The following is a 72,089-nucleotide window of genomic DNA, read 5'->3' on the forward strand; positions in this document are numbered from 1 at the left end:
TTGTCAGGCAGACAACATCCACTGCTGTACCCTCATCAATCATTTTCATTAATTCCTCAAAACTCATCAAATTTGTGAGACAAAACCTCCCCCACACAAAGCCATGCTGACTAAATGTTTTTGGTAATCTCATACTTTCAATATGGATGTCCTTATTACCAAGGAGATCTATCCTTTTTGTGAAGGTTTATTTTGCAAGTGTAATGTGGCATAATATATAAACAGATTATCAAGTATTTTTAGTTATATTGATTACTAAATGGAGAATAAACTTGTCTATAGTTTGGTATATTAGTTGATGTTGAGTACTGCTTACTCTAGGTTGTTTATAGTGTGTTTATTAAAGCAAAATTCTTAAACCTGAAATTTTGTTGTGCAAAGTCTTTCCTCAGTCACTGGGAAATTCATATCCCTTTTTAAGAGTTATAATTCTCTATGGGTATAGTAACGATCATGAACAATTAGTAGTTTGGGAATATTAATAGACTATCCCATGAGGGAGGTGGTCACCTAATCTATACACTTTCCATAACCGATTTATTTTAACAGAATGCCAAGTCTCGAACTCTTATGAGAGCAGCACACAAGTCTGAGTTTGAAATGGATGATATTCAATACAGTCAGCAAGTGAGGAGGGGAAGCCTTGGCCAAACAGCGAATTGAGCTTCCAAACAGAGACAGGATGGATTCTCATTTAAGACTGTAACTTTGATTAGCGAACCAACATACCAATCCTCATCATAGGGAGTTGAGGGAAAAGTCAGAAGTCAGATTCTGTCTGGAGAAGTCAGTCTGGAATAAGGAAGGAGACAAACAGAAAACATGAGACTTCAAGCTAAAGTATGAATAAATCTGATTGAGAATAGATTAACTCCAGTTTGTTGATGACTGTTACACTGTAAAGTCAGTTTGGGCCATCAGCAAAAATGCGAATGTCATATTTTGTTGTTTTACACATTAATAAAGGTGATGAAAAGCAATATCTTACTGAAAAATTTGTCTTTGGTGCTTTCATTTATTTTATGCAACGTTTTTTTGTTCACACCCTTGTTTGCTGGCGTGTTCATCACGCGCCTTTCAAATAACAGGAAAATCTAGATGGTATTTAGTGTGAGATCAAAGTATCCATTAAGGACAAGAGTGGATATTACCATTACAACTACTGTATTACTACATTATTTAACTAACTGTTAGATAGTCAAAGTGATGTGCTAGTAGTTTTTATTTATTAATTGAAAGGATGTGGACATTGTTGGCTAGTCCAGCATTTATTGCCCATCCCTAATTGCCTTTGAGAAGGTGGTTGTGAAGTGTCCAAGAACAAAAAGAAATCTGTTGTGAGCTAATTTGTAACTGGGAAACAATAGGTGTAGCCGCAATCAAAAATGGGAGTAAGCAGTCACCTGTTCATCTGAACGCTGAAGCTCTGCTTCTCTAATTTTCTCTTTCAAGACACATGATCATCAATTAGCAAATCAGTTGATGTACCACCCCAAGACTGTATCAACATGTACTCCACATTACAACTGATGACCTAATTTAACCCTGGCGATGAAAAAAATAGAAATATTAGAAGAGAAATTTATTATTTGGAGGTTGTATTGAATTTCATATCAAGTTAATCTCCTGTTTGTCTAATACTGAAATAAGCCAGCATCAAAACAAATCCCATCCTAACATAAAACGAACAAATGCAGTAGCTGGAGATCTGAAACGAGAAAAAAGACAGAAATAGCTGGTGAAATTTAGCAGGTCTGATGAAGAGTCACTGGACTCAACGTTGACTCTACTTTCTGCCCAAGGCACTGCCAGACCTGCTGAGTTTCGCCAGTAATTTCCGTTTTTGTTTCAGATCCCATCATAACCTCTTTCTTCTACGACTTGGGCTTTACTGCTGCTCTGGCTTCTCACCATTCTGTTCAAATCCTGCAACTCTAATGCCTTGAGCATCATTTCCTTCCAATCAAGCCCCCTCAATCCCCAAACTGCAATTCTCTCTCATCCATGTATGTTGCATAGTGTTTAAATGCATGAGTACTATAAAATCTGAAACTTTAAATTCACTGTAACATCAATAGGCATGTAATTCTGCCCTTCCCTCCTTGGTACACTTCCAGACCAGATCCAGTACCTCCCCACTGGCCAGTTATTTTTCAGTAGCATCCCTGCAGATACATGTCACAGCAACTTCTGGACCATTGCTCAACAGCACTCCTTAGAAAATGTAAAAAGGTTGAAATTCAGTGCATCAATAAAGGAGCAGATGCTAAAATGGATGTTGGACTGGCACATTGGCTGTAATGGTCAGTTCAGGCTTTTTACTATCCTTCCAATCACATTGTAATAGTAATATCTTGGGGATATTCCCTAAGAGTGGCAATCATGGTCACCCTCCTAATTATCACGTCAAAATGATCGCTTTCACTTTTGCAAACATGCGATAGGAATAAAGGGTTACAAAAGACTATACTCAAAGCAATTTGCAATGCACTAGCAAACCTAAGGTTCTAGGCATTTAGGCACATTGCTGTTTTCCAACTCACTGCATTATCTAGCCATAGAATCCATTTACACCTCAAACTGCATTTGGGTCATATGAAATCACACAACCCTGATATACACATTACAAGTAGCCTCTTCTAACTCTTTCTCTCAGGATTTCACTCAAGATGTGTTCTAACACTAATGAAATGGGATAGTAAATGACACATTCCCAGTTTTCAGATACTACTACTAGTTTCAGACTAAACAATTCACAATTCGCTGTGTACACTAAAGATTGATTACAATGGATAACAATACCTCAATTCCCTTCTGAGGCAGGCACTATGTGCAATTTAGTGTAAGTGTGAAGTAATACATTTTGGGAATCCAGTGCAATATCTGTTCTTAGCAGAAAATCCAAATGACAAATCCTGTGTTTTACAATTGGATCATTCTCAATGCTGATCCTGGTTTAATGATCTTGCTATGTGGAGTCTTCATGTGTTTGATGCATCCTGTGCTGCTTTCAGTCTAACACCAAAGCTGGAGAAGAATGAAATGTGTTAAGCTCCGAGCCAGGCTGAGGAATACTATAAGGGTGATAGCAAAGAATATGGAGGAACATATGCCCATGGACCATCACTTTTTGAAAATTCTGTTGGTCTACTTTGGATTGCAATCTATAGATTATTTTGTCTGCAGGGTATTCTCAACAATGGATAATTTAATGTAATGTTTAAATGACTACTATATACCTGAAATTTCTGCATGCTTTTAAAGAAATGAGAGGGAAGCACCATTGATAAGTTTGATCGCAGAGCTGCTATTCATTTAGCCCATGCGGAGGAACCACGTTGTGACAGTGTACATGTAGAACCTCACCCATGTTGTCAAACCAAATACGTTAAGGAAAATGCAAATAACATTAAGATCAATGATCTACTCTGGATGTGGGCCAGCAACAGACAGATCAAGGTTAACCTGAAAGCAAGAGAAGGCTTTACTTCAGTTACAGAGAACTGGTAAAACCACATCTCCGATACTATATGCAGTTTTGGTCTCTTTATTTAATGAAGGATGTAAATGTGATGGAGGCTGTTCAAAGGAGCATACTAGATTTATACCTGGAACAAATGGGTTACCTTGTGAGGAAAGGTTCGACAGTCCACGTTTGTTTCCACTAGAATTTAGAAGTGTGTGGGTTGACTTGACTGAAGTGTATAAATCTTGAATCGTATTGACAAGGTGATGTGATAAGGTTGTTTTCTCTTGTGGGTGAGTCCAGAAGTAGGAGACACTGTTTAAAAAGTGGGGGTCACCCTTTCAGGACAGATAATAAGATTTCCTTTCTCTAAGGGATGTGTGACTTCAGAACTCTCTGCCTCAGTGATTGAGGCAGAGTTATTGACTACTTTTAAGGACAGGTGGATAGATTCTTATTAGGCAACAGTTATCGGGGTAAATGTGGATGTGTAAATCAAAATGTAAGCACATCAGCTGTGATCTTATTGAACAGTGGAGCAGACTTGAACAGCCTCATGGCCTACTTCCACTCTTGTTTCATATGGATGCCATCCTGTACTCCATGCCATCCTGTACTCCATACCCTCCTCCAGCTTTGCCATTGGAAGAAATAAAATTATGTGATGTATGCAGGGCAACTCAGTCTATTGTAGGTACTGCAACTATGGAAATTTTGTAGCAAACTAAAGTAAGATAATCTGTAAGAATTGCAAGTGAAAGGATCAGTGAAAGATCGCCAAGGAGAGAGTAACAATTGCAAACTGTTTGATGAGGCTGACCATATTTACAGGACCTGCAAACTGCACTTTCAGCTATGGACAGACAGAAAGAATCAAAAGACTAAACAAGAAACGGACAGCAAACAAGTTATCTCAAAGGAGACTTGTAACCCGCCTCTCTCTATGCACTCACCTGTCCCCATGAACAAAGAACTTGGAGACAGAATAGACATAGAAGCCACCTAATGCCCCCGTGGAGCATCAGAAGTTGTGAAATGTTCAGTCTGCCCCATTCTGAAACTTCAGGAACAATTAAATGCCCAGTGCATACCAGCTCCAAACATTAGGAGCAGTGAAATGCTGCGTGTACCCCAGCTCCAGGACTGAGATCTCTCTTTACGTCTCTCTTCTGCTTGTACATGATGGTGATAATGAGGAAACGTCAGCCATGACCCTATTGGATAACATTAATGCCTCTGAGTCACAAGGTTCCAGAGTTCTACCCCAGGGCTTGAGTATTAAAATCAGGGATAACACTCTATGCCATACTATAAGAGTTTTTCATATGAGGCACTTAAAAAGGGGCCCGTTCTAAGGTAATGGTTTAAAGAAGTGGGGAGTTATCACGGGGTATGCTGATCAATGTCACAAAAGAAAATATAATCTGTTCATATCACATTACAGTTTATAGGAGTTTGCTATGCACAAATTGATTGCTATGTTTCCTACATATTGGAAGGGCTGTAGGTTCTGGTATGGAAAACAGTGAGGGCATGAGGTGTGAATGCATATTATTGATCCCACACTTTACAACCAGTTTATATGAAAGTGGAGTTTCAGACACACTATTAATAAAAACAAAGTTTGATCCAGGATTAACATTTACCAGAACATACATGTGTGCTTGTTGAAGATAACTGCGCATCCTGAGAGGACTGGTCAGCAGCATGTTTGTCATTAAGTAAGACAAAAATGATAATGTACATCATATCATTTTTAGACAAACAAAATTTGTGTGACATGGTATCTGTGGATTTTTTTAGAACCACAGGAGAGGTCCTAATAAACAAAGTTTGAAAACAACTGTTTCAGACCACAGTCAGTGGGAAAGTCTAGATTACTTGATATCTCTGGATAAACTCTCAAAGGCAGTTCAGTCCTATCAGAACAGCAAAAGTGCCTCAGCTCGGGCCTGATGAAGTGTATAAGAGTATGTTCCCAGCCAGCAGAATGTTAGAATATGTGAGGAAAGGCATCCTGTAAAAGAGAAACAAGTAAACAAATTCCATTTGTATTGTCCTTTTCATAAGCACCTGACGTCTCAAAGCAGTTTGTGCCAATTAAACACTTAGAGTCATAGAATTATATCGCACAGAAACAGACCCTTCAGTCCAACTAGTCCAGGCCAAACATGATCCCAAACTAAACTAGTCCCACCTGCCTGCTTCTGACCCATATCCCTCCTAACTTTTCCTATTCATGTAGTTATCTAAGGTCTTTAAAATGTTTTAATTGTACCTAAATCTGCCACTTCCTCAGGAGGTTCATTCCACATGTGAACCACCCTCTGTATAAAACATTTGCCCCTCATGTCTTCTTTAAATCTCTTCTCACTTTAAAAATATGCCCCTTAGTCTTGAAATCCCCATCTTAGGGAAAAAACATCTATCATTAGACCTATCTATACCCCTCATGACTTTATAAACCTCTATAATGTCATCCCTCAGCCTCTTACGCTGCAGTGAAAAAGTCCCAACCTATCCAGCCTTTCTTGATAACTCAAATCTTCCATATCCTGGAATCTCTTCCAATCTCTCTAAACCCTCTCTAGCTTAATAATATCCTTCCTTTAACTGGGTGACCAGAACTGGAGACAGTATTCCAGAAGAGGCCTCACCAATATCCTGTACAACCTCAACATGACTTTCCAACTCCTGTACCCAAAGGATCGAGGAATGAAGGCAAGCACGCTAAATGCATTTTTAACCATCCTGTCTATATGTGACGCAAACGTCAAAGAATTATGTACCTAAACCCTTAGGTCCTTTTGTTCTACAATACTACCCAAGGCCCTACCATTAATTGTATAAGTCCTGCCCTTGTTTGTTGTATCAAAATGCAATACCTTGCATTTATCCAGATTGAACTCCATCTGCCATTTTTCAGTCAATTGACCCATTTGATCAAGATCCCTTTGTAATCTTAGAAAATCTTCTTCACTGTTTACTAATCTACCAACTTTGGTGTCGTCTGCAAACATACTAAACATGTCTCTATATTCTCATCTAAGTCATTTATATAAATGACAAATAAAAGAGAACCCAGAATCGAGCTCTAAGGAACACCACTGGTCACAGGCCTCCAGTCTGAAAAGCAACCCTCCAGCACCACTCTCTGATTCCTGCCATTAAGCCAATCACATGTCCAATTGGCAAGCTCACCTTGAATTTCATGTGACCTAACTCTAATTTTACTAATTAGTCTACCATGCAGAATCCTGCCAAAAGCTTTACCAAAGTCCAAGTAAACAATGTCTACTGCTCTGCCCTCATCAATTTTTTTGGTAACTGCCTGAAAAACTCAATCAAGTTTGTGAGACACAATTTTCCTCACACAAAACCATGCAGGCTATCCCTAATCAATTTTTGCCTCTCTAAGTGTCCATAAATCCTACAACCCACAACCAAAGTCTATAGTTCTCCAGTTTCTCCTTACTTCCCTCTTAAACAAGGACACAACATTAGCCACACTCCAGTCATCAGGCGCCTCACCCATAATTATAGATGATGCAAATATTTCTGCAAGGAGCCTCACAATTTCCTCCCTTACTTCCCATTGTTCTGGAATACATCAGATCAGGTCCCAGAGATTTATCTACCTTTATATTCTCTAAGACCTCCAAAACATCCTCTTCCTTAATGTGAGCTGTTTTTAAAACATCAATATTTATTTCCCTGAATTCTCTTGCCTCCATTTCTTTCTCCACAGTAAAAATGTCTTCAAGTATAATCACTGTTGCAGTGTGGGATATGCAGCAGCCAATATACAAATAACCAAGCTTACAAAACCAGGATTCTGATAATGACTAGATAATCTGTTTATGCAATGTTGATTATGGAGTAAATACTGTCAGGGTCATTGGGAGTAACTCACCTGTACTTCACACTGATGCCAAGGGATCTTTTACATCCAACTAAGTGGGCAGTTGGGACCTTGAGTTAACACCTCATCTAAAAACAGGATGTCTGATAGTGTAGCACTCCCTCAATACTGCAATGGAGCATCAGCCTTGATTTTTGTACACAGGTGAGATTTGAACCTGGAATCTTGTGACTTAAGAAACAGTGCTACCACCTGATCCACAGCTAATGCTCTCTCACCATCACCCTCACTTATAAGCAGAAAGAGAAAGAGATCATTATTCAACATGGGCAGTAAAATTCCATCCAAAGTCATTGCCAATAGTATCAAGTCTGCTGTGAATTCACCTGATTAGCCCTGCACCACATCCAGAAGGAAGACCTCTGATCATCTTGCTATGCTAGAATATGATCACTTACATGCAGAACAGGAGCCTGGACACCTACTTAATCGTTTTGGACCAAGAGAAGGCCTTTGATAGAATATCACATATGTACATGATAGACATGCTCTCAGAAATGGGTGTGGGGTGGAAAGCCATAATTTTTATCCAGCTGCTCCATACAAACATTAGTAGTCCAATTTTAATGAAGTGGTAAGTGGAAAGTGTTCTGGTCATATCTGGTGTCAGATAGCATGAACTGTTTTTGTATGTTATGTTCATATGTTATATTGAATATTTTGCTGAGTCAATGAAAAGGATACAAACTTAAGAGGGGTGATGATTCCAGGCAGCAGAGAAATTGAGGTCACGGCCTCCCTGTACATGTAAGCATTATCATCTTCTGCTTGGATCCACTATCAATCCATAGATTGATGAGCATCTGAACTGGCCTATGGAGCCAAAGTAAACCACAGCAAAAGTGAGGTCTTGTTCTTTGGGAGTTCAGCCAATTGATGTTTTGTTTAATTCAGCATAAGATCAGATTACTTAAAATGATGGAAATACGATATAGTACCAAGAACCTGAAGGAGTTTATAACAGAAGAAAAGCAGAAACTGAGAATTTGGGAGCAATACCCGTCTTTGTTGTGGGTAAAAACCTAGTCTTCAGTGAAAGGCATTTTAGTTCTGGCCCATATCCCAATCCTGTGCCATAAGAACATAAAACATAGAATATAGAACATAGAACAGTACAGCACAGTACAGACCCTTCAGTCCATGATGTTGTGTCGACCTATTATCCTACTAAGATCAAACTACCCTGCATACCCTATATTTTGCTATCCTTCATGTGCATATCCAAGAGTCACTTAAAAGTCTCTAAAGTATCAGTGCATTCCACACGCCCATCACTCTCTGTGTAAAGAACCTACCTCTGACATCTCCCATATACCTTCCTCCAATCACCTTAAAATTATGCCCCCTCGTAATAGTCATTTCCGCCCTGGGAAAAATGTCTCTGACTATCCACTCTATCTGTGCCTCTCATCATCTTGTACACCTCTATCAAGTCACCTCTCATCCGTCTTCACTAAAAAAGCCCTGGCTCCCTCAACCTTTTCTCATAAGATCTGCCCTCCAGTCCAGGCAGCATTCTGGTAAATCTCCTCTACACCCTCTCTAAAGCTTCCACATCCTTCCTATAATGAGGTGACCAGAACTGAACACAATATTACAAGTGTGGTCTAACCAGGGTTTTATACAGCTGCAGCATAACCTCACGGTACTTAAACTCAATTCCTCTGCCAATGAAAGCCAACGTACCATACGCCTTCTTTACAACCCTATCAACTTGGGTAGCAACTTTGAGGGATCTATGGACGTGGACCCCAAGATCCCTCTGTTCCTCCACACTGCCAAGAATCCTGCCATTAACCCTGTATTCTGCATTCAAATTCGACCTTCCAAAATGAATCACTAGATGTGGAGATCGGAAATCGGTCATATTTGTAAAGATGTCTCCCTCAACTTGTTAGTCACTCAAGCGTACACTAGATCAAGCTGTGCATAAACCCCAGATATACAAACACTAAGGCCCACAAATTCCTATTGGCATCAGAGATTGTTTGACTGATACCAATTATAGGAAACAGTACTCACTTACCTGCCTGTGCTTTTTATGGCCAGTCTTCTGATGCTGGCCACTCTTTGGGGCTATGATTTTCCTATATTTCCTAGATTCTGAAAAGGTACCAGCAGATTAGTTTTTAACAAATATAGCACTCCAGTTCAAGAAAGGAGGGTTGAAACAGGGAACTACAGGCCAGTTAATCTGACATCACTTATTGGAAAGTATTGAAAACTATGATTAACTATTAAACTTATGACGGCAGTCCTGATAATGTACTTTAAAAAGGGAACTATGATTTGAACAAGTCAACATGGTTTCATGAAAGGGAAGTCCTGTCTGACTAATTTATTAAAGTTCATTGTAGACGTAACTAGTAGCCTAGTGAATGGGGAACCAGCAAATGTTATATGGATTTCCTAAAGGCATATGCTATAGTATCACACAAGATCTTTATTCTACCTCAGAGGGTTGAATATATTTACAACTGGATCAGGGAGATATTTGGGATTTTGGGTGATCAATGGTGGGGAATGAAAAATTGTATCAGGTCTGATAATAATGAATAGCAGAACAAGCTCAACAGGCCATATGGTCTTCTCCTGTTCCTATTTCCTATGTTCTTACATAATGTTCTCAATATATGCTGGAAATATTAGATCCTGTTGGATGGTTCCTTCAATGGAGTGTCAAAGTCTAAGCAGAATGCCTTAACATCAGAACTTTCAACAAGCCCTGTGATATAGTTTGATGGTGGTGATAAGATCATTCGTGCACATCTGATTTCCCTTTGCACTGTCCTCAAGACGGCTGTAGTGGAATTTCCTTCACCTTCTAGAGGTGTCTTCGTAAAGTACATCTGGAAAGAGGTTCAGTGGTTTTCTATCCAAGGTTTATCTCAAACAGTTACGTAACATAGGAATTTGTGCTCTACAAACTGTTCCCTGGGAGACACATTAAGAAAAAGAAATAAACTACTCTGGACATTATCAATTGGATGAAATATTCTCTTTAATCGGTCCAAAACTTGCTTTATTCTGAGAGTAAGAAATTATAAAATAATGCTGGTTTTGCACCTACATGCAGTTTCAGGCTCTCGCCACTTGGTGACACAATAACATTTTTGAAAAAGTATTTGGCTTTTCTTTGTAGCTATATTTTCCTTTTATTTTGTAGGCAATGTATCATTTCCTATTTGTATTTCATAGTATAGTGACTTGCTTTTAGAATATAGCATCATATGGTATAAAATATTTTATTTGTAGTTTGAAAGCAAAATATGACCTGAGCATTGAACCCAATTAGGCTTAAAATAAGTGAGCCAAACAAATTCTCAATACCAATGTAGGAACAGGAGTTGTCTATTCAGTCTTTCCAGCCTGTTCCATCATCCAATTTAATCTATCTAGTGACTCCATCTTTCCTCGTTTTGCCTAACAATTTGTCAATCTCAATTTTGAAATGTTCAAAAGACCTGGCCCATCACAGTCTTAAAAAGTAGAGAGTTCCAAATTTCCCCTACTCTTTCTTGGAAGAAGAGCATCCTGATTTTAAGATTATATTTCCCTGTTCTGGACTCTGCCATTAAGGGTAATAGGTTTTCTGAGTAACCTACCAATTTCCCTAATTATCCTGAACAACTCAATTAGTTCAACGTTTAATCTTCTATAATCTAGGGAATACAAACCTAGTCAATGTAAACTGTCCTTTGTAATTTAATATTTTTAGCTTTGGTATAACTCTGGTGAATCAACACTGCACCCTATCCAAGACTAATACAGACTTCCTGAGTTGCAATGTCCTGACAGAATATAATCCACTAAATGGAGACTGACCAGAACTTCACATAACTGTACTGTAACTTTCACATCATTTTATTCCACTATACAGTATGCACACATCATATATTTGCACATTGTTTCTCCTGTTGTGTTGGCCAGATTTTCCGACCAAGATTGGAAATAATATTTATGATCTTGATTGGACAAACAAAAATTAAAGAGCTGCAGATGATGGAGATCTGAAACAAAATCAGAATGTCCTGGAGAATCTAAGCAGGTCCAGCAGCATTTATGGAGAGAAAGCACAGTTAACATTTTGAGTTCAGCGACCCTTCGTCAGAACAAAGAAGAATCCGAAAAGCTTTAAATACCTCTTTGTTCTGACAAAGGGTCACTGCACTCAAGATGTTAACTCTATTTTTCTCTCCACAGATTCTGCTAGACTTGCTGAATTTCTCCAGCATACTCTGTTTTTGTGTGTGAAGAAAAAAAACACACACTTCCCTTTGGAGGAGTTCACCCTGTGAAGTTCTAGGCTAGGAGGCTTCTAAGCTGAAACTATCCAATATAATCCAGGATTCCAGTCAGCAGTGATGCACATTAGAGTATTGACTATGCTTCTCTTTCACAAGTATTCTGCTGTAGTCACTGAAGCCACTCCTACATCTCCTGTGTGACAGGTAAGGGCATAAGGGTACAGGTACCAGGTGGATGAAGGGTTGAGGTGGCACATTGCTGAGTGGATAGGGTGCCAGGTGAGATTGTGTTGGAGGAGTGTGGAGTTGGAGGGGTTTTATCGGGTGGAGCAGGGTGTATTAAAATCTGAGATGGGGAATATTATCATGCTAGGGGATGGAGATTGAGATTACTGAAGGAGATGTTCAGGAACAGTTGGGAATTGGGTCAGGCTAATTGAAGGATCAATTGGGGGTTGCGGGGGAGAAGAGACGGGGTGGGGTCAGGTCATGTGGGTGGAGGTAGGGGTCAAATTGTTGGCAGTCCTGCCGGGACCTGGTGTGGGGTAGGTGAGAGTAGTGGGGTGTGCTGGCAGGGGCTAGCTGATTGGGTCAGGTTGGTAGGAGCATGTCAAGGGTCCAGAGGGCAGACGGGTGTCAAGATAGGGAAGGATGCCGGGTCCGGGAGGGGTTGTGAGTAAGGATTGCTCTAGCAATAACAAGGTTTTGAGAGGGGAGTTGGATGTTGGTAGAAGGTCAAAAGGGTGTCATTGTTGAGTTGGAGGGTCAGATTAGTAGTTACCCTGCAGTTGGAGCACGTTTCCTCTAACCTCCTAGATAACTCAAGCTAATTCAGTCGGAACTTTCCAGAGTCTCCAATTCCAACCTTTCCACATGGTTCTGCATACCAGGTAATTGCCCATTGGAAGTTTCAATTACCTGAGCAGTTCTCACAGAGTCAGCTGTTTGTAATAGCTATTTTTCCAGACTGGAAGATCTGAGCCAATATATTTATAATAATACTTCTGTAATCAGATGCACTGAAATCAATTTGTCCTGCACAGCAATTGAGAAATATTGTTTGCTAGGCCTCAAACACCCTGGTGCCTCCCAAATTCTTGTCTATCATTCTTAGAACTCCATGTTTGAATCACTCAATTGGATTTCAGTCCTGTCACAGTACAGAAAAAGCTGTTAATTTTACATGTGCCCTATGTGAGTGTGGCAGAAGTAAACTATCACATCTCAAACTTTTAACCTATCTGCAATCTCTGATACAATTGACCACACTATCGCCACCAACGTCCCTTCAGTATCGTCCAGCTGGGTGAAACTGCACTTGCCTGGTTCCATTCTCAACCATGGTAGGTAAGAGATAACTTTAAATGGCCTCCTGCACTGTTACTTCTGGTGTCTCCCAAGAACCTGTCATTGGGCCCTCTTAATTCTCATCTACTTCCTGCCTACTGACATCATCTGACAGCACAATGATCATTCCCACATGTACACTTACAGTACTCAGCTCTATTAGTACCATCTTCTTCTTGGTCACAGTGTCTAAATGGTTGCCCAATATCCAGTGATGAGTACTGATTTTCTCAAATTAAATATTGGGAAAGTCAAAACCATTATCTTTGGCCCCTACTTCAAACTCTATTCCTAGCCAGCAACTTCTTCTCTCTCCCCAACAACTACTTGATGCCAAACCAGAGTGTTCACAACCATGGGGCATACTCAATCCCAGTTGAGGTTCCTACCACTTGATTATGTTGTCACGAAGACCACCCTGTCCACTTCAATCTTGTTGCCTGGCTCTGCTCATTTATGCTATAATTAACTCTGGACCTGATTATTCCAATGCACTCTTAATCAACCTGCCAAATTCTACCCTTTGTAAAGTTGAGATCTGCTCAGGTTTGAGTTAGCACAGAGTCCTTTTCACCCTCATCTTTGCGCTCACTAACACACATTGGCTTCTGGTTAAACAAAAACTTGAATTCACCTTGATTACAGTCCTGCAAGAAGGTCAGGTCATCCATGTTCTAAGTGATGAATAAACAAGGCAACATCAGGAACAGCATTGTGGTGTACCTACACCAAATGGTCTGTGGCACTTCACGAAGGTAGGTCACTACCATCTTCTCAAGGGTAGTAGGGGTGGGAAATAAATACTGGCCCAGCCAGTAACAACCACATCCTATGAATGAATTTAAAAATGTCCAAAAGGTAAAACAGAAACTAAACGGGGTGAAAACAGAATAAACAATCATGGAATTATATTTCACTCAGACATTTCTGAAGAAGGGTCCCAACCCGAAACGTCAACTTTCCTGCTCCCCTGATGCTGCCTGGCCTGCTGTGTTCCTCCAGCTCCACACTGTGTTATCTATGGAATTATATTTCTCGTGTGTGCTGAAATTGCACACAAACACTATTGTTAACAGTCACTGTGAACTGAGAAACTTAATATTGTATTGTCAGCACAATGGGTGAGATCCTGGAACCAGGAGATTGAAAGGCTGGAGCATCAAGCAGCAATAAAGCAGACAGTTTTGACACACCACTGTCTCATAAATTTATGAAACTATTCTGCTTATAAGTAAAGTGCAATCTTTATTTAAATGTCTAGTATACTATTTTTAAACACCATTCTGCAGTGTTCTACTGGTAATCCTTAGGGACATCATACACCCTGAAAACAGCAATTCTAAAGTTCTTAAACTAAAGATATTTTTCACACAGTGATTTAAAATGATTTCATCCCTTGTTGATTACCCTCACTCCTTAATATCCATCATGACAATTACCATGCTTGCACTTTCTATTTTATTTCCATTAATAAGAATCAGTCATCTCAATAATTTATATGGATTTGCTTTACTTCATGATACTTTTAGTAGAATTAAAAATATCCACAGTTATGTCAATTTTTCTTTCCACATTAACCTTCCAATTTGAGAAATTCTAATCAATCTTTCTCAAATTATCAATCTATAAATATTTTTACAAAAATGTTGGAGTTGGCAATATAACATCTCTGATGACACAAATATTCTTTAAATGTATGGTAAACGTCTTTAATGTTCTAGTACAGACGTTGCTTACAATGCTGAAACTAAAGCAAGTGTTAGCAAACAAAGGTATGCAAACCAGGACATATTTGTTGGCGTAGGCTAAAGAAGAAATGTATGTAACAAGATATTTAAGAGAACATGAGTTGATTTGTTTGCCCTTTGATAATGAGAAATGCTTTGTGGAAACAACCTAGTCTCTTTCATGGAATAAAAAAGTATAGCCGAAAAAAAATCTCAAGTCTGAGTACACATGCTGTTTCAAGCATTTCATGAATTTCAAATGATCCACCCACTTGTACCCTACCTCTGCAATCAGTGTAACTATAATAATAGTCTTTTGTTTACATGCCAAATTTACAAATCAAAATACATGTTGTGGATAACAGCACATTATATAGAGCCATTTGTTATTCATTTGTGGAAGCAGTTATTTTTGCTACCTTCCATGTTGAAATGTCTTTCCCCTCTCAGAAACTAACAATATTTCTTTGTCTCCACACAGCCACTCTTCAAAGCCCGTTCACTCCCCATTTTGAGCTTCCTTAAAAATAAGCTTGAATTTGATTTCAATTGCAGAAAATTCCATATGGCTGTACTAGGTTCAAAAAAAGTAACTTTTTATTTATTTTATCTTTTTATAGAGAATCAGAATTCTCTTCTCTACAATGGAATTATATAAATATGTTGAAATTAATATAAATTCATTAATTTAGATACATCATTTGCCCATGATTGCAAATGGTCTTGTCAAATATTAGAAATCTTGACTCTGATATTAAGTAATAATAGAAAAGGGTCAGTGATGTTGTTAGATGAGTTGTACTGATTGAATAATTAAATAATTTCATTACATATTAATAGTGCAGGCAAAATCTCATCTGTATAATCAGGTTTTCTTTTTTTCCTAGCTTGTACTGAAGGCAATATCCATTCTGTTATACAGTTCTACAGGTACTAATGTCCTTCCAGTTGCTGCCCTAATGTCATTCTTCACCTTGGCAAACTGTTCAAGTAGGGAGGGCATGAGGCCTGAGATCAATTCAGTTTTAGTTTAATACTGAAAACAAACACATATTATTTGGTTACTAGAAAGCAACCAGGACTGACAGCCTAGAGATAATGCAGTGTGGAGCTGGAGGAGCACAGCTGGCCAGGCAGCATCAGAGGAGCAGGAAAATGGACGTTTCAGGCCAGGATCCTTCTTCAGAAACATTTCTGAAGAAGGGTCCCGACCCGAAACGTCGACTTTCCTGCTCCTCTGATGCTGCCTGGCCTGCCGTGCTCCTTCATCTCCACACTGTGTTATCTCTGACTCCAGCATCGATTGTTCTTACTACCCCAGGACTGACAACCTATTTTATTTACCCCACATCTCAATGTGCAGAAGTCAAGATAGATTATATTGTTTCCACTGCTACACAGTTAAGATTCATTAATTCAATCCAGGTCATTGTTCAAACTTGGGGTCTTTCCAATTCGTAAAAGCTCAGAATGCAATGGTTATGCATTATAAATTCAACCAGAAAATTAGTTCATATAATAATGAATTAATATACCTTGTATAAATTGTAAATAAAACTTGGTAGACAAATAGTGCAGGAATATGGCAGGACTATTGTATTTGCTAAAAACATATATCATAACATCAGTATTCCAAATGATTAATAGCTTAAAGACAATTTAACTTAAAGTTTTGTACCACATAATTAAAAGGTCATGGGAGCAGTACACAAAATGATAATTAATATTATTGCCTATAAATTACACCGTGTAATATTAATGTAACGACATCAAATATGCTAAATAAAATTACTCCCTTCACTATTTAAGGACATCATTAAAGTTTTAAAACTGTTATAATTAAAACTACAAAACGAAGACATTCAGTCGGATGGGTTAAACACTTGAGTTTGATAAAGCAAAAAGAATAGGATGACTTAATACATGAGTTAGGTTAGTGGTATGAGAAGGAGTCTGGTTGACCTCTTTGTGTGCGTCTTCCTCACTTATTATTTTCTGCCGCTTCTATTGAAAATTTACTTCCTATTACATCTTTTGCTTTTGCTAATATCTGTTGATGTTTAAACCTTAGCTTGCCAGTTGATCCTGTTATCTGTCATGTTATGGCTCCCTAGTGTGATAGTTTGCCCATGATGGTTTTATGATAGGTTGCTGTCCATTTAAGTATTGGGACTGTTTTAACTTTAGGATTTGGGGATATGATATTTTCAAATCAAGGAAAGTATTTGTCAGGGTTGGGATTATCAGGGTTAATGTTGGGGTTTTTGGGTTGAGGGTTCTTTACTGTCAAAGACAATGCTTGGCACCTGGAATAGATAGATCATGATAAGAATTAAGATGAGGGTTGGGTGAATTACAGTAATGTTAAACAATCAGAAGTATGTTTTCAGAGAGTCACTGACCTCTGGAACAAGTTACCAGAATGGGCATTATGTACGAATTGATGGCAAGTTTGAAAAGAAAACTGACATATTCTTGCATGCGAAGGACATCTGAAATTATAGATGGTGACTTAAGTCACTTTTTTCTCCTGGAGTTCATTTGCTTTTCTGCAGATAAGAAAATAGTCAAATATAAAAAACTAAGCTGATCAAAGTTCTGTTTTTCTATTCTTTTATTGCCTCTCCAGAGATTGAATGGCCAAAGTGGTTGAAGAAAGGATGGATTAGTTTATGACAGGGCAGTCCAAATACCAACTTTACTTTTCCTGTTTTTCTTTGTCACTTCAGGTTAACACTTCCAATAAGGTAGCCAAGAGAGGATGCATTTCAGGTCAATGTTTTAAATGTGCATGATTCTATCTTGCAAAGTAACTTCTAGTTTAGTATCTTAAGATTCTCACTTCTTTTGCTGTAGTTATTTAGTGGACTGATACATTTTTATTTCTATATTCCATTGCAATTTGGAAAATTAAAACCAAACAGTAGGTATCTATTCAGATTGAAGCAAACAATGATAATTGGCCATTGCTGACTCACAACTAGCTAACAGCAAATCTTCTGGGGGTTGCTCTATTTCCACTTCCCTCGAATGATGATCTGCAAGACAGTGCTCCATCTAGAAGTCTAAATCTAGCTTGGAAAACTGTCAAAGTGATACCCCTATTTAAAAGGGAGATGCAAAAATAGTCTAACATCTATTGTTGGACAAATATTAGAAATAGTTATTAAGGAAGTAATAACAGTACATTTGGAAAATCGTAACCTAATCAAGCAGAGTCAACATGGCTTCATGAAAAGGAAATCATGTCTGACTAATTTATTAGAGTTTCTCAAGGAAGTCTCAATTCGAGTGGATAGAGGGGAACCAGTATTGTATTTGGACTTCCAGAAGGTGTTCAACAAGGCATCTCACAAAAGGTTAAGTCATAAGAGTCCCTGGTTTTGGAGGTTATATGTTGGAATGGGTAGAGAATTGGTTAATGGGCAGGAGACAGCAAGTGGGGATTAGAGATTGTTTTTCAGTTTGATGGCCTGTAACCAGTGAGGTTCAACAGAGATTGGTGCTGGGTCTAAAATTGTTTATAATATATATTAATGACTTGGAGGAAAGGAATGAATGTATTGCAGCCAAATTTACCAACGACATAATAATTAGTGGAAAGGCAAGTTGTGAGCAGGATACAAACAGTTTAAAGAGAAATTAATAGGTTAAGTGGGCAAAAGGTTGGCAAATAGTCTATAATGTGGGAAAATATGAAGTTAATTATTTTGGAAGGGAGTGGAACAGTATTATTTTAATGGAAAATAGCTGCAGGAAGCTGAAACACAAAGGGGCTTGAGCATGACACACAGAAAATTAGCACACAGGTTCAGCAGGTAATCAGGAAGGTGAAGGGAATGTTGGCTCTTATTTAAAGGGGTTGGATTATAAGAGTAGGGAAGTCTTCTTGACACATTCCTTAACTGTTTGCAGCCTAATAAAGTCCTAATGATAGACTATGCTGTACCAACAGGCGATGCAGGCCAAATGAACAGCACAAGTCAGGATGTAATTCAATGCAACTATAAGGCTTGCTCTGAGCCTGTCAATTGGCTATCCCCAACAAATAGCCCATCAAAACTACAGAAAAGGTGGATGTGCCATTTTAAGGTGCTGGCATTGTGGTGCATTAAGGGAACACAAGAAATAAGTTTGTCTAGCTTGGGGTGCCCAATACTTTCACTGGCAAATTTGACCATTTTCAGCTATTCTGCAATACAAGATTACCTCTTCAAAGAAATCGAATAGATAAATTCCTATATGATACAGATTAGACACTTTCTTGGTCGAATGAATATGGTTGATCCTACATTTAAGACTGATGATCTGGACCACAAGTTTTGGTCAGTAACCCTGAAAGTCAAAAATTATGATATTTTTCTTTCTCCATTCAGGAACAGCTATCACTGTCTTGCCTGCTTCAAACCATCAACAAGAAGGTGAGCCAGACAAGTTGCTACAGCCAGTCCCAATTTTGTAATTTCAGGAAAAAAATCCTTTGGTACCGTTCGTTCCAGTCATTGATGCAGTACATCAAGATCCCTCTGATACTTTTCCAGGCCAGAGTGAGCAGAATTCTTAAGAAAAACCGAAAGAACTGCGGATGCTGTAAGTCAAGATCAAAAACTGAAGTTGCTGGAAAATCATAGCAGGCCTGGCAGCATCGGTGAAGAAAAAAATCAGAGTTAAAAAAATCAGAGGAAGGGTCAGACTCCAAATAATTCTCCACCCAGAGGCTTTCCCCAAGAACAAAAGAGAAAATGCAACCATTCTAGAGCTGGATTCTGAACTAAGGGTCAATAGCTTGACAGTGTTTTAATGCTGAGCTTTTCCAGCAACTTCTGTTTTTGAGCAAAATTCTTCATCTGCTCCTGCAGTGATGCCTGTCTATGCGACAACAGTTTTAAAGAAAAAGCACTCCAGATAATCAATATTCTCTCTGAGCTTCATGGCCACTCCCAGCTTCCTCCAATGTTATGTGCATACTTATTCTTTGAAACTGGAAATTCATGCTGAGCATGGACCTCAGAGTACAGCACATCGAAACAAAATCAAAGGATCACTGCTGATGACTAATGCAATGTATTGGAAGTATCAGTACTTTCTACCATAATATGATTCGATGCCTGGATACCAATGACAGGATGCTTGTGGTCGAGTAGTTTGGGTAGAGTGCTGCTATCAATCCTCCTACTTATGTTAGTTTTGGGGCAGTTCAGTAGTATAAAGACCACAGATTTCCATCTCCTTTGCTTTTGGACAGTGAACAAAAAAGGACAATACTGCTTTCGACCCAGGAAACTGTGCAGAGACAACCACAGTTTTAAAAATTATGTTTAAGGGAGCATATTGTGGGTTGTATTCGAGATTGCTTTCCCCAAGAACATAAGAGAAAATGCAACTATTCTAGAGCTGGATTCTGAACTAAGGGTCAATAGCTTGATGATGTTTTAATTGGCTGTTGATCAGGTGGCTGTGGCTTATGTGGGGCCAAAGTGAAAGCATCAAACATTCTTTCTCTCTTGGGCGGAGGCACCAGAAAATCTCCAGTAACAGTTAACTGGCTTCCACTTAACTTTCGCAGCAAATTACCTTCTTGAAAGGAAAAAGGGAAGATCACCTTCAGAAATTCTGAAAGGGGCAAATTCTCAGCCAGTAAATGAAAGATAGCATTGGTGCACTAACAACTTCATCTCATCAGCAAAGACTAAAAGGAATTGAAGGGAATGAAAACAATTCATTGAATCCTGTGATCCAGTCTGTTGCTATCGAGCTGTTTTCACTGATTTTTGTTTATTTTTCCATCCTTAATATCTATACCTTGTCTTTGTGTTCTATTGCGTACAGTTCTGGCTGTGTACAATTCTGGTCGTCACACCACAGAAGGATGTGGAGGATTTGGAGAGGATACAGAAGAGGTTTACCAGAATGTTGCCTGGTTTGGAGAATATTAGCTATGAGGAGAGATTTTACAAACTTGGTTTGTTTTCACTTGAATGTTGGAGGCTGAGGGGTGATCTGAAAGAAGGAATTATGACAGATATGGAGGGTTGGAGTCTTTTCCCCCGGGTAGAAACGTCAATTACAAGGGGTCATAAGTTTAAGATAAATGGGGGAAATTTTAAAGGAAATTTGAGAGGCAGGTTTTTTTTTCACAAAGAGGATGGTAAGTGCCCAGAATGTGCTGCCAGGGGAGGTGGTAGAAACAGATATAATAGCAATGTTTAAGAGCCATCTTGACAGATGCATGAACAGACAGGGAATAGAGGGATATGGACCACATAAAGGCAAGGGGTCCTTAGTTTAGAAAGGCATCATGTGTCAGTGTAGCCTTGGTGGGTCAAATGGCCTATTCCTGTGCTGTTCTTTGTTTGTGAAGGGAGGGAATTTAAAACGGGTAGAATTACAGTTACCAATTCACATTTCCTTTTTCCCACAGGTTAAAAATAATTTACGTGCAATAAACTGTTATTTTCTTGTTATGAACAGACGACTGGTTAGTATTTTATTTTAATCTGAGTTAGTCAGCAGATAAATTGGAGACTTTGGACAGTTTGACTACACTTTTCCACATTTCTGAATTCTCTGGGAATGGTAGAGCTTGATTTCTTGCGCTCCACCCAGGAGTTGTGAAAGTAGTCTATAGTGGAGGATGGACCATGAGTATGTTTCAGCATGAGGTATTGTATTTCATAATAATATGTAATTTATTACATCATAGTCAATATTTAAGATTACATTAACTCTTGCGCATATGAACTATTGCTGATAAAAGGGAGAGAAAACATGTGCCTTTGTCAGGAGAGTCATTCGCCAGACTCCAAATAATTCTCCACCGAGAGGTTTTGTGACATCATCAATCTGGGTGGAACTCAGCACAGCTGAAGAATTAACGCTTTCTTAACCATTATCTTTCAACTCTACAGGTGCTCACAATAATACTTTAACTGGCAACAAACAGGTTGAGCTTAATGAGATTGTTCAAGGTTACAAAGAACAAAAGCTCTGCACATGCAGATAAGTCCTTCTGTCCTACCGATGTATGAGAATGATGTTCAGTTGAGCATTAATGATGTATGAACTACTTTTGCATAACAGCTTAGAAAATTCTTAACTCCAGGTAATATTCTAGGCATACTGTCAGTGGTGAATGCTGGAGTTCCTGTCATATTGTCTTTTCATCCAGAGTGGCTTGCAGTAATAACATACGATATTTTGATAGCCCTGACAGCAAATCTTCCAATGCGAGGTGCAACCTCTGAAAAGATATTTTCAATAATTCACAGACCTCGTATCAGTCTTTTGAAGTAGTGAATCCATAGTCTATAGTCGTTCTGATAATTCACTCCTCTCTTCCTAACTTGAGAATATGGTGTAAGAATTTCGGGATGTCATTATACTGCTAACAAAGTAGAACAATAATACTCATCAACTCTTATTTAATGGTGCAAATTCATTATTTAGTGGTGTTTCATTGCCAGATTATTGTTTCAACTGAAACTATTGTGAATAAGATCAATGTCCAGTCAAGAGGAAATGGTACCCTCCCAATGAGCACCCACTGGTCTTCATTCTGTTACAGCAACTTGGAGGTAATTAGTCCTTTCAGTAACATAAAGGTTTGGGATGATGACGTTGTAGACTTGCTCGCCGAGCTGACGTGTTTGATTGCAGATGTTTCGTCACCTTGCTAGGTAACATTGTCAGTGCGCCTCCGGTGAAGCGTTGGTGTTCTGTCCTGCTTGTTATTTATATGCCTTGGTTTGCTGGGGTGGTTGGCATCACTTCCAGTTTTGTTTCACAGTGGTTTATATGTTGGGTCCAGTTCAATATGTTTGTTGATGGAGTTCCAGTTGGAATGCCAGGCCTCCAGGAATTCACTGGCATGTCTCTGTTTGGCTTGTGCTATTATGGATGTGTTGTCCCAGTCGAATTTGTGTCCATCTCTGTCCATGTGTATTGAGACCAGTGAGAACTGGTCGGGTCTCTTGGTGGCTAATTGGTGTTCGTGTATCCTTATTATCTGGGATGATGTGACAAATCCTATTCTTGGTATTTCAGTTACTGAAAGCACTGTTCAAAGTCAGTCTATAGGCCATTACCCTCCTGTGTTAATTTTGAATGACCAGATCAGGGAAAATTGTGAAGTCCCCACTATGGCCAAAACTATGATTAACAGATTTTGGTGAAAAAAAAGGGATGAAAATACACATAGTTAAATGGGAATACTGTTAAACATTTCAGTCAACAATATTAGTAAAATACTTCAATAATGTTGGAAACTGAGAAAGTATTTGGGGCGAGATGTAGAGATAGAGTTTAATGAATATGCAGATAAGTCTTCTATGATGTTGCTGTGAGCTCAATAGTCATCCGTTACTGACTCTGTGACAAGATTGGAACCAGAATAGCTTAAAGCAGGGAACTCTCTGCCATATTATCATGCATATATTGTTAGTAAAAGCTTTTTTAGAGAAACCTTTAGGTTTGGCCTGAGCTTGCATGAAGGACCAAAAAACTCATACTAAAACATGGGAGTACCATTAAAAATATGGCACAATCCTATTGGTTGGTTATCCTACTAAGTCCAGTCATTAAGTTGTGTTATTGAGGACTGCCATGGTCCTATATTCCAGCATGACTCAACACCTGTGAGAGATAAGTTTGTTCCATATTTCAGCCTTCTAAATCTTTTACAAGTGCTATAGACACCTGACAAATGCTCCAGTTGGAGTACTGTTAAAGATTGACAAGAGTACCCCTCCCCCACCTTAAAGGTTTGCTATGTTAAAGTGTCCCTTATTAGAACACTTGGACACCTGGAGGCCAGGGATGATGGTGGTGGAATTTTAATGTCACTAGACTAGTAATCCAAAGGCCAAGGCTAATGGTCAGGAACTATGGCAGCTGATGGAATTTAAAAGCAATTTTAAAATCTGTCATAATGTTGTAAAACCCATTTGGTTCATTAAAGAACAGTCTGCTGCACATCCCTGGTCTGGTCTACCTGTCTCCCAGGTCAGACAGTAATGTATATCTTTTAATTCACTTGTCGAATGTCAGAGTCACTAGCTGGGCTAGCATTTATTGCCTATTTCTAGTTACCCTAAAGAAGGTAGTGGTGAACTGCTGAGTTCCATGTGTTATAGGTAGACCTAAAATGTCATTAGGAAGCTCCAAGATTTTGATCCAGTGACTGTGAAGGAATGGTGATATACTTCCAAGTCAGATGGTGAGTGGCTTGGGGGTCATCTTGGAGGTGGTGATGTTCCCATGTATCTGCTGCCCTTGTCCTTCTAGCTTGAAGTGGCCGCGGGTTTGGAAAGTGCTGCCTAAGGACTTTTGGTGAATTTCTGCGGTCCATTTAGTACTCGATAAACACTACTGCTACTGAGGACAGTAAGGACTGCAGATGCTAGAAACTAGAGTCAATAAACATGGAGCTGGAAGAGCACAGCAGGTCACACAACATCCGAGGAGCAGGGAAGTCAACATTTAGGGTCAAAACCCTTCAGGCCTGCTACAGAGCATTGTTTGTGGATGTGGTGCTATCCACTCACCCCACACCAAGCAAGCAGGCTGCTTTGTCCTGGCTGGTGTGAAGCTTATTGAGCGTTGTAGGATTTGCACTCATCCACACAGTGGGAAGTATTTCATCACAGATCTGTCTTGTGTCTTGTAGATGGTGGACAGGCTTTGGTGAATTAGCCACTGCTGTGTTTGTAGCCTCTAACCTGATCTTATAGCCATTGTATTTTTATTGTGAGTTTCTGGTCAATGGTAAACCCCAGGATGTTGGTGGTGTGGTTTCAGTGATAGTAATGCCTTGAAATGTCAAAGGGAGGTGGTTAGAACTTCTCCAATAAGAGACAGTCAGTGTCTGGCATTTGTGTGGTACAAATGTAATTTATGCTTCACTGAGGCTAAAACCCAATGGACCAATCTTTCAAGGAGTGACAGTAGCATTGCTAGTCTGCTTTTTTTAATTTTCCCTGCCCAGAGTTCCTTGCCTTTGATTCTGAACTTCTAGTACAGGCCTCTTCAGAAACATGGAGCGTACCTTTAGGGAAGCCTTCCACCATAGCGAAAGGATAAGCACCAGAAGCAAAACTGCGCACCATTTTTACACCAGTAACAGCAATACTACAGGATTTCAATATCCATTGATCTAATATTCTTCTTATGAATAGATTTTCTAGTTATTTAACTTATTGCCAAGGTTAAAATTTGTCTAAGACAAAAACTAACACGTGGAATGAGCAAATTATCTTGAGGAAAGGCTAGTCAGGCTGGGCCTATATGCTCTGGAGTTTTGGCAAGTCAGAGGTACATCATTGAAACATGAAAGATCCTGAAGGGATTTGACCAGGTGGATGTTGAAAGAATATTTCCTCTTGTGGGAGAATCTAGAATTGGGGGTCATACTTTTAAAAATAAGGGGTTGCCCATTTAAAACAGAAATGAGGAAACATCTTTCTCTTACAATTGAGAGTGTCTGGAAATCCGCTCCTCAAAAGGCAGTGGATGCAGAATCACTAAATATTTTTAAGGCAGACGTAGATAGATAGGGTCTGAGGAAGGGTCACCGGACCCATAATGTTAACTCTGATTTTTTCTTCACAGATGCTGCCAGACCTGTTGAGCTTTTCCAGCAACTTCCTTTTTGTTTCTGATTTACAGCATCCGTAGTTATTTCGATTTTTATTTAGATAGATTCTTGATTAACACAGGGCTGAAAGATTATTAGGGGTATGCGGGGATGTAAAGGAGGTTAAAATCAGATCAGCCATGATCTTATTGAATGGCAGAGCAGGACCGAGGGGCCGAGTGGCCGCCTCGTGTTCCTTGTTGGTAATATTCAAAGTCTCTGGCAAGAGGTAAAGGTGAGTAAGGTAAGTGGGCGAAGGAGCAGAGTGGCAGATGGATGGGTACAAATGGCGGCTAAGTGGGGAGCACGTGTCAGATGTCAGAGTTGAAACTGTCGACTGATAGTGTCAGTTAAATAATTAGCCAGGTTTTAAATGTCAAATTTTGTTTTCACTGGATAACTACAAAGATCAGTAAGTCAAAACCATCTGAAGTCTCCGACTCTGGCTCAGCTGAGAAATTTTTCAGCAGATTGCAGACCCCAGGTGGTTGCTGCACAGGTTTATGAAGGAGGTCTGTAACGCCGTTAGAGTCAGGAGACCACCGAGGGACATGTTGGCCGTTGCAGGGGGTGAGACCAGGGTGGGTGAAGAGCCTTGCAGATGGGGTTAGTTGGGGTGGGGTGGGGTGTGGGAAGAGGGAAGAGAACCTTGTAGATGGGGTGATTTGGGATTTGAGAATGGGGAATGGGGAATGAGGAATGGGGGGGGGGAGAGCCTTCTGGCCAGGGTTGTTTGGTGAGGAGGAATGGGGAGAGAGTCTTGTAGTTGAGGTTGTTTGATGTGGAGGGGGTGTTGGGGGCTAGGGGGGATGCTGGGAGCAGGAACCTATGGAGTCGCTCCGATTCGGAGTGATGACGATGACGATCTCACACATGCGCATTAAGGAGTAGTGTTTGTTTTCTTGCGGCGGCTGCAAGTGAATAGGACAGAGCAAGGCCCAGCGCCGGGGCCTCTCCTACCGACCGGGGGCCCAGAGCTGGGGCCTCTCCTGCTGACCGGGGCCCGGAGCCCGGAGCCCAGAATCGAGGCCTCTCCTGCTGACCGGGGCTGCGTCTGCTGTCCCGGGTTGATCGGTCCAGAATGGATGACAGTAAAGTGAGTGTGCGGCCTATAACCCTGGTATCAACATGTCCCTGTTCGGGGTCACTCGGGGAGCCGAGTTTGTAAACATGTTGCAGCTCTCTTTTAAACATTCTTAAATCACCAATAATGTAATACGGAAGATACAGATTATGTTTGGAGCATTATTGCAACCCATTGAAAAAACTTTAGAGAATCTGGATCTTTAAGTTTGTGGTATGTGTGCAACTATGTTTCGATAATGAATTTGAAATCTTGCGTGAATGGAATTTTCACAAAATATGTGGTGACATTACAGTACTAGCAAAAAATGATTGCGACTTTCCGGATTATATGTAATAGAGAAAGCACGCAAAAGAAGTGAGATAGAAGCATAAATTCAGTAAAAAGTGATATAGTATCGAAGACATAAGTTTTTTTTAAACGAGGTTAATAGCTGAATCAATTACTTAAGATTTCACAGTTTACACATTTATCATTACAAACTACTTAAATTCTGTTCTCTTCAGCTATATATAAGGGGAGTATTCCTGTCTGTTACTTACTCATGTCTCTCACTTCCTGGAATTGGAGTACTTGTAGCAAATAGGCCATAGTTTCTGAGGAGTAGGTTTTCTTCCAGCTTCCGTAAGGTCTGCATTTTCTGGTCTTGTCAAGTAGTAACTTTGAGTGTTTGCTTGGAAAGATTCCTAAATTCACTTCAAGCTGTAATGCCAGTACTGATGATTCTTCCCTTCTGGCCACATCATGACCCTTGCATGTCTCTGAGATGCATCTCTTCAAGTACAGACAATTTCCGTCTTGTACCAGCTGTGCTAGTTTGCAAAGCCCAAGCAGCTGCCGCCTCTTTTTTTTTTACTGATAATGTGAAAATGCTGTCAGTGATATTCATTGGTTTATATAGAGATCTGTACCCTGATCTCAAAAATGGTTTCTTCTGCACTTTTCCCCATTGTATCCTCCCATCCAGGTAAAAATGCTGATCAGTTATTCTTGATTCTAACACTCAGTACGCAGCACAATTATTTATTTTTAACTAGTTTCTTAGACTTTGGGAGATTCAAGGTTTACCCATTGTGAACTCCGACTGCTGCTATTGTCTCCAACCTTAGACTATCACCCCAGTAATATAGTCTGGACATCTCTTTGATCTTTAACCCCCCCACCCCTCTCCAGGCCTGTTGTCAAGCAAACTTCAGAACAGATCATGGAGTCCCTCTATTTTACCTTGAATTATGGACACAGTGCCAAAATCCCCCAAGGTCTGTGCACGGCAGCAATTTCTGAAACCGGAAGTCAGTGCCACAATCAGCATTGGTGTGTCAGTTGCTGTTTGTGGATTTTCTGCGCTTAGAGCGAATGTTGCTGATGACAGTTGAACATTGCAATGCTACTTGTCTACAGACCCCCGATACACTGGGTAAATGGGTGATGTAAAATGTAAATGTGAAGAACAGAGTAGCACGTAGGACAAAAGTGAGAATTTGATGTGAAATTGAATTTTCACATATGAGAAAGCACAGCATCTCAAGTAGTGTATTTGGCAGTTTTCTGGAGCAATACATTTTAAAACTTGCATGACAAAAGTCAAAATATATTTTGTGATGAGAATTAAAACAAAATCAGTTAACAATTTTGTGGTGAGACATATCTTTGGGGTAGTGACAATAACATGATTGGATTTATTGCTAGGTTTGAGAGTCAGAAACTGGAGTTCTAAATTTAATGGAAGGTGAGTTTTGAAGGGATGAGGAAAGAATTAGACTGAGTTGAACAGCTGATGGATAAATTGACACTCGGAGGTGCAATGTACCATTGCTGGAACATAAAAGCTCCACTTCTGTATTTAAGTACTGTTTCTGTCATAAAGGTCAACAGCAAAAGGTTAGAGACAATATCAGTCTAAATAAAAAGACTTGCTTTTATATGGTGTCTTTCACAACACCAAGCATCAAGTACTTCATAATGACTGAAGATGTAAAGTACAGTAATTGCTGTAATGTAGGAAATTGGTAGCCAATTTGTCTGCAACAAGCTCCCACAAATAACCATATAATAGTTGCTATGTAACCCCTTTTTTTCCAAAAAGGAAAGGCTTGCACAAATACAGGGGAAATTGGAAGATCTCTCATTTTAATACAGTAAGTGTGATTCCCGTTTTATTTGTGTGTATTTCCCTTCTATTATATATCTTGGGCAGTATCCAAATTATATTAGTGTGTGCAAACAATTTCACTACATATTCTATAAAATCCCATTTAAAGTTGGTTAACTACAAGAGCTATTTAAAAGGAAACAACAAATGGCTACCAAAAAGTATGAGGCAGAATTTGTTGAACTGCAGTATCTGTATGTTGTATTTTCTTTATCCCTGTAAACGTTTCCTCTCCCAGGTGGTGGGAGGTAAAGTGAAGAAACCTGGAAAGCGAGGGCGCAAACCTGCTAAAATTGATTTAAAGGCGAAGCTTGAGAGAAGTCGCCAGAGTGCCAGAGAATGCAGAGCAAGAAAAAAGTTGCGTTATCAGTACTTGGAAGAGCTTGTGTCTAGAAGAGAGAGAGCAATCTGTGCTCTGAGGGAAGAGCTAGAGATGGTAAGTTATAATTTTGATGACTAGCATTGTTATGATGCAACAGCACCGCAAAGCATAAGAAACGTGATTTGGCATTTGAAGGTAACTTTTTTTTTGTCTTATTAACCCTGCCCACATTTTTAAAGCTGGTTAGTCTTTAAAACATTCTTTAAAATTTATGTTTGCCAGGTTTCATCACTTTTTGGTAAAACTTGAAGCATAATTTTGGCAACAATTTTAGACTGTTCTTCTGGGCTGCTTCCTTACATGCAATATTTTGCTGCTGTGGACTGATAAGTTCCTGTATCTGTGCTTACAAATTGTATTCAGAATGATTTAAATGGATACTGCCAAATGAATTTTTTAAGGGCACTTAAGTAGACTCAGGAATTTGGGCTGCACCTTTCATTGTGTTTGAAGTCTACAGTGGTGTCTTTTTATTTTGTAGTACAAGCAATGGTGCACAGCAATGGACCAGGGAAAAATACCATCAGAAATAAAAGCGCTACTCACAGGGGATGAACAAAGTAAAGCACAGCAGACTGTGAGTAAACAAGGAAAAGCAAGAACTGAAGGAAGTGCCAATTTGGCCTGTAAGTATTTTTGCAACAATCATTTGGATCAATTTGTATTAAACATGTGGCATTACTAGTATAACAAGTTTACTAGATTAGGTATCAGTCGTGACTCAGTGACTCCTTGAGTCATGTAGTTGAGAGCTTAAGTCTGTCTTCACTAATCTAGACTAACACTAATGCAATACCCAATAATGCACTGTTGGAAATTCTGTACTTTGAGATGCTGGCCTTTCATCCAATATTAAACTGCAGCCTATTCGGCATCTCATGTGGATGGAAGAATCTCATTGTGCTCTTTATGAAGAGTAGAATGCTGCCTGGTATTTTGGTTGATATTTAACCCTCAATTAACAACAGATTAGCAACAGTAAAACAAATTATTATTATCATGTTACTTATTGTGAAGTCTTTCTGTGCACAAACCAGTTGCCATATTTCACACATTGCAGCAGTGGCTACACTTCAAAAGTGCTTTACAACCAATTATTTTAAAGTCCTGAGCTTATGAAAAGCATTGTATAAATATTTAAGAATAAAATAAAAATATTGCATACAGTAGTGCTTAAACCATAAAGCAAAAAAATTGACTGTCAAATCTATCCATAATGAAAGAAAGCAAGATGTAACTGTATTTAGTGAACTATAATCAGCATCAAGATGGATTTGTACTCCTACAGCACTAAATCTGAGGGAGCAAAATAGACTTTTTTTTTTCTCATGCATCTATATGCTAGGTCTGGGAAGTTGGTAGGACTAGACTAGTAATCCAGAAACCGAGGCTAATAATCTGGAGATATGAGTTTGGATCCCACTATGCAGATGGTGAAATTTGAATTCAACAAAAAAAAACTGGAGTCAGGAACTATTCAAGTAGCGACCATGAGGAAGTGCATCCTACAGTCAGCATTGTGGTGAAGCAGTCTGGGCAGAGTGTCCTGCTTCCTGATCAGGGAGAGATTTAAAAAAAAAAACTTGTGGGCAAATTTCATAGACGTGTCAAAATAATATGGTAATAATAGATGATTTCAACTTCCTAATCTATAACTTAAATAAATTTGACAAATTGTGAAAGGCTTGGAGAGGGTGGAATTCTTAAAGTGTCCATGAGAGCTTTTTAAGCCAGAATGTAGAAAATCCTACATGAAAGGGAGTGGCACTGGCCTGAGTTTTAGGGAATGAAGTAGTAGCTGTGATAGTGGAGAAGCATTTTGGTGCAAGTGACCTTAATTCAGAAAGATTTAAGACAATTATGGATATGGACAAAAATGGACTAGAAATGATGGTTCTGAATTGGAAGAAGGTTGATATTAATATAGAGGAGATCTAGCCAAAATGGGGAGCAGCTACTTGCAGGAAAATCCACATCCGAAATGTGGGAGACATTCAGAAGGGTAATAGTGAGAGTGCAGGGCCAACATGTTCATAAAAGGTGGTGGGATGGGACCAACGAGTTCAGAGAACCCTGGGTTTCAAGGGACACAGAGATTGGATAAGGCAAAAAGATGCTTTTGGTAGATACTGAAGGCTCAAAATAGTGGATTTTAGGGAGGAGTATCGAAACTGCAGAGAGTTGGTTCAAAAAGAAATTTAGGAGAGTGAAGAGAGAACGTGAGAAGCACTGGTGGATTACATAAAGGAAATCCAAAGGTATTTTATAAGTATATTAGGGCAAGAGAATAACTGAGGAAAGAGTAGGATTCTTTTGGGACCAAGTGACAAGCTGCATGTGGAACTGGAGACATAGCTTGTGTTTTTAAGTTGATACTTTGCATCTGCATTCATGTAGAGAAGTTTACTAGATTAGGTACACAAGGTAAGGAATACAGGGAGGGTGACTGTGATGTATTTGAATGAATTAATATGAGAGAGAAGTTAATCATGGTTTTAACAGTCTTGAATGTGGATAACTCCAGAGGCATAGAGGACTTGTATCCTAGGCTGCTGTGGGAGTCAAGGGAGGCGATATCAGGGGTCTGACATTAATTTTAAAATCCCCTTTGACCCTAGATGGGTGCCAGAGGACTGGAGGACATATAATGTGGTACCATTTATTCAAGAGGGATAGTGGGGATAAACAAAGAAACCACAGACCGTTGAGTCTAACTTCTGTGTTTGGGCAATTATTGGAAAAAATTCTAAAGGACAAAATCCTTCGAGATGGAAGGATTGCTCAAAGATACTCAGCGTGGCTTTGGAAGGGGGAGATCATGTCGAAATTTGATTGAATTTTTCAAGGAGGTGTCTGGGTATGTAAATAAGGGTGGTGCAGTTGATATAGTCTTCATGGACTCCAGTTAGGCTTTGACAAGGTCTTCCATGGCAAACTGGTTAAGAAGCTAAGAGCCCAAATTGGCAAATCTGTATCATGCCAGATTAACTGATAAATTTAAAAGACTGCATGCTGAAGTTCTGGACCACAGCTGTCTATGAACTAAAATAATTGTTGGTCAAGTCTCTTTCTTAGACACTTCATGTTTTCACCCATGATCGGTTGAGGATATGTATAGGAGGCTAGTGTTGGGAGAGAAACACTTTTTGAGTTGTAGTGCTCCAAAATTATTGATTAAAGCCCAATGGAACAGTCGAGATCCAAAGACTTAGGGATTCTAGTGTGCTGGTCATTATATTTTTGTATCAAATACTTAATTTTATTCAAATCAGCAAGTGAAATTTTAAACTCTTATTTTCCAGCTGTCTTGATGCAAAGGAAGAGGGTTCTGCTACAGCTGTACATTGATCTAGTTAGATCACATCAGTACTACTGTGAATAATTTTTGTTGCGATTACCTTGGAATATATTAGCCTTGGAAGGAGACTAACACAGAATCATAAAGTGTGTTACCATTGCTTCAGTGGTCAGATTTCGAATCAGTACAATATTTTGTATATTCTGCAATGTAGATATGGGGATGCTCCAGGAGGTTTTTAAAAGGAATTAAAAGGATAGATGAAGACAAGCTTTCATTGTTTGCAGGGAAATTTTGGTCTTGGGAGCACCATCCTACAAATCAGAGCCAGGTAATTCAGGAGAGAAGCTGGGAAGCACTTCACAAAAAGAATGGTAGAATTGTGGAACTCTCCAACAAAAGCTGTAGATGCTGGCTCAATTAATTTTAAAATTGAAAGTTTTTTGTTAATAAATAAGTGGACAATTGAATTTGGTGTACACATTGACTCAGAGCTATGTTCTGTTTCCATGTTAGGAATTAGTGAGTGTAAGGTTGTTTACAAACTGTTTCAGCCCAAGGAACTAAGTAGACATTTCTATTTGTTCTTCAATTAATTTTCCTATCATTGATACAGGTGCCTGTTGTGTCACTTTCTTTCTTCTTACAAAGTCGCTAATCTGTCTTACATAGGATTAATAAACTGTCAGTAAATTCTTTGATATGTAGCCAAATCATAATACATTACAAGTTACGGGAGAGCTCAGCAAAAATATCTAACTTGGAGATTCAACACGCATACTTGGTTAATCACATGCTATTTTAATTCTTGGTTCTGTAATGACATGCACCCTAGTTGCATATTTTCTTAAAATACTAGCAAATTCAATTTGTTCCATGTGGCATTAACAAATGGCTAAGTGTAGTTGACACATCCAAGACAATGGAACTTGACTGTAGGCTTTTTGTGGTAATGAAGACTTGTGTGCCAGACCTAGCAGAGATATGCTAATACAGCAGTTATGCTGTTTTCTCCCAAACAATGTACAAGGTTCGCATGTATGTACTATCCCCAAAAGAATACTCATTCAGTTATAGCTCAATCAGCTTCTGAATCGTGATGGAAGGAAAAGCATTACCTACTCGCCATTAAACAGCTTGCTGATGTTCAGTTCAGATTTTTCCATAACCATTCAGCTACTGGCCTCATCAACAAATTTAATTCAGAAAATGCAACTTTGCTAAATGCAGGAGGAGATGAGAGAGTAACTGTTCTCAACATCAAGGTAATATTTCCCAATGTGATACCAAGTAGTTCGAGCAAAATTCAGTGAGGATTAAGGCTAATCTTTCAAGTGGTAGGAAGTGTATCTAATGCCAAAGAAGACGACCTGAGGTTGTGCAGGGCCAATAAACCAATGATCATACCCATAGGTATTACTGTACCGGTTCCTTGGAGAAACACCCTCAGCCCAACCATCTTTGGCCGCATCATCAATAATTGTTCTTTGGTCATAAAGTAAGGAGTGTGGCTGTTTGTTAATTCTACAGCTTCCTTTGGCAGCAAACAGTGGAACCAGGAATGCAATTCATCTGATTCACAAATTGGTTAATGTAACTTTTCAGAGGTAGGAATATGTATTTCAAACTAATTATGTGCAAAAAAAAAAGAGATTTAGTGAAACTTCAGTGTTGGAGATCTTCATATCTATGGAGAATCTGGCTACTAGAAAATGGCCAGCAGTTATTACTGACTAATCCTTCATTACTGATTTCAAAGTCCTTCTTTATAATATGAACAACCACAGGTGTGTCTTGCAGTAGCAAATAATTACTGATAGAGTGAATGATGAACACTTCACTTGCCTCAGATATGGTCCTTAGTAATTTATGCTGCTAGTTTGTGAGTCTTTCATATTTGTGGAAGTTCTTCTATATCACTATTTCCTAATGGGCTAGATTAATTTGGGATATTTGGTTGGCGTGGACATATTGGACCGAAGGGTCTGTTTTCATGCTATACAGGTATGTCTGTATGAGTAAATGTAATATTGTTGAAGTTTTTTACTTGCACTGTCTTCCGATTAATATTGATTATTCTTATTACAGAATAATGCTGACCTTCCGTTACTTGGAATTGATGAGGAAATGATCAAGCCAAAGTCTGTATTTGTTAGTGCAAGCGATATTGTGAAATACTGGTGACTAACCAGAGAAAGAAGCTAAAATTATTCTCAACTGCATCCTTTGGCAAAGTTCAAAATTTATTCTTAGCAAATGTGGAATAATATTTTATGAACTCAATTTTTGAGTGTCTAATCATGCTGTATATCTGTAAGTAATGTAAATTGAATGTGGGTTACTTTTTATAATTTTTAATGTAAAAAATAACAAAATAAAAATTGTGGCTTGAAAGCATTTGTGGCACTGCATGATGTATTTGTTGCCCTTCCTGCTCACAGGTTTTCAACTTTACATGAAAGATGAGGGAAAGAGATTGTCCCCTATACATTGCTGGGATAGATTAATGAAATATTGTTTGAATAAGAGTCCAGCTGTTCCACATCTAAGCATGTCATTTTTCACACAAAGCCACCAGTTTTATTTTAAATACTTACTTTTTTTTTGAGGGAAATAACCATTTTCTACTAAACACTGATGTTCATTCGATGCTAGTTGAACTGCCAGCTGATGTTAGAATGGTGTCATACTTGTTACATTGACTCACTACACACTTTTACCAGGAGACTTGCAATGTTTAATTCCATCATGTTAAGTATTGAAGCGTTTCTTTCTAAATTTCAAGAATTTACTCTTACTAAATACAGCATTCACAGTCTTACTTTGTTTATGTTGCTTGATTCAAAATGAATAATTCAAACTAATTAGTGCAAGAAGGACTGTACTTAAAATTGCAATTGGTTAAGGTCAATTGAGAAATGTCTCCAGTCCAGAGATGTCCATTGAAGGGATAAGCTACAGACTTAACACTTGCACGTTGCAATTTGCATTCACTCTATCCAGATAAAACTGGTGTAATCTTTCACAACAGCTGTTGTGAATTTTTGAATTTTCTCTTGTATTCTCACAGTCTTTCTCCAAGGTTATTATGTCCATCTTCTGATCCTTCTATTCTATTCCCATTAAGTTTCTGGCAATGCAACTTTCCTTTAACTCGCACACTAACCAATATTGTTTGTGGTTCTGTCTCCCCTTGAATATGGTCCCCCCTCTCTCCTTTAAGTCTGCTGCCGTCTTTCATCTCTTCAAAATAAATATTGACTTTTGAATCCTTGCTAACCACCACTCCAACCTTCCTTTCCTTACAGAATGGTCACATTATCCCAATCTAATGCCTCTCCAATTGTCTAGCTGGGTGAGACTATACTCGTCTGGTTCCATTATGCAATCATAGTCAAAAGAATCACTGCAATTGCTTTTCTGTCCACTCTTGCAGCACTTGTCTCTGGTTCCCACTCCGAAAGATCTGTCTTTGGCCCATCCTATCATTGGTGATGCTGTCTGGAAACCATGTCAACTTTCCCACTTGTTTGTTGACTACATACAGCTCTACCTCACTCTCTTGACCCCTCCATTTGTCCTAAATTATCAAGCCTGCTTGACCAACACTCAACGTTGAATGAGTGGAGGCTTTCTCCAACTAAGTACTGGTAACATTGAAGTAATTGTCTTCAAGCCCTGCCACAAACCTTGTCCCTTAACATTGGAAGTTATCTGAAGCTAAATCAGACCGGTTGCAAACTTGTGACTGCAAGCTGTTCATAGGATAACTTGTGCCATTGCTACAACTGCTAGTTTCACCTTTGTAACATCACCAAATGCTTCCCCTTCTTGAGCTCATTCAGTTGCTGAAACTCTCACGCCTTTGTTATCTCAAATCTACTCCAATGCAGGCCTCACGTGTTCCACCCACTCCAAATTCAAAGTCGTATGGCACTTTTTGCTACCAGTATCTCTACTCACACTTAGTCCAGTTCACCAATTTGGAATCATGTTGGCCAGACTGATATTGAATGTGGTCTGCAAATTCTCCTCACCATTACTATATTATTTGTTGAATTGCTTTGGTCACAGTTACTTCCACTTATTCCACTTATGATTGTAGAATCATGTGCAGAGTTGCTGATCAGGCTGGCTGCTATTAAATAATCCATATTTTGTTGGAGCACACCATCTTGCAGTGTCTGCCATGATGGGTAAACTTGAGTTTGTGTAGTCAATTCCATATCTGTTAGAGAAAGAGAATTGAGAACAAGACAAAGGAAAGGTAAGAAAAAGAATAAATTTGCCATTTTAAATCTATAACAACTTACAACTCAAAAGAATTAGACCTCACTTTTTCAATTATTTTCTTGATGAGTGATTGATTGACAACAGTTAACAATTACTATACAGCCTACTTGATTACCATCCTAGATATTTCTAATCAATGTGTTCTGAAATGTTATTACAGACCTCTGGCGCAAGTGGAACTTGAAACAGGGGCTCCAGGCTCTGGCTTCAGCAATTTGGGGTGATTCACCATTCATAACATATCTCTTCCTCACCACAAGTTGCTTTTCACTTTACACATTCAGAATGGTATGTGTTGTTGAGATGCTATTATTTCAGCAAAATATGAACCGTAGTGCGCAAATTAACCTGTAGAATTATACTGATGGTTGCCTTTTACCACAAATTGATGGACTCAGCAATTATAGAGCAATTTACATCTGTACTACATATTATTGCACGTAATCAACATGCAGCCAAATTTTAGAATGCAGTGGGTGGAAGTACTACTGTCTCATTGTGTTATGAACATTAAGTTTATAAAGTTCCTTGGAAGTGTATTTGAATGTTTAGGTATCCTCAAAATGGTTCTTCTGGAGTTATACCACCCATGGTAAAAATTTCAAGCACTTAGAAACTATCTGTTGAAGTTGGGCACAAGTCCCTTGGTTTAATACGCTCACAAATTTGTGTTGGCCTGAATGCATCCTGTATAATACTGTAATTTTTATCAGTCATTCCAAAACATAATGTCAATGCATACGAGTTTGTCTTTGTCCTGTCAGTTATTTTACCTTAAGAAATTGCACAGAATTGTTAAATTAATTTTACCTTTACTCTTGTAATCTATAAAATTTGAACTTTCTTGACAACTTGGCTTTAATAGAAACATTGTGATCTCTGCAGTCAACAATCTACAATCTTGCATCTCCCAGCGGCAGCGTGATTGATCCCCCTGGACCTATGCTTTGGGGAGCGAGCCACTGCCAATCTGACATTGTGCCCAAGTTAGCAGAAAAAAAATTGTACTGTATACAATATCTCAATACAGATCAGGAATTATTATAAAATGAATAATAAAAGAAAATTAAGTTCAGCTAAAAATCAACTTTTTCTGAAAGTAGAAAGGTAACTTTTAAAAATCTTATGTCATTTGCCTTCTGACTAATACAATGAAAGTTTATTTTGACCAAAACATGCTATGATAATACATGTTCAAATATTCAGTTCCATTTATGTGCAGTCCAGAAGTTATGGGTATGAGCATTTTAGCAGCTAGATAATCCTTCCATGAAGTGTTTTAAAAAAAAGCCCCACTGCAATCAAATGAAATACTAAACTGCAATCTGCAGAAAAAATGCTTACTGATATTATGTATACATAATTCTGATGGTTACCATTACTATGCGGGTTCACTTGTTATTAGTTATTGTATTCTAATAGCATGTTCTGTCACAAAATAAGTAACATTTACATTGCCATGTACATCAGATAACAGATGAACAAAATGAACATGTTTCAAAGGTTTATGGATTATATTTTACAAACACCATCTGTTAGGAGTATCATTCAAAATCATATGAAGTTCAATGACATGTCCAAGATATTAAAGTACTACTAAGCATTTTCTTGGATGAATCATACACTTTGCACTTGGTGCTGTAAGTTAAAGAAATATTATAATTTATTTTAAATATCTGATGCAATCACAGTGGAGTTTCAGCATTGTCTGTAATAAATGGCCTCTTACAAACTTGTAATTATTTTTAAAACAATTTTTTTAAAATTACGTTTGGACACTATGATGGAAGATTTGAATTGGGATGATTTTCAGTAAGGATCAGTTACCTTCTTGTCATTTATGAATTTAAGGATAAACACATTTCCAGTGGTGCAGTGGAAACATGAAAAGAATTATATTGATTACACAAAAGTATTTGGAGGGTTTGAATTTATAGGCCATGCAAGCTTTTTCTCTCTTGCTTCTCTGTCAAATGTTTCATATATTGTATCTTTGGTTGCATTTTTGGTGGGTGCAGGAATCTCTGTGATCCCAACATAGTTCTTTTTTGCCATCCTGGAACTAGTTGTGATGGTGTATGCATTACTACGGTAACACTTCATTGATGACATGCAGAAAGTCTCCTTCATTCCACGTCTGAAGTTAGCATTGAAGATTGAATAGAGGCTGGGTTTAGATGCTGAAGAGCTGAAAGACACCAGTGCAATAGACAGAAATAGTGCTGAACACCTTGTGTAATCCATCTGATCTGGTTGCCAGATCTGAACCACATAAAATGGAAACCAAGACAACAAAAACATGCAATTTAACAGCAAAAACATCTTGATTGTTTTAACCTTCGTTCTGGGTACAATGTTCATTGTCCTCCTTACAGTCCTCCCATCTGTGCCAATTCTCCAAATGTATTTGATTACTTTTTGGTAAAACAGTATGATGAGGACAGAAGGAATCAGAAATCCCACCAACAGATGAACAGTGCCATAGGCAACACCACTCCAGGTCTGGGGTAGAAACAAATTACAGGTGCCACCTTCTGTGCCATAGAACAACAAAGTAGGGGACACAAATGCAGCATCAAAAATCCAGGAAGCAGCAATCATCTTTTTGGCTTTCTCCCGGGACACTTTGAAACTGAGAGGATACACAATAGTGTAAAATCTGTCCACGCAGATGGAGAGAAGGACATAGATCTGGACACCTGGAGTAAGGTACTGAATGTACCTAACTAGTTTACACATAACATCCCCTAACAACCACTTCCCCGTGGTAAAGTGCAGAAGGACAAAGGGAGTGCTGACCACACTGATGAGCAAATCTGCACATGCCATGGACACTACAAAGTAGTTGGTAGTTGATTGTGTCCTCCTACTTCTGTGGATTACAAGGCAAACCAGAGAGTTCCCAAACAAAGCAATAAGCCAGATCACTCCAAAAATAAAGCTGACCGTGATGATTTCCCCTGTTGTAATTTCCTGGTATGTGGAATCATTTATTTTTGTCTGGTCCTGACCATTGAGTTCAAGATGCGTTCTAGTGCCTATTGATAGTGTGGCTAATATTTCACTGGAATTAGCTGAAGTTTTGGTTGCTGGAATTACAACGGAGTATGTCTTATTTAGAATTTCTTCGGCTAACACCATATTCATGTTTTGTACAAGACAATTCCTGGGGACAAGAAGAAGAAATTATTGTTTTGTTATTCTTGAGTAAGTAAAAGTATCTTTTGACATCAAAATATATTTTATAATATATTTCTAAAAACAATAGTTTGAATTTAATTAATAACTAACTGTAGGTTAAAATAATGAAAACAATTATTAATTTTCCACCAGATCATTAATGCCGTATAGAAGCTTCAATCAATAAACTGATTTAGTGTTGGACAGAATTTGTAAACAAATATGATTATTGAAATTTTAAATGTAAACCTCACATTAACACTAAGTATTCTCAAGACAACAAAGCTTCCTGTATTCTAAATCAACAATATCAATAGATTGTAACACTGATAACATCTTATCCTTAAGTACCAATATTTGTAGAAAGTTAGCATTCTTGCCTCTACGTCTTGGAGCTCTGTGTCCAAGACATAGTTCAAGGTTTCAGCACAAAAATCAAGGTTGAAATTGCAGCAGAATACTGAGGGAAGAATAAACTGTCAGACTTGTATACTTTCAGACGAGATGTTAAGACCCCAACTACCTGTTAGCACCAATGGAAAAGATCCTGCGGCACGAGTTCGAAACACAGCAGGGGAGTTGTTCAGCCATCCTGACCAACATTTATCCCTCAGAATTAACACAACAAAATATGAATAATCTAGTCATTATTACATTGTGATTTGTAGGAGTTTCCTCTGCATAAATTGGCTGCTGTGTTTCCTACATCATAATAGTGAAAAAAATATTCATTGTAAAATACTTTTGGACATTCTATATTCACAACAACGCTATATAAATGCAAGTCTTTCTTTTTGTTGAAAGAGATTAAAGTATTTGTGATGTGGTGGTTTACCTTGATTCGATCTTTCCTTTGTTTGATTTTAAATGCAAGTTTAAGAGGAATACAGTAACAGGGAAAAATACTTGCAGCATTTTTTTTCCTTATCACCTTCTCAAGGCAACTAACGATGGGCCATAAATGCTGGCCCAGCCAGCGATGCCCACGTCCCAATAAAAAAAAGTTAGAATTTGTATTAGCTGAATGTTGTGGACTAATAGTCATTAGAAACTGGTAACTTTCAGAAGATCGTTTTATTGCGTTACTCTTGGCTGTATTGACAATGCAGGTATGACAACTTATTAGGCCAACAAGTTACTCCAGCTCGAAATCAAATATTTCGTGAAATTCCACGCACAAATCTGTCACCAATACCTTGCACATGGATGAGACGTTGATGAACCTATATTACAGATACTTCCTACACTGCTTCTCTTCATGAAAGGCATCTCTCTGTATATCCCGATGCCCCCTTACTGGCATTCAGAGAGTTGTTGCATTATAGTCTCATTATTCGAGCTAATGACTAATATCAAAAATATGAAGAGTGCGATTTGCAGCGTTTTTAAATGTTCTGTTGGCATTGAAATCTTTTTAAAACGTGGCTTTAAGTTGGCTTGTAATTAAGAGCGACATCTTTATTATTAGGCTGCTTCGTAGAGATGGTTTTATATTTCGTGCCTTTGTTCAGTGTTAGTGACTGTACATGCAAATCACATTACAGATTTTGCATTTATGCCAAACCTAAGCAGCATCGTCATAAAATACGCAGTCCAACTGACGTATCAGGCGTCATAGCAATATAAATATATTCAGGGGTTTAAAAGAAGAGGTAACTATCACTATTATACTCATTATGCACTCGGTATAACTACATAATTCAATTACTATATGTTGACCTGCAGGAGGAAATCAGAACCAAATTACAATAAGTGACTCACAGTCTCCACATCAGCAAAGATCCATATCGACACATGTTCACATGCGACTGCTGAAATGTTTTCCCAACGTGTTTTAATACTTAGAAGATGGCGTTAAAATGTTGGAACAATTCAACAGGCAAAATGCCACCCCATCGGAGTGGAATTTAACTCAGAAATCAGGCAGTCTCCTGCAGCAGGAATTGGAGTCTGATCCGAAATCAGGCTACATCAGTAAAGAAGTGATAGTATAACTGGAGCCTTTTTACGAAGGTTGCAATTCTCCTTTGTCTAACGAATGTTTTGTTTCACATTGTGGAACTGACAACACAACGTTAGAACGCAGACACCAGTTTTGGAACTCATGAATCTCAAACATTACTGTAGCACTCATTCCTGTACTGCGTCCTCACTTGGTCTCATTCTCCAAATTTTCAGTGTTTCATATTTATTTCCTGTGTTGGCATGCAGACTGACACTGACCACACTATTTGAGATCAAACCTACGCCGTCATACTTTACTCCTTATCAATCACTCTAATCGGGATTTCGATCGGACACAATTAATCCCTAATCCTCTGTTATGGAAGCGTTGCAACTTAACACCTTGGTGGTAATCATTACCTACATTGATGCGATCCTTTCTCCAGTCATTATTTTAACGCAGTTTTATATATATTTTTAACCAACTTGTTCGGACGAGGTTGAACACAACTCTGAAACAGATGGGACTTAAACCAAGGTCTTTTGGCCCAGAGCCCAAGACCGTTGGTCAAAGGCTAGTACCAGAGTCAAACTTCACTCAGTCTAATATTTGTTTACGTGGTGAAATATTACAAGTAAGATCATCTTTCTAACAACCTGTCCATATAGTGAGGCATCCCTGGAATAGTTGGGAGTAGAACCCGGGACTCCTACCCCAAGCTAGGGACACTACAATTGTATCTCGAGCCCCCTACCGCGAGGATTCGGCTGGTGAGCGTAGAGATTACACCAGCAATGTTTGACGTAAATGGATGAATCTGAATTACATGAAATAATTGAATCGATTATGAGCAAGAAATTTGGACATAACCTGAGTATCAACAGTCAATGTGATTTGGGAAGGTCTAGATCCCGCAAGATCAACCTCACTGACTCTGATTACTTAGGAACGGCAACATATTTTTGATAAATTTCCGCACCGAAAAAAATACTAATTAGTTTCAAGATATTTTCTAATCAACTTGTTTGGGAGGAATAGATAATAAGTTGGGGGGCAGAGTGAAACAGAGGGATCGTGCTCGGAAAGCACTGAATGGTCGCTCCAGCATTCATTGTAGGAGCAATTCTCGTTTCCAACGTGGGCTAGTATCTCACATAAAAAACTAAATGCAAAATGGTCATCTCGCAAGAAACCAAAGGACATGGGGCAGGAGAATCGGGGGAGGCGTATTCAAAACAGATTAAACAGAATACCTGAGTGGCACTAACGCTGCAATTTCGCCTGCACCAATATAAAGTACGGCACGTAGGAAGAAAAACCGGGCGACACAATTATTTCTCGAGTGATGTTAAAATACCTACAGGTTAATGCGCAAAAAAAACTTGGACTTCTATTGGATTCCAGGATCAACTTTATCAACAAATTCACAGCAACACATCAACAAAGAATGGTGAGGTACATAGCAAACCAGTAGGATATAAGTCATGTTGAAACCGCTCAGGCGGCAGCTTGAGAACTGTGTCCGATTCTGGTTGCCAAGATACTGGGTGGGCAATTAATCACAGGAACTAATGCAAAGAAGAGGCAACGGCTGTTCCCTAGTGACAGTGGTTTCAGTGATAAGGACAGATTTGAGAAATTTGAGCTTTTCAGACCGCAAAAATGTTTGAAAGGTGATTTCATAGATAAGGTTTTGAGCTATCACATAATGGTACAGAAAATATTGTTCCAGAATTTTACTTCATGTTAAACCTTGGGGTAGGATAAATATCATAGGTTAAAACTAGTAACTCTAGGACTCATAGCACTCAACTCAGTGATGAACAATTGGAGTTGGATATTGCACCGAGCAGTGGAGGGGAAAACCCTGACATGTAACATCAATATTCAATATAGAATTCACTAATCTGGGTAAACGTAATATATATTTCCGTGAGGCTTCCACGCCCTTAATCCAAGCAAACCACAGTGAGATGTTGATACTAGCAGGACAGTAGTTACGTAGATACGCCAATGATCTCGTAATCAGGCAATTTGTGGTTGCTATACTGTTAGTTCATTTAATTTTATTTTGCGTTATTAGAAACAATATGCAGCAGGAGAGAAGTACGTCGCACATGGAGCAGAATGCTAGGTTGGCACCGTTATTATTGTTCAGAGTAAATCATTAGCAAGCAGATTAATCAATCCAATGTAACGCGATCATATTTGCACATTCACTAACTATATGGCTCTCCAACAACATACTGCTTGAGAAAGGTAGCGCGAAGTTCAGGGGTGCGATTCCATTTCATTTTATGATTTGCCTCACCTGGTAACTTGACAAGCCCCGAATGTGCCAATTTAACTTTGGACAATATGGACAGTCAGTTGTTTTGATTCTGGCCACTGCTTTGTGCATCTGATGAAACAGATTCATTGCAAACTCATCGACAAAGCTCTCTGCCTTTTCTCTACTGTTTCGGCCTCTGATGGATGAAGGCTAGAAAAAGAAAATCATATCAGTACTGAATATCAGAGTACAGAAATCCCCTTTAGCCTGGCCAGTCTTGCCACTGGAAACCACTTTCATCACCTAGAATCCTCTATGTAGTGCAAACAAACCCAGGAGAATCTTAACATCGGGTGCAGGACTAGGTAGGAAAACGATAGCTTGCAAGTGCATTTTCTTATGCCAGTTGGAATTATAACTCTGAGGTCACGTTCTTCCCGTGAGAAAGAACAACACTGATCGAGAAACTGCGCACAGGATTTGGGAAATCAAACCCAACCCTGTAACCTCCGATCTGCAGTGACTGTTAACCGTTACCAGCCTTTCTGGTAATATTTCACCCGAACTGACTGCTACTCTTCAGACATCTCATGGGCATAAAGACCCCTTCGTGCCTGAAGAATTGCCTTTTGTGAATTCTGTGCACGGTGAAATAATCTCATCAAACAGAAATCCATCCACATCTCATCCACAATTTTAAAAGAATGCAAAACCACTCATTGATTTTGTCAAAATATTTTTTCTGCAAAACCGACCGACCTCTTTGCTGCATATGGATTTCTAGCACTCTTGTAAAATAAGTCCAATTGTAGAAATATGCCGGGGTTCAGTTGTTTGTACGAACCCTCTCTTCCATCCGCCAGCGAGCGTGGTTGAGTAATTGCTCCGGCGTGCATTGGGCATTCAGCTCAGACACAACTGCTTCAGAGGTTACCGGATACTGCTGGGTCTATTTACCCGGGACAGAAACAAAATGTCGGGGTATTCTGGTCAAAGTAGCGAGTTTTTTTTCCCTCTGGCGAAGAAACGGTCACGTGGACAGATTGTCATGTGATCTGCGAAATTCTTGAAGCCCATTTTCTAAATGTTACAGTAATACGGTTTACTCATTCAAAAAAAAAACAGACACGGCCAGGATTCCTCTCGACAAAACCTGTCCATCTTCTGCATGACAATATTTCAGCTGTACATCGAAATTATGCTAGTATTTCTCCTGATTATTGGAAATGGTAAAATTCCCAAATACGTAGGACGTTCAGGACCACGGAGAGCTCATTTCATTTGGCGCTGTCCTCCCCCCAATCGTTCACTTTTTTCTTTTTTTATTCATGAAACATCTCAAAGCAATAAAGTTAGCCAACTGAATCCAGATGAAAAAAATACAGATTAGTTCTGCTCATGTAGATCCTTGGGAAATTACAAACTGCAGTACAGAACAAAGAACCAAATCTCTTCATAGCAATGTGAGACTTTGGCTTAGTCCTAGCATCTTCACCTCTGAGCCAGGGATTAAAGGACTCAAGCCTCATCCTAGAAAGTGGATCACCCCTAGTCAATCTAGCGCAATTCTCTCCATCTCCATTACTGTCTGCCCGCTTACGTGATGGTCAAAATGACCCATGACTCTACTCAGAACAAGAGTATGGGGCTTTCTCCCATGTTCTGGCTAATGGCGGTCTTCAGCCAATATTCCGAACTGTTTGTACGAATACATGGCGCTGAATTGTCCTGTCGTTTTCGCTACAGCAATGATGACACTTTCCCCAAATTCAGTTACCTTTTAAATCAACGTTTGTTTCGCATCATTGTGGGCAATATTTTTGTTACTTTCTGAACGTATTTAAGTACTTTTTAAAAAAACATATTTAAGGTGCAGCCCACAGCTCCTGGATTACAGAACATGCAGAAATGTTGAGATCAAACAGAACTAATTTGTATTTTTCTACTGTTTCATCGTCAAAGTTTTAAAACTGACGGTATAAATATGTTATGTTTTTTGACAGATGCAATACAGTAAAATCTCACTTTGGGGCATCCCAAGCTGCCGAAAAGCGTGATGTACACCCACGCTTTTTATTTCAAGCTAAGCGAACTTTAGAACTCCAATCAATCTAATTACTGTTTGTTACTTTGAGTTCTCTGAAATAGATAAGAACATTAATTGATGTTGTCTGGTCAAAATTACCAGTGGAATGTAACGTTTTTATTTGAACTGTAAAATGTGGTAATTCATCAAATAGGACATCCATCGTTTGCAGCCTCCTAAAAGATTTCCAATAAAACATAACATAAGCGATACCCAAGTAAAGCAGCAGGACTAAATTATATTTGCGAACGTAGCATACAACTATGGCATATTGTACACACTTGATATTTGTTCGTGCATCATTCGATGAACGGTGTCCACAGAATGCCCAATGGGCTTATAAGAATATATTGTTTTCCCACAGTACATTCATTTAGTTTCAGTTTTCTTAACATGAGAGGATTTTAAGTCAATTTCGCATGAAGAATATTTGTAAAGTTGCATTAATTTGAGCGTTCGTTCCCTTTACCGGATGACTGGCTCCCTAGTTACAATGACGTGTTTGTTGCTATGGCACCATCTCCAAGCTGATGGTCACCATAGGACTCCAGTCTGTATTGGGGATGACAAGAGCGGTGCAGTACAGGCAAAGGAACGGCCCTCGCACTTATTTCTGCTTTTAAAATTAAATTATTTCACTCCAGCCTTTTCCCAAATTCAGTTACCTCTTAAATCATTGTTTGTTTTGCATCTTTGTAGGCGATATTTTTGTGATTTCCTCAACTTATTTAAGTATTTTTTTTACATATTTAAGGTTTAGCCCTCAGCTCCTGAATTACAGAACATGCAGAAATGTTGAGATAAAACAGCAATAATTTATTTTTCCATTGTTTCATTGTCAAATTTTAAAACTAATGGTTTAAATATGTTATGTTTGATAGGTGCAATACAACAAAATCTCACTATTAGTTTTCTATGTTTATTTGTGTAAAATATGCAGTTTATTTCATTTGAGTTTCTGTTTTTTGTGGAATTTCACTAGAATTTGAATTCCATACACATGGCTTAAATATGAAAATTAATTTCAGCCTCAGAGCAATTAAACTTTTTAGCTTCTAGAAGCCAATTTTACACCAACCTTAAAAGACTTATTCAGGTCAAAATAAACTGCAATTATAATGCTACCAATGGTCATAATTGGATACTTCCTCTCAACATCCTTTCCCTGGCTTCCTGTTCTGGCAAACATCATGCCCCTAAACATTCACCTGCCAACTGATGAAAAATCACAAGCTGGTTAAAACCGTCTCTGCTGTACTTCACTTACCACCATTATCCCCTCCATCTTGGTTCATATGGAAGAACCCTCTTGAGCAAAATTGACCAACAGACTTCTCTTGGATCAAGGAGCAGGTAACACTGGAAGCCACTAACAAGTTCATTATGACAAACCCCATCTGTTGAATAGCATGTTTTATATTACTTTGGCAAGAATGGTTCTTGCTTAACAGGTTCAGGATAGGTTTAGTCTCCTGTGGAGCCAGTCCCCACCATTACAGCTTTAGTGTGTAGCCTCTGTGCACTTGAGAAGAGAGACAAACAATACTGCACATTACTGAGGGGTGATTCTTCTACAGAATAAGTAATGAACTAATCACCTTTAATTCATTAAATAAGGAAGCTATTCATTAATTAATAAATAAACTACCCATTAATAACTTTACTCAGGTAGCTCTTTATGAATAGGAAAGTAAAAACAGCAGCCATTCTTTTCTTATAACATTATACAGAATTCCATCAGAAATTTTCGAGGTGTCCATATAGTTTACTGGTCAACCTAACCATTTTTAGAATATGGTTGACTACAGGTTGGACTTAACCACACTTGTAAATTTGAAGTGACATCAGATTACTTTCTGAATGTGGTGTCACATCAGGTGTTGTTAATGATATGAGTATCAAGGTGAGACAGTAAACCTGCAGCCTGAAAGAACTTGATCATTGCAAGACTGAAATATTTTATTTTTCAGTCAAATTCATTTGTGTTATTCTGTTATTATCATAAAACATAATGTGTTCTTTAAGATATTCTCTTTACCTAATTTTAGTACTCAGTAAGCTTAAATATTTCCTGAGTTTACTTCTATTAATACTAAACATTTGTTTTAAAGAGAAGGATACACCATCTATTTATAATTTGACAAAAAACTTCATTAATAGTCATAGGTGTGGATGTATGTTTGGAATATGGGACAACATTCTGAATTTCTGAAGAAGGGTCCTGACCCAAAACATCAACTTTCCCGCTCCTCTGATGCTGCCTGACCTGCTGTATTCCTCCAGCTCCGTACTGTGTTGTATCTGACTCCAGCATCTGCAGTTCTATCTACAGAAATTTGTCTTCATTCAACTTTGTACTTTCTTATCCTGTAAAACAAAATGCAACAATTGAGATTTATCATACTCTGCAAAAATATTACCATTTTCTTGACATTTCACTACTAGACTATGTGAATTTTCCATCCATTTTCAAAGAACTCCTCCACCTGTACAATCTCTGCTATGGATTTTTTTGCTGAATTCTGATGAATTCTCATTGATTTGTACTAGATTTGGCATCTTTTCAAAGAATTCTGCAATATATGTCAAACACGATGTCCTTCCCATAAAGTTACATTGGCTTTCTGTTTCAGTTTCAGATTTTATCAGGTGATTCAGCATCCATTCTTGTAATGTCCTCCAGTTTTTTACTTACAATAAATGTCAGGTTGATTTGACTGCAGTTGCCTGAGCTATTTTCAAAACTAAATTTGCAGTAAATAGTCTTTTCTCCAACTCTGACACATGTGGGTTCAATTTCTATGAATCCTTACGTATGCCATTCCTAGGTCCGGTTCCATTTCTGTGATCTCTTGGTTTGTTGTCCACTAATATTGACACATGAAGACCCAAATGTAAGTTTGCTTTGATTGAAATTCGCTGCTCAGAGTTATCACTTTCACACTAAGCCAGTAGACAAGGACAGATACAGAGAAATGTGGTCTATTAAAAGTTGCATAGACTGGGGAGCCTGACAGCCCATTATACAGTCCAGGGGCTCTGGCTGCAGCATGAATATCAGAGGATTAAAGGATTACAGAGTGCAATATAAGACACAGATAGAATATCAGGGGATAACATACAGGACTATCAGTTCTATGTGGATTATAAGTGAGTTACTTTATTGTTGTTGGTTATAATGGGGAATCTGAATTGTAGCACTGGTAATATAAGTTGTCAGCACAATGTCAGTTACCATTAGTTACTGGTTCTCCCTACTTCTGATTTCATCTATGCAATTCACTACCCCATCTAGGGTTTCTCCTCTTTATTATTCCCTTTCCCTTCTTCACTTGTTGATAGGTGGACTCTGCTTTCTCAAAACTTATCATTCAATAACTCAAATGTAGGGGATCCAACTGTTTTCATCTATGTGCAATATTATTTGCATAATTATGTGCTATGTGGTCATATGCTATCTGGTTGAATTTTCTTTTTGTTCAGAGTTTAAGGGGCCCATTGTCCAAGCCAGTATTTAATACACATACCTAAATGCCCAGAGGGCAGCTAAGAGTCAACCACATTGCTGTGGGTCTGGAATCACATGTAGGCCAGACCAGGTATGAGTGGCAGTATCCTTCCCTTAAGGACATCAGTGAACCAGATGGGTTTTCCCAACAATTGGCAAAGGATTCATGGTCATCATCAGACTCTTAATTCAAGAGTATTATTGAATTCAAATTCCACCCGTGTCCCCAGGATGTTACCTGGATCTCTGGATTAACAGTCCAGTGATAATACCACTAGGCCATTGCCTCCCCTGTTTATGAAGGCAATGTGATCAAGCTTCCAAGACTAGCTCCAACCAGAGTTGACAAGTCTTGGAGTGTGAGCAACTGTAAAACATGGCAATAAGGGAAAGAATTGAAGGACTCTAAAATATGTCATTACTGACATATTTTATATGTCTGAGTCTGGAGCCCTGCAAATTATGGCAGTGGAGTAGAAATGGCAAGGTGCTGAGTAAAGGACCTGTTAAATATTTTGGAAGGTGTGAGGTGAGTGAAAGCTTATCAAGTATTGGCCGGAGTAGGGGACTGAATAGAGAGAAGCATTTTCAGTGATCTTTGACTTGGCTGGACATTTTTCCTCAGTTGATAGTTAACTAGTTGGTAGGAAGATTCAGTGTAAAAGGCAAATGCTTGAAAGTGAAAGGGGAAATTAGAGAATTAAAAATAATTAAAAGACTCAGGGAAGCTTGACTTTGAGTTTCTGATGTACTTCATGCATAGTGTGAGAAGGCTCTGAAGTGCACTTCAGATTAACTTGATACAAAGTAATCAAAATTTGGAACGTTTTGGGGTTAGAAAAATGACAGAGTGATTACGCTGAATACCAGCAGAGCTGATAAAATGGCCACGGCGCGTGCACCACATTCCATGTGCTAATTGCCTCATCTTCATTTCATGGGTAATTAGTTTTGAAACGTGACAACCAAAGTTCAGCCAGATAATGAACAAATCAGTTTGATCATTTCAGATCCACTTTATTGTTGTTCATTACTGGAAAAGCATGTGTAAAGGTTGCAGCGAGATTACACTTTAATTTTTGTCAGACTAACACTGTTGAGTTTGCACTTTCTCCCCATGTCGTGTGGGGTTTCCTCCGGAAGCTCCAGTTTCCTCCTGCAGTCCACAGATCTAGTTGTGCTATATTGCCCATAGTATCCAGGGACGTGCAAGCTAGATGGATTAGCTATGGGAAATGCAGAGTTACGGGATAGGGTAGGGGTTGGGTCCGGATGGGATTCTCTTTGAAGGGTCGGTGTGGATTCACTGGTCCAATGGCCTGCTTCCACACTGTAGAGATTCTGAGTCTATGAAAAACACAAAATATAGCAGCATGTCGCTTTGTCATTGGGTAGTGATGTTGTACTATAATGCTGTGTTCCTGTGCATGCACGCGTGTGCTCCAACTGGTTTAACTTTCACAGTAAACACAATCAAAGGACAGCTTTGGATGGTTTTTTCCACTAAATGGATGAGCTAAAAAGCAATTCCTGATATGAGATTGACTTTCAACAGGTTCAGAAAAGATTTACAAGGATGTTGCCAGGGTTGGCGGAGTTGAGACATAAGGAGAGACTGAAGAGACTGGACTACACCACCTCCCACCCACCCTGCTGCAAGAATACGATCCCCTACTCCCAATTCCTCCGCCTTCACTGCGACGGCTCCCAAGATAGGGCGTACCATTCCCATACATTCCAGATGTCCTCAAGGACCGTAACTGTCCCCCCTCCGGTGATCGAAAGTGCCCTCAACCACATCGCTTGCATTTCCCGCATTTCTGCTCTCAAATTCCCTCCCCCCAACAAAAATAAAGACAGAATTTCCCTTGTCCTCACATATCACCCCACCAACCTCTGTATCCAACGTTTCATTCTCCACCATTAACACCACCTGTAATCTGACCCCACAACCAAAGAGATATTTCTGTCCCCCCTCCCCATCTGCCTTTCATAGGGACCACACTCTCCATGACTCCCTTGTCAGCTCCACACTCCCCACTAACCCCACCACACCCGGCACCTTTCCCTGCAACTGCAAGAAGTGCTACACCTGCCCCTGCATCTCCCCACTCTCCTCCATTCAAGGCACAAAACAAACCTTCCATATCAGACAGGGGCTCACCTGCACTTCTGGTTGCCAACCATTTTAACTCTCCCTCCCACTCCCTGGGTGACATGTCCATCCTGGGCGTTCTCCAGTGTCACAATGACACCATCCACAAACTGGAGGAGCAACACCTCATATTCAGCCTCGGGAGCCTACAGCCCGATGGCCTAAACATGGAATTCACTAGTTTTAAAATCTCCCCACCCACCCGGCCTCATCCCATGACCAACCCTCCCTCTCATCCCTGCCTCCTTGACCTGGCACAATCTTCTCTCCCACCTATCCACCCCACCCATCCCACTGACCAATCCATACCACTCCTAACCTGCAGTCACCTATCACCATCCCATCTACCCTCCCCACCCCTCATCTCTCTCTTTCTTTCTGAGCTCGCCTCCCCCTCCCCATTTCTGAAGAAAAGCCCCAACCTGAAATGTCAACTTTCCTGCTCCTCTGATGATGCCTGGCCTGCTGTGTTCCTCCAGCTCCACACTGTGTTGTTTCTGACTCTAGCATCTACAGTTCTTGCTATCTCTGACTGAATGGGCTGAGGCTATTTTCCCTGGAACATCAGAGGCTGAGGGGTGACGTTATAGAGGTTTATAAAATCATGAGGGGCATGGTTAGGTTAAATAGACAAGGTCTTTTCCCCAGGGTGGGAGAGTTCCAAACTAGAGGGCATAGGTTTAAGGTGACAGGGGAACGATTTATAAAGGACATGAGGGGCAACTTTTTCACACAGAAGGTGATGCATGTACAGAATGAACTGCCAGAGGAAGTGGTAGAGGCTGGTACAATAACAACATTGAAAAGGCATCTGGATGGGTATATGAATAGGAAGGGTTTAGATGTATATGGGCCAAATGCTGGAAAATGGGACTAGATTTACATAGGATATCTGGTCGGCATGGATGAGTTGGACCGAAGGGTCTGTTTCCGTGCTGTACATCTCTATGACTCTATTACTTGTACTTTTATTGAAATTTTCAGTACATCAAGCCATCTTTATGTGCTTTTCAAAAATCAAGGACCTTTGAAACATAGTTACTATTGAAATGTTGGAATTACTGAGGTCAATTTGGGCATGGCAAACCCTCACAGACAGCAATGTCATAATGTAACAGAATGTTCTCCTAGTGATGTCAATTGGAAGATAAACATTGGCCAGGACAATTGAGATGATTTCCCCTGTGATTCTTGTAAATACAGCCAGGTATCCCTTACCCAACTGAGACGGCTGATAGTGCCTTTGCTTAATGTCTCACCTGAGAGAGAGAACTATTGAGCACCATTCCCTTAATACTGCATTGATGTGCTAGCCTCAAATTTTGGGCTCAAATCCTGGAATGGGCCTTCAGCACTCAACCAAATAGGATGAATAGAATATTACTGGGTGGACTAAGGCAAAAAATGGAAGGAGAAATGATATGATAATTGAGGCAATTGAACAATAATGGAGTGAATAGAATGGTAAAGGGGGCAGGAGGAGTGTAGAGTCTAGACTAATGGTAATGGTAGGAGGGATAAGGCAATAATTGGGAAGTATGGTGAAAATGGAAATAAAATGATGACAATGGGAATGTAGGATCATAATTTGGATGTGGGATGGTAATGGGAGTATGGAATGGTAATATGGGTACTGGACAATGACAGAGAGATAAGCTATATAACTGTCAGGCTGGATATTATGGGTGGTGACAGAATCAAACCAAAGGGAGAAACCTACTTGACCTTGATCTATCTGTTATAAATGAATCTGCCCATTGCAGTAATGCTAGCATTAAACAATACACAGTTGTATTAGAGCTGAAGTCCAGTTGTCAAACTGTAGACATCTTCCATTCTGTTGTGTGCTAAATGGATAAACGAAGATCCAGCAGCTCAAAACTCAGCATCCACTACTGATGGCTAATGATGACCATCTGCAATGGTAGAATTACATTCAGGCACAATCTGTGGCCTCGTGGCCTAGCATATCCCTTTCTTTGCCATTATAATCAAGCCAAGGACCAAGCCTGATTCAATAAGGAATGTAGAAGTAAACATGCCTGTTATACTATAAGGCATTCCTAAATACAAGGTGGCGACCTATTTGAAGCTCCAACATTGGATAACTGCATGCTAAAAAGTGCAAATAGGGTCTTTAGATAAAGCTATTCAATTGCACAGTTGACAAGCAGACACAAGATCTTCAGTCCTTTCACATCAAATGGTAGTGAACAATTAAGTAACACACAGGAAGATGAGTAGCCACAAACATCCTGACTTCAATAATGATAAGGTCCAGAATGTGAGTGCAAAAGACTGAAAAGTTTGGAACAAAATTCAGCCAGAAAAGCTCAGTAGATGATGTATCTCAACCACATAGAAACAGAGATAATGTACAGCACAGAAGGAGGTCATTTGACCTATTATGTAATAGACAAAGAAATGCTTTTGAACATAATCTCACTTTTCATTGGTGGCCATTGGTCCATAGTCATATAAAGTTATGGTACTTCATTGCCAAGCACGTTTAATGTGTGATGAGGATTTCTACCTCTACCACCTTTCCAAGCAGTGAGTTTCAGGTCCCCAACACTCAGGGTAAAAATAAATTGTTCTCAACTCCCCTCTAATTCAAGTCTAATTGCTTCAAATCTATTAACTGCTTTGTTAAAGAAAACAGGACCCTCTTGTCCACTTTATCTAAATCCAATGTCTGAGGAGCCCGAACTAACATAGAAGCTTTGCCCCATGTAATGTTAAGAAAAAGCTGAAGGCATTGAATACAGTAAAGGATATGAGCTCTGACAATAGTCTGGCTGTGATGTGTAACAGAGTGGCTGAAATTGATATTGAGGCACATACGAATATACAAATTAGGAGCAGAAGTAGATCATTCGATCCTTCCAGCTTGCACCAACTTTCAATTAGGTCATGGCTGACCTATTTGTGTTTCAAATTCCACATTTCCATCTACACTTTTGATTCCCCAGTTTAACAAAAATCTATCCATCTTTGTCTTAAAATTATTCAATAATCCTTCATGTGCCACCTTCTGAGACAGACATTTCCAAAGGTACACAACTCTCTGACAGAAAGTCAAAGAAGGTTCACTAGAATGATCCCTAGTATGAAGGACTGTCTTATGAGCAAAGACAAAACAGGTTGGGTCTCCATTCACTGAAGTTTAGAAGATCTTATTGAAATATATAGGATTCTTAAGGATAAATGTTGAGAGAATTTTTCCCTCATGCAAAAGTCTAGGACCAAAGGGCATAGTTTCAGAATAAAGGCTTGCCAATTTAAGACTGAGATAAGGTGGAATTTCTTCCCTGAAAGGATTGGAGTCTTTGAGTTGTGGGGGCAGAGTCCTTATGTATAATTAAAGATGAGATAGATTCTTGATCAGTAGGGGAAATCAGAGTGTGAGGAATGTTGGATCAGCCATGATCCTATTAAATGGCAGAGCAAGCTCGAGGGGGTAAGTGGCCTACACCTGTTCCTGTTTCTTATGGTCTGATGGTGGCAGGCTTAATTGAGAAAAAGCATATGGGTTACTTAGATTTATAAATAGATGCATAGAATATAGAAGCAAAGAGATAATTCCAGAACTTTATAAATCACTGATTAGGCCTCACTGCAATATTGTAACACATACTTCAGATGCAAAGGTAAAATAGGTACAGAGGAGGTTGACCAGAATGTTATCAGTAATGAGGATCTCTGTTATAAGAAGGGGTTGGAAAACTTAGTCTTGGCCTCCTTGGAACAAAGAAAGTGAACTATTATTGGTTTTCAAGATAATGAGCTGTTTTGCTTGAGTATATAGGGAAACAAACACATTCTCTTTTGACCAGGGCATTAACCAGACGCCATATATTCTAACAAAAACAAAGTTGCTGGAAAAGCTCAGCAGGTCTGGCAGCATCTGTGAAGGAGAAAACAGAGTTAATGTTTCGGGTCCGGTGATCCTTCCTCAGACCCTTCCTCTTTTGGTTTTTATGCCATATATTCTAAGTCATTGACAAAAGATATAGCGGTGAGGTGAGGCCTTTTTATTTCACTCAGAGTCAGGTCAGAATATATAACATTAAAACTAAAAAAAAGATGGTGGGAACTGATTTTGTAAGTAATATAAAAAGGGAGTTTGTTGTAGGGGTTTATAGAACAAACAAATAGGTGTGTGGAAGTAGGCATGACAGAGACCTCTTTCAAACAGCAAGCAGAATGACAACAGGCCAAATTGCATCAAGCATGAAACAGCTGGGAACAGACAATTTGACCATGAAGGCATTACAGTTGAACCACTTGCTCACCTGATGTTCACAAATGCACTTCGTATCTGGCAGTGACTAGCAGTAAGAGCTCTACTTTATTTTGTCCTCCCAGGCCTATAGATGGTGAGGCCAATTGTAACATCCTAACTGCTTCTGTTGGTATGATCTATTAGCTCAATATAGGGCAGAGTCTAACCACAGATCTTAGTGTTGAATATAATATGTCCATTGTAAATTAGAAATTATGGTAAACCTGTTGAAATCACAATGCTGGTTGCAGGGATACAAAATCTGGTGCAGTCACAGCTGAAACAGATACATTCACACACATGTATGTGGTTAACAAAATGTACTGTTCATGGTGGTACAGATATAGAGATGATGATACCTTTAAAATGGTCCCAAATTAATTTTAATTATTTAGGTAATTTTCATGAGCTAATTGACACTTCTTTAAAAATTATAAATGACAGTCAATTATCCACTGATTGATGGTAGTTCACAAAGACTTATTTTCCTCAAAACCTAATTAGAGGTGCTAGAAGGTGGAACGTGTTTGCCTGGTACCAGTGGCAAAGGCAGACGGCAGCTATAGTGGGAGCTGCATTTGCCTGGCTGAAAAGAATACAGCAGGTAGCACTCTAGAGGGCTAGCAGCATCTATGACAATTCAAGGGACCAGTGTGGGTAGATAACAGAGCAGTGCTGGAGCCAGCACTAGAAGATTGTGATAATCCCAGCAAGGCCCATGGAGAATCACTAATCAAACTGTTTGTGGAGCTCATTGAGGATGAGTTCCTTTGGTAACAGACAATGGCCTGTTCACCTGGAATTCATCAACAGAGCCCTTTATAAAGTAGACCTGGCCCTCTTGTGGCATAGTGTCCCTATCCCTGGACTGAGGGGCCTGGGTTCAAGTCCCACCTGCTCCAGAGGTGTGTAGTAACATCTCTGAACAGGTTGATTAGAAACATAGGCAAAAATAAAATTAGACACAGAAAGGTCCTCTTGTGGTGCAGTGGTATTAGCCCTGCCCCTGAACTGAGAGACCTGAGTTCAAGCCCCACCTGCTCCACAGATGTGTAATAACATCTCTGAACATGTTGATTAGGAAAACTAGGTCAATAATAATGTAGACCCAGGGATGGAGTATTGTATGCATGTCTGGTCACGCTGCTATTGGAAGGATATTATTAAATTGGAGAGGGTACAGAAAAGATTTATGAGGACATTGCTGGGACTAGAAGGTTTGAGTTATAAGGATAGGCTGGGGGTTTTTTCCACGTGAACATAGGGGTTTATAGAGGTTAATAAAATCATGAGGGGTGTAGATAAGGTGAATAGCAAAGGTTTTTTCCCTAGGGTGGGGAGTTCAAAAGTAGCTGGAATAGGTTTAAGGTGAGAGGGGAAAGATTTAAAAGAAACCTAAGGGGCAACTTTTTCACACAGTGGGTGGTGCATTTATGGAATGAACTGCCAGAGGAGGTGGTTAATGCAAGGGGTACAGTTACAACACTTAAAAGACATTTGGACATGTGCAAGAATAGGAAAGTTTTAGAGGGTTATGGGCCAAACGCAAGCAAATGGATTTAGTTTGGAAAATCTGATCAGCATGGACGAGTTAGACTGAAGGTTCTGTTTCCGTGCTGTATGACACTATGACTCTATCCAGGAAACGTAAGCTGTAAATAACTGGGGAGACAGTTTCTCACAGACTCTCAACTATTCAAACAGATATGCACTTTCCTGCAACTGAGTGATCAGGTTCACTGAATTGAGCATTCAAAACTCTGTTCTGAACCATATAGACCTCGTGACGAGCTTAAGTAGCTTAATGGTCTGTTTATTGGTGGTGACTACAGTTCCCACTCCCTCCTCCTACCAGGCGTTTCAAAATAAGTAATTATCCCACAGGCATCAGAATTCCAAGCTCACCCCCAGGGTTGTGATTTTCAAATTCTCTCTGAACTAAGACCGCTGCCTCGCAGTCCCTGTGAAAATCCAGCCTGATATATTGCTATTGTGAGAGTCTTGTGGTGCAGTTGGTAGCATCCCTGCCTCCGAGCCAGAAGCTCATGTTTCAAGGCCTACTCCAGGACTTGATGGCCAAGCTAGGTGTGTTCATAACATTGCCAACCAGGTTGAAAGTAAATGCTTCCAATATATGACAGTGGTGAGCGGGAAATATTCCTGTGCAGCCATGTGACAAAGAGAACTGGAGCCTTTGCTATTGTGCTGTCATGTTTGCTTAATGCAAACCTACCAATCTTACACTGTGACTGAGAAATGAAATGTAAGTTCTGTTTACTTGAAGATACATTACAGATTCACTGCAAAGGTTCGACAACTATTATTACAAGAAAACACAACTGCAACTTCCCTCAGACAACATGCTCCAAGCTCGACTATCCAGTGGCTGCTTGTTATGTGCTGCATTGTGCTTACATGCTAATTGGCATGGTCTCTTTATTATGACTGAGCTAGGAAGAGTGCACAGTCTTTTTCTGGTTCCACTACTCCACTGGTCACAATATACATTTAAATCAAATTGAAGAAAATGTTTCGTCCAGTTATCAATATGGCCAATTTTATGTTTGCATTTGGAATCTTGTGAGCAGTTTTGGGCTCTGTGCCTAAGGAAGCTGGCATTGGAGGGGATTCAGACAAGGTTTACAAGAATGATCCTGGGGATGAAGGGCTTGTGACATGAGGAGCGATTGAGGTCTGTACTCAATGGAGTTTGGAAGAATGAGGGGGGGTCAGATTTAATATTTATAGAATACTGAGGGGCCTGGATAGATTGGATGTGGAGGAGATTTTTCCACCAGTAGGAGAGGCTAGGACCCAAAGGAACAGTCTCAGGGTGAAGGGATGACCCATTAGAACTGAGATGAGGAGGAATTTCTTCAGCCAGAGCATGGTTAATCTGTGGAACTCATTGTTGCAGAAGGCTGTGAAAGTCAAGTCATTGAGTATATTTAAGAAAGAGATAAATAGGTTCTTGACTAGTGAAGGGATCAAGGGTTACAGGGAGAAGGTAAGAGTTGAGAAACATGTTAGTCATAATCAAATGTGGAGCAGACTTTATAGGCCAAATGGCTTAATTTTGCTGCAATGTCTTACGCTCTTATATATTCATTTCAGAGTACAAAATCTACTAACAAGGTTTCTTTAATTAACGATGAAACAATTGATTCATTACAAAAGAAGATCTATTCAATAAAGTTGCAAAGCTTATTACCACACAGTTTATAAAATGATGGCATAAATATACACCCTTCTAAATGCTGCAACCTACAAACACCAAAGTTCCCTCCAAGCTCAAAGTCCATGCACTCCCATTTCTGAAGCAGGGTCCTGACCCGAAACGTCAACTTTCCTGCTCCTATGATGCTGCCTGGCCTGCTGTTCTCCTCCAGCTCCACACTGTGTTATCTCTGATCCTTGGGTAGATTGGTATCCAAAACAGCACAAACCAATGGTAGGCCACAGGATTGGGAATGTTTTAGGAACCAGCAGTAAATGACTATGAAAGTAATAGAGAGGAAATATTGATCATGGAAGTACAGTGGCAAGTAATATAAAAACAGACAGCAAGGCTTCTACCGTTGTTTAGAAAAGATGGATTAGTTAAAGCAAAGGTAGAACCCTTGGAGGATGCGAATAGGAAATTAATAACATCTGTCATTGGGAATTTGCTAGACTCCAGTAGGGAAGAAACAGCAGGTAATTTAGAAAAGCTTGATACAGTCAAACTGAGTCAACATGGTTCTATGAAAGAGAAATCATTTTTGACAAATTTTCTGAAGTTTTTTGAGGATATAACAAGCAGAGTTGTTAAAGGGGTACTGGTAGATATATATTAGTGTGTTTGGATTTCAGAAGGCATTTGATAAGGGGCAACATTGAAGGCTATTGCTTAAGACAGAAGCTAATAGTGTTGGGGTAATGTATTAGCATGGATTGAGGATTGGTTAATACACAGAAGACAGAAAGTTAAGATTAATTGCTCTTTTGAGTTTGGAATGACATGACTAGGAAAGAACCGCAATTATTTATTATCTCTATTAATGACTTCAAGGAGGGGGAAAAGTGAAATAGATCCAAATTACGGATATTACCAAAACAGGTGAAGGAGTATATTGTGATCAGGACATAGGAATCTGCAAGAGGATATAGATAGGTTGAGTGAGTAGGGACAAGCTTGACAGATGGAGTTTAATATAGGAAAGTGTTTGGTCATGCAATTTGCTAGGAAAATCAAAAGGCAGACAATTATGTCAATGGTGCGAGACTCCAAAAGGGCATGAAAAAGAAAAAGTTATCATACGGGTACAGCAAGTAATTAAGAAGGCAAATAGAATTTTGAGAGTTGGAATTTAAAAATAGGAAAGTTTTGTTACTATTGCACAGGATGTTGGTGAGGCCACATCTGGAGTATTATGTACAATTTTGATTCTTGCATTTAAGAAAGGATGTCTTGGCATTGGAGACAGCTCAAAAAGAATTCACTAGGCTAAATCTTGGAAGAACGGTTGGTTTATCAAGAATGGCTACACAGATTAAGCATATATTAATTACTTTAAGAAGAATGAGGGGTGATCTTATTGAAACATATATACGACACCGAGAGCATTTGACAGGGTAGAATGTTGAGAAGATGTTTACCAGTGGTGGAATCCTGGATTAGGGCTCATAGTTATGTAATCAAGGGACACTCATTTAAAACTGAGATGCAAAGTAACTTCTTCTTTCAGTGAGTAGTGAATGCCTGGAATTCTTTAGCTCAGAAAGTCCTGGAGGTTAAATCACTGGAAGCATTTAATGAGGATATAGATAGACCTTTTGAATTTGGAGAATTGAGGGCAATGAAAAGCTGGCATAAAATAGGAGTTGAGGTCTAGGTAGATCAGCATTGAAATTGTTGAATGGTGGAGTAGTCTTGATGGGCCAAATATCCTACTTGGTTCCTATTTCTTATGTTCTTATATTCTTAAGACCAGGGAGGTTATGCTGAATTTTTGCAAGAAATTGGTTAGACCTCAGTTGGAGAATACTGCATAATTCTGAGCACCACACTTTAGGAAAGGCATGAATGCATTGAAGAGGTGCAGAAAAGTTTTATGAAACTAACTCCAGGGATGAGAAACTTCAGTTTTGAGGATAAATTGGTGAAGTTGGGACTGTTCTTCCTGGGGAGGAGAAGGCTGAAGATTTATTTGAAGTTTCCAAACCATGAGGGGTCTGGAGAAGTAGGTAGGAAGAAACTTTTCTGATTTGCAAAAGGATCAAGAATAGGAGGGCACAGTTGTAAATTGGCTTACAAAAGAAGCAGTTGAGACATGAGAAAAAGAAAACTTTTTTAAGCAGCAAGTGGTCTGGATTTGGAATGTATTTCCTGGAAGTGTGGTGGAAGCAGTTTCGGTTGAAATATTCAATAGGGACTTGGATGATTATTTAAATAGAATCAATGTGCAGGGTTATGGTTTAGCACATGGTCAATATGCTCAGAGAGCCAGTGTAGATATGCTGGGCCAAATGGTTTTCTATGCAGTAATAATTCTGTAGTTCTGTGAACCTCATGTAGGCAAGTGAACCAAAAGAAAACACATTGAACTCTGCAGTTAGTTATAGGCTATGTGCTATTGCTTGAAGGTCAAATAAAAACAGGAGACAACTGGCTTTTTGTTTTAGGACTGGTCAGTTGTGATTTGTTTGTATTTCATATCAGTGAAAATTTGAAATGAGACACTGAAAGCATAATTACAGATATGATGCTTTACATTTGAAGTTGTTAGCAACACTGTGGTGTTGAAGTTACAGAGTTATGTCCACATTCTGAAATGTGGTTAATTAATTCAATAATACCACGACTGAAGAAAATTAGGAGGCACATATTTGATTGACGTAATTTCTTTCTGTAAGGATGTTATATGAGGTAATTAGCCATAATCCACAAAAGGTCTTTGACATCTGTTAGAAAGAAACCAGTATTATATAGCTTTAGGGGAAATGACTCCATAACAAGCAGAGGACAAGGCCTCCAGACACTGACACAGCCAGTATGATGATTGGACCCATTCAATTAGCATCAGTCTGCACCCTACACCAGCCATCTAAGCTAACTGACCCTACAAGGATTTTACATGATACATGAAACAGGCAGTCTCAATCCTGCTTTTTCATGGTGAGGGATAAATTAGGATATATTGTAATTATACTGATTACCTAAACCAGAGAAATTGTATGGATGGCTGGCCATGGCATTGGCTAAACATTGGCACACTAAGATTAATTCATTGTATATAGTTAGGGAGAGGGCAAAGAGCTTCAGTTTGTATCAGGTTGTGTTATTGTTGACGTATGAATATTTGGTACTGATGCTGGTTGTCCAAACAATGGAATAACCCATTTCACAGAAGCGATGCTCTTCAACTTAATGGGTACATAATAAAATCACCATAAACAACGTGTCTCAGAGTAATTTGAAATACTTCACCAAGATTTCAATACATACACTATCAGAGGAGTCACTGAATTTACATGTCAATATCATAAATGTGTTTTTCTTATAAACAGAAAAGAATGTTTCAATTTAAATGAAGTTTATCAGCATTAAACTAACATGAGAAATAGGGACAGGAATAGACCACTGAATTCTTTAAGCCTGCTCTGCCATTCAATAATATCTTGGCTGATCTTCTACCTCAATTGCACTTCCCTGCACTATCACCCGCCCTTAGTATTCAAAAACAATGTTTCCATCTTTGTTTTAAATATACTGTTTGACTGAGCATTAACAGCTCCTTGGAGAATTCCAAAGATTCACACATCTTTAAGAAAAGAAATTTCTCCCCGTCTCAGTTCTAATTGGTCAATTTGTGTAACTCCCAGCTCCAAAATCCCCAACCATGATAAACATCTTCACATCTACCCTATTACAAAAGTGAGAATTTTATATAGTTCAGCAGGATTACATTTTTGTCTTTTGAATGCTAGAAAACATATACCCATTCTACACAATGCCTCTCCACAGAAAATCCTCTGTTCCAGGAATCAGTCTGTTGAACCCTTGCTCCTTTCTATCTTTCCTAACTCTTCTTCTCTGTGTCACCATCCTAAAGTAAACAAATTTTTCATGTTGTGTACAACAACAACTTGCATTATAAGCACTCACATGGGCATTATTAAACAATATACCTAAAAAGAGTTTATCAATTTCTCTGCAAGCATTAAATTTTTTAAACCAATCTTGCCGGAATACATGAGATAACACAGTGTGGAGCTGGAAGAACACAGCAGGCCAGGCAGCATCAGAGGAGCAGTAAAGTTGATGTTTTGAGTTGAGACCCTTCTTCAGAAATGGGGAAGGGTAAGAGAGCTGGGAAATAAATAGAGAGAGGAGGGGTGGGGCTGGGGAAGGTAAATGGGACAGTGATAGGTGAGTGCAGGTAGGGAGTGGTGGGGACTGGTCAGTGAGGTGGGTGGGGCAGATAGGTGCGAGAGAAGATGGACAGGTTGTCTCAGGTCAAGGAGGCAGGGATGAGATGGAGGGTTGGGCATGGGATGAGGCCAGGGGGGTGGGGAAAATGTAGAACTGGTGAATTCCATATTTTGGTCATTTGGCTGTAGGGTCCCGAGGCGGAATATGAGATGTTGCTCCTCCAGTTTGCGGGTTGTGTGTCATTGTGACACTGGAGGAGGCCCAGGATGGACATGGCACCCAGGGAGTGGGAGGGAGGGTTAAAATGGTTGGCGACCGGAAGGTGTTGTCGTTTGTCGTGTACAGAGCGCAGATGCTCTATGAAGATGGTCTCCGAGTCTACGTTTGGTCTCACTGATGCAGAGGAGGCCACATCGGGAGCAGTGGATACAGTAGACCAAGTTGACTAATGTGCAGGTGAACCCCTGTGTGGTATGAAAGGTTTGTTTTGGGCCTTGAATGGAGGTGACAGGGGAGGTGTAGGGGCAGGTGTAGCACTTCCTGGGGTTGCAGGGAAAGGTGCCGGGATTGGTGGGGTTAGTGGGGAGTGTGGAGCTGTCCCTACGAAAGGCAGATAGGAGAGGGAAATATTTCTTTGGTTGTGGGGTGGCTGGAATACATGTTTATTTAATTAGTATGGCAGAATGAAAACTGGTTGGATTGTGTATTTGTAGCATTCTGTACAAATATTTCATTTAAAAGGTGGATAAATATAAAAGTTGCTGAAATAGTGGTGTTTACAAAAACTTTACCATTCCCCACCCATAACTCTTAGGAGAAGTTCTTTAGAGCTAACTCAGTTTAAAGAACTAGAATGTAACTTTAAAATCTGGTATGACAGGTGTGAAGTTGGGACAAAGTGATAGGGTTGGAGTGATAGGATTGGAGGTAACCTGTGAAATGAACAGCAGAAATCTATAAGAAAAGCAGAAATGTTGGAAATTCACATCAAATCAGATGGGCTACACAGCATTCAAATGTACCACAGTGTAGCCTCATTGAAGCCCTCTATAACTGCAGTGTGACTTCTTTATTCTTCTACTCTAATACCTTTTTAATAAAGGCTAACAACCATTTACTTTCCTATTTGCTTGATTATTATGATGAATTTAATAAAAACATGTGTGTATGAATTTTGTTTTTAATCAGAATTGTAATGAAGATTGGATGGGTAATATCAAAATAATGAAATACAAAATATATGCTTTCTCATTATATCTTTCAAAACAGACCTACTGTGTTCTTCCCAGTTGGAGCAATTATCTCAACAAATTGAATGTAAGGTGGCTAGCATGGTGAGTTAAAACGATTTTACGGGAGGATATATGGGGGCTAGCACTTCAAAGAAACTTAGAAAAGTAGTGTCCAGTTACAATTTTTGATTATATTTAATTGAAAATTATGTGGTGTCATCACAAAACATGTTGGTACATAAAATATCCTGACAGGTCATAAAGAAAATTTATTCAATAAATACCACAAAGGGAATACTTCAAAGTCTGTTTAGTGTTTAAGATTTTGAAGGAGTTTGTGCTATGATGTTTTGAATTAATCAGTTTCAATGCGTCTGCAGAGTCTGCAGAAGAAAGATTGTGGTAGATGCTATGGCAACAGGCAGGGTAATTTTCTGAATCACCTGTCTCACTTGATGGACAACATGTACCATTTGAAAATAACGTAATTCAGTGATGCTGTATAAAATACCGTATCAGTGCTAAGAGATTTCAGAGACTTATAAGTCAAAGCTCTCAATTTGCAGGTTGAAAATGAGGAACAGTTTATTATCATTCAGGGAGCATTGTCAATATTCCATGTTCATTTGTGCCCACTAACGTATGTGGAAGTCTATTGAGAATGATACATTTCCACATTCCAAATGTATATTGTAGAAATAAAAAGTTATGTTAACATATTAAAATTAAAATGAAATGAAAAATTTACAAACATTCACATGTTAGTCTTATAGCCATTTTATTGGAGGCAGTTGGAGCTACAAAACTCCAACTCAGGCTTCAGTTCTACAGTTTTCTTTGTAGAACAGGCAGGCATCAGTGACACAGCAACAACATAATCACTCATTATCTTCTCTGGATTGTACACTTGCCTCCGGGTTACTTTTTGATCAAAGCCTTGAAGTGGAAATTACATTTTTCTCATTGTCTGTTTTCTTTTGCAAGACATCACATTATCTTTGATGCCAAACTATTGCAAGATGCAGGAGCAAAACAGTGACCTTTCTAATATCACAATTACTGAGGCAAATAGAATTGTTATCTTTCAATTTTTAACGTGAGAATTGAAGTTCATTATTTTCAGTTTATAGTGAAAATTTATCATCTGCACTGTACCCATTTCCTTTTGCATTACTCTCCCAAAATAAACATAACTTTTTTTTTAACAAAATCTTCCTCCAATATACTTGTTAATTTCAAGTCAAACAGTATCTTTGAAGAAAGAAAACAAAATAATGTTTCAGGCCATCGATCATAACTGGAAGAAGTTACTGATGTAATAGGTTATAAGCAATTACTGTATCAGGAAAAGTGGGGTGACGGTTCACTAGGATAATCCCTGGTATGGAGGGATTGTCTTATGAGCAAAGGCTAAACAGTTTGTGACTCTACTCACTGGAGTTCAGAAGAATGGGAGGTGATCTCATTGAAACATATAGGATTCTTAAGGGGCTTGACAGGGTAAATGCTGAGAGAATGTTTCCCTTCATACAGGAGTCTAGGACCACATGGCATAATCTCAGAATAAAGGGGTGCCAATTTAAGACTGATTTGAGGAGGAATTTCTTCTTTCAGGGGTTTGTGAGTCTTTGGAAATCCTTGTCATATGTATATTTAAGGCTGAAATAGATAGATTATTGATCAGAAGGGCAATCAAGGATTACAGGGAAGGGACAGGAAAATGGGCATGAGGAATTTCAGATCAGCCATGATCCTATTGGATAGTGATGCAGGCCCTGAGGGGCTGAACAGCCTACTCCTGTTCCTATTTCTTATGGTCTTGTGGTGGGAGGAGAGAACAATAGGATGATGGTTCAAGGAAAAAGGATTTGGTACAAGAAAAAATAAAATACAGAATATAGGTTTTGGGGAGGTGAAAATGGCAATAGTGGATTCTGTCTGAAATAAAATGTGAATAGATGTTCTGATCTGAAATGGGTGAAATAAATGTTGAATCTGGAAGGCTAAGTTCACCCATCAAAGGGTGAAGTACTGCTCCTTCAGCTTCCATTTGACCTTTATTTTAAGAGGCCAAAGACAGAAAGGTCAGACTGAGTGGCGAATTAAAATACCAATTGATTGGAAACTTGAGGCTCCGCTTTCAAACAGAACAAAGACTTTCTGTAAAGTAATCGTTTAATCTACATTTGGTCTCCCTACTGTAGAGGAGGCAATATTTTGGGCAGCAAATACATTACACCTATGTGAAATAAGTAGAAATAAATCACTGTTACATCTGGAGGCAGTGTTTGGAATCCTGGATGGTGATAAGGGAAGAGGATAAAAGACAGATGTTGCAAAATCTATGCTTGTACAGGAAGCGGCTTGGGAAGGAAAGGGGAAGGAAATCAGGGCTGATTCAAATGTTCATGAGGGTGTCATGGAGGGAAAAATCCCTTTGGAATGCTATTTGGTAATTAGATGGTGATATCACATTGGAGGTAGCAGAGGTAGCGAAAGATGATCCATTGAATGTGAAGTGTGGTGGGATGGAAGATGAGAACAATGGGAACTTTATAATGGATTGCAAGGGAGAGAAAGGGGTGACAGCAGAAATGCAGGAAATTAACAGACTTAGTCAAGAGGCTTGTCAACCATAGTGCAAGGCAAAGAATCGTCAGCAGAGAAAAAAAATGGAAGATATATCAGAAACTCTGGTATGGAAGGTGGGAACTTCAGGGCAAACATGAGAAACAGAGAGAGTGACATAAATTCTATGCAGGAGGAAGGAAATATGGTCAAATTAGTTGTCTAATTAGTCAAGTTGGGAACAATATAAGTTTTGCTAGATATTGGTTGACAGTCTATTTCCAGTCATGAAGTTGGAGAAGTTCAGTGAGGAAGATAAGAGTCAGAGATATGCCATGTGAAGAGAAAGTAAACTGGAAATTGGAAATTAGAAATTAAAGGAGGAGACCTAAGTAGGACTAGAACCAAAAATACTCCAAGTATCTCATTAATGTTAAGCTAGAACCTACATGTATTCTCATAGTAATACCTTTTATTTCATGAAATTAATCAAGTCATAAGAGAAGTCATTCAACGTTAAGAACAAATTCACCTAGGTGGTGAAGGGTTATTGGGGAAATGATTGGACCATTGTTTGCTATTCACCTTATCTATGCCCTTCATGATTTTATAACTCTCTATAAGGTTACCTCTCAAACTCCTGAATACCAGGGCAAAAAGTCCCAGCCTATCCAACCTCTCCTTATAACTCAAACTCTCCAGTCCCAGTAACATTCTTGTAAATCTTTTCTGAACCCTTTCCAATCTAATATTATCCTTCCTAATGCAGGGCAACTAGAACTGTACACAGTACTCCAAAAGTGGCCTCACCAATGTCCTGCACAGGTGCAACATGGCATCCCAACACCTGTACTCAATGCTCTGACCAATGAAGGCAAGAGTGCCAAATGCCTTCTTCACCATCCTGTCTCCCTATGACACCACTTTCAAGGAACTGTATACCTGAACCTCTAGGTCTCTCCGCTCGACAACATTCCCCAGTGCGCCACCATTACCTGTGTAAGTCCTGCTCCAGTTTATCTTACCAAAATGCAACGCCTTGCACTTATCTAAAATTGAACTCCATCTGCCACTTCTCAGTCCATTGGCAAGCTGATCAAGACAGAAGACATAGGTTTAAGGTGAGAGGGGAAACTTTTTCACAGTGAGGGCAGTGCATATATAGAATGAACTGCCAGAGAAAGTGGTAGATGCAGGTACAGTTACAACATTTAAATGACATTTAGACAGGTACATCAATAGGAAAGGTTTAGAGGGATATGTGCCAAATGCAGACACATGGCAGCAGTTTAATTTGGAAAACTTGGTTGGCACGGATGATTTAGACCAAAGGATCTGTTTCCGTGTTGTATGATTCTATGACACTGTTCAACAAAGAAGTTGACAGCTCTCAGGCTGTCCTGGTGGAGGCAATAGCTTAGAGGGATTGGATGTTTATTGTGAAAAAGAGATGGTTAAGACATGAAAACTGCCCAAATGTAGATAGAAAAATATGTTTCAAGGTAGGAAGAAATCATTTCAAAACTGCAAGAACAGACTGAAACAATGTTGCCAACAAAATTGTGTACCTAGCTAAGGTGAGCTGATGGTAGCTTATGACATATATTTGGCATTCCATTTTGTGAATCTGGTGAAGGCATTAGAAGCAGACTGTATGGGTTGGTGGCTACAGTTTTAGAGTCCATTGACGGAGGATTTCCAGCAGAGGTGAACTCAATGAACATTTGCAATTTGATGCTTTGATGTTGGGTGAAACATTTTTAAGATGGCGCCAAAGAGTTGTGATTCAGCTCTGGAAATTAGAGATCCATTTGTCAAACAGTAATACTGCTATCCCGGTCAGTAGTTTAAATGCCAATTTTAGGATTGAATCTGAGAAGATAGAGATCTAGAAGATCAGAGGTACAAATCTACTCAAGAACCTTAAAGATCAGAGGTAAGTAGTTTCTTAATTGCCAGTAATATAATGCAGTTCAGGTGATTTGCCTCAATGCCAAAGCAGGAATAGTAGGAAATGTCTGTTGGCATAATAGATAAGGGGGCCAGACTAATTCTCTCCCAATAGTCCAATCTCTCTCAATAAAACAAAACTTGACGAGAGCCAAAAAATTTTGTTGAAACTTTAATCTTGCACTAATCAGAACAATTTGCAAGAAGACCAGTGTAAAAGGAAGGTAGCACTTAGGCTGGTTGGGTATGGTCAGAATACAGCTTATGCTTGCAAAATTCAAAACACAGTGTTAAACATTAGTTGCAATTCCAAATGAGGCATTTGCTAAATAATCCTAACTGTGCAAAGAAGTATGCTGCCAATCAGTTTAGGATTACCAGTCAACCTCACAATGTGGCATACTTGTGCGCCCTGGAAGCTATTTAATTTTAATACACAAGGCCCTGTTCTTTGTAGACAGAAAGAACATATGCTCATACTCTGCCTGTTTCAATTCAACATAGTGGTTAACACCCATTCTCTGGTCCAGTTCTCAAGACAAAGCCTTGACCAGAGTCAATTGCCTGATGTAAAACATAAACCAGGTTTGGCAGCTAGCTGTCTGTCATAACCTAACTGGTGCATTCTCCATGGCGACACCTCGCCAACCAATCAGCGCTCTTTTCTCACATGGTAAAAATGTCATTTTTCATTTACGTTGGTATTTCTTCCAAAGTGAATGCAAGATGAAAAGCTGTGACAAAATCATCCTTTTTTCCCTCAATGTCCATTGCCTGTGGATTGTATGCTATATAAGAAGAATAAGGGACCATCTTCCTCAAAATTAATTTAACAATAATATACTCAATATATTTTGGTTAAGATATCAATTGACAACATCTGTATTAAAAACATACATTTGATTTGCAAGTTTTATTCAAGTACATTTTGGTAAGAAAGGATTTCATTCTTGGTGTTCAATGCTACAATAGATTACAGAACAGAATTATGTAAAGCCATACTTTGAAACAAAAAATAGTCACAACAATTAACAGTATTTACTTTAGACTGAATACTGTGCAGAAGACATTTAAAATAAAATATTTTATTGTATAGGCAAAATAAATTTCCATCTGAAATGAGAGCAATTAATATTGTGCTAATTTATAGATAATGAGAGATATAGGAAGCACTCTTTGATTAATTGGAATAATATCAAAAGAATTCACATGCTTCCTGTGGAGTAGTCATTCAAGTTTTGTTAAATATGTGAAACAGTTTGAGCCTCGATTAATTGTTATAGGTGAGCAAAGAACAGAGAGAGATTCTTGGAGTAGTTTGTTAAAGGCAACATAACTATACTTGGCCACCCAATGTGAAAGCAAGGAATAGATCTATCTTGCTTGTATTATCTTATAAATAAGACAAAAAAATCAAGTAATAATTCTTCTGACTTTGAGGAGAGAATAAACATTACTACATCGAAACAATATGATGCAGAAGCAATCCAGTTTCTTTTTTAAAAATTGCTAATGTATTGATGCTGTCCAAGAGTCTTTTTTTTAAATCCATAATGTGATGTGGGTTTTGCTGGCTAATCCAACATGTATTGTCCATCCATTATGGCCTTTGCAAAAGTACTGTCTTCTTGAACTGCTGCAGATCTAGGGGTACACCTACAGTGCTAATAGGAAGGGAGTTCCAGCTTTTGACTCAGCAACAGTGAAGGATGGTGAGAACAAACCAGACTGGGTAAGCACTTTGCAGAATACTTCTGCTCTAGCTGTTGGAATGATGTTGACCTTCCAGTTGCTTTCCAGTTCAATGAACCACATTATCATGCTAGCTTTTCCTTTTTGGCTTCCTATAACGTTCAAATGAGGTTCAACACAAGCTGGAGGAACAACACCTCATTTTCCACTTAGGCACTTCACAGCCTCTAGACTCAATACTGAGTTTCAAAACTTCAGAGTCTAAGCTCTATACTTTTTTTTACATACACCATCCTGCCTATCTGTGTCTTGTTGTTCTGAAGAAGGTTACTGGATTTGAAACATTAATTCTGTTTTCAATTCACAGATGCTGTCAGGCCTGCTGAGTTTCTCCAGCAATTTCTGTTTTTGTTTGATTCAGATCTTCAGTATCTGCAGTTCTTTTATCTGACTGGTTTGTTCCTTGTTGGCTTTTTTCTCAGCAGAGTGGGCCCAGTTTCTCCTTTTCATGCTAGCATTTACATGGATTTTACACGTCTATATCTTCTTTACCACCATCATCACTGTTGTCTTTTGCTCTGGATACTGTCACTTTCTGTTCCACCAGCTCCTTCTCTCCCTCTGTCTACAGCATGAAAAAATAGCTCCTTCCGTCCTGAAGAAGTCATATTCAACTCAAAACATTATGTCTCTTCACAGATACTGCCAGACCTGCTGAATTTCTCCGGCTCTTTCTGCTTTTATTTTAGAGTGAATAGGTTTTGTAAATGAATGGACTTTTATTTATTTGAGATGCTTTGCAACCCAGCATGGTAAATAATGGCCCCTCAAGAGTTTGTTAGAGAGTCTTGGAAGTTATTTTTCCCTAAATTAAAGGGAAACATGCATAACTGAGAGGCTTTTAGTTTCAGTTTTAACTCCTGGTAGTGTTAATGCTGCGAAGCCTGTAGAATGAGATTGCTGTACAGAAAAGTGCTCCTGATAAGGGAATGATAGATTTAGTGAATTACATTACTTTGGAATGAAATGTTAGTTCCAGAGTGTTGGGATAAAGCCCCGAAAAAAATTATTTAAAGCTGAATTCATTGAAGAATAATAATCTATTTGCAGTTCCAGCTGAGGTCACTATTGACTTAAATCTACCTAGGTGTTAGGTACAGGTAGGCAGTATTATGCTACAATGGAGTCTAAAATTCCAAATCCGAATTTAACAATCTGGAATTCCTCTGTGGACATGGTTGATTGGTTAGCCAG

The 72,089-nt window shown here is 39.0% G+C and overlaps 2 protein-coding genes across 2 annotated transcripts; one reads left to right on the forward strand and one right to left on the reverse strand.

Annotated features, from left to right (window-relative positions):
* Positions 1-26,150: 26,150 nt before the first annotated feature.
* Positions 26,151-34,649, forward strand: crebl2 (cAMP responsive element binding protein-like 2). Its single transcript, XM_020523170.2, has 4 exons — positions 26,151-26,435; positions 28,814-29,011; positions 29,439-29,583; positions 34,344-34,649. Coding segments are annotated over exons 1-4 (360 nt in total). The 5' UTR covers positions 26,151-26,420; the 3' UTR covers positions 34,346-34,649.
* Positions 34,650-35,023: 374 nt separating this feature from the next.
* Positions 35,024-44,876, reverse strand: gpr19 (G protein-coupled receptor 19). The gene is made up of 3 exons (XM_020523161.2): positions 44,705-44,876; positions 43,985-44,155; positions 35,024-39,714 (listed from the first exon to the last, which is right to left on the reverse strand). The coding sequence occupies exon 3, from the start codon at positions 39,693-39,695 to the stop codon at positions 38,451-38,453; it is 1,245 nt and encodes a 414-aa protein (XP_020378750.1). The 5' UTR covers positions 39,696-39,714; positions 43,985-44,155; positions 44,705-44,876; the 3' UTR covers positions 35,024-38,450.
* Between the last annotated feature and the right edge of the window lie 27,213 nt (positions 44,877-72,089).

The sequence above is a fragment of the Rhincodon typus genome, chromosome 18, assembly GCF_021869965.1.
Source record: "Rhincodon typus isolate 14 chromosome 18, sRhiTyp1.1, whole genome shotgun sequence".
Taxonomy (NCBI): Eukaryota; Metazoa; Chordata; class Chondrichthyes; order Orectolobiformes; family Rhincodontidae; genus Rhincodon; species Rhincodon typus.

Bases quoted from the DNA above. Each gene is read 5' to 3' on its own strand.
- crebl2 (XM_020523170.2), top strand. The intron at 29,012-29,438 runs GTAAGTTATAAT...TTTATTTTGTAG, and splicing joins TGAGGGAAGAGCTAGAGATG to TACAAGCAATGGTGCACAGC.
- gpr19 (XM_020523161.2), bottom strand. From the start codon at position 39,695: ATGAATATGGTGTTAGCCGAAGAAATTCTAAATAAGACATACTCCGTT.